The sequence below is a fragment of the Diplotaxodon limnothrissa genome, linkage group LG7 (assembly GCF_057381915.1).
Source record: "Diplotaxodon limnothrissa isolate DT_005_m linkage group LG7, D_limnothrissa_male_GT1.1, whole genome shotgun sequence".
Taxonomy (NCBI): Eukaryota; Metazoa; Chordata; class Actinopteri; order Cichliformes; family Cichlidae; genus Diplotaxodon; species Diplotaxodon limnothrissa.
This window is the reverse complement of record NC_140602.1, coordinates 35,221,443-35,292,967: the sequence shown is the minus strand read 5'-3', so window position 1 is coordinate 35,292,967 and position 71,525 is coordinate 35,221,443. Positions and strand designations below refer to the sequence as shown.

The following is a 71,525-nucleotide window of genomic DNA, read 5'->3' as shown; positions in this document are numbered from 1 at the left end:
TGTGTGTGTGTGTGTGTGTGTTTGTTTTTTAAATAACTCATCTGCCTGGATAACAGCCAACTGCTGTCTGCCAAGCATCACCTCCACCAAATTGAGCGTCTACACCGCGTTTGTGCTGTTGGTGCCTTTTGGAGCATAATGAAGTTGCAAAAATGAGCAGATATGAATTTTGTGTGAGTGACAACCGTTTAATTTGTGGCTAATAACCAAGCCTGCTAGCCTTTGGTTGATCACTTAAAGTGACACCCACACACTCTCGGTCCTTCGGGCTCCAACAAAACAAAATGGCAGCAGCCAAAACACTAATACTGTCACTTTAAAATATGAAGTCCAGAAACCACTAAGTATTTATATACAGCCTGTAAGCTTTGAATTGAAACATATGGGAATTTGGTCAGTTAGGGTTTGGCATTTGTATAGAAAACGTGGAGAAAACTAATCGGATGTATTCATTGTGACCTTGATGAAGCTGTCCATTTCCTGGTTCATATACGTTCCTGTTCTCAGCTATGACCTGGAGCAGGGGATAATAACTGCTCCAGGGGCTAGGGTTAGGGGGTTAGGGTTAGGGTTCAGAGGAGTGCTGTTCCTCCTCCACATGGAAAGAAGCCAGCTGAGGTGGTTCAGACATCTCACCAGGATGCCTCTGAATGCATTCTGGGAAAGATATTTCAAGCACGTCTAATTTGGAGGAGCCCTGAAGGCAGACCTAGGGCGGGCTGGAGAGATTATCTCTCAGCTGGCTTTGGAATTCCTCAGTAACCCTCAAGGAAGACTAAGGGGGTAGTGTTAGGGAAAGAAATGCCTGATCATGCTTAGACTGATGCCCACACAACTCAGACCAGGATGAGAACATGGATGGATGTTCAAGTTAAAATAATCCCTTGGAACTGTATCCATATCCACAAAGGAAATATATACTGAAATTTATTTCAAAATGTATTTTTTCCAGCAGTAAAATTCAAACCAAGTTCTTTATCTGTCAAATATTATCAATCTATAACGCATCTGAATTAACCTGAGAATGCACACTGCACCACACACGCAGCTCACGCCCTTTAGTTTTTAAAAAGTGGGAGAGTAATTCATGGTTCCAGCTAATTCCTCTGTAACTGCATGTTTTTTTTACTTTTTAATGAGAATGAGTTCTGTTTTTTCCCCCTCATCTTCCCACAGGGTGAACAAATGCGGCTGGAGCTGCTTGGTCTTCTTAATGCTTTTACATAAGCAGTTTGTTTCTCTGCCCCTTGTCACTTCCTCACATGCTCGAGTAGTGCTGGGGTGCTGCATTACTAAGGCCCGGGCCATTATGCAATGTCCGTATGCAATGCATGTGAGTGCCAGATGGAGGGACACATGCCACTCACAAATCTGGGATGAGAGTGTGCAGACAGAAAGGGAAAGGGGAAAAAAAAAAATCAGTATGCACATCCCCTCCACAGGTATAATCTGGATCAGCTGCAAGCATGTAGTGACATGAAGATGAATTAAAGAGTCAAAAAGCAACACGAGAGCGAAAAAAGACAACATTTTTCAGTTTATCTATAAAAAGCTGGGTCTCCCTGCTAGATGTGTTTCCGTTCAATAGCAGTGAGACATGAGCACCGTGATCCAAGAAACTAAATGACACTGTAGACGTCCCATGTAGATTTCAACTCTTTTGGGGATGTACCAGCTGTGAAATTAAACTGGTCCAGGTCTTTTATTTTTACAAAGTCTTTTGGGTTTTCAGACATTTAGCTTGAACAAAATTAATGTGACACAACAGACAGGTTGAAATGTGAGTAAGCACAGTACTGTAAACCACAGATCTACAGATATTAGAGAGAACACCACCCAAAGTAAGGCTTATGCCACAGCTGTCCTAAATTAACAGTATTGGTAATTACCAAAAATATTGTTTATGTTTCAGTAATGGTTAATCCACCGATAAGCGCACACTCTTTAACTGAAATGATATTTTTAACAGCATAATACAAATATTGTAATTTGCAAATTTTCAGACTTACCATTTTACAAAAAAACCCCCTGAAAAATAAAAATAAAACACAGGATCGTTTTTTGATTAAGATGCCAAATTACAGTTATTTACTTGCAATCCTGAACAAGTAATTTTAGTGGTTGAACGTTATACTTGAACACACGTATCAGGAGGTATGTGTACAATTCCAGGTAAACACCACCACATGGAAAATTTGTATTCACTATCATTTAATGGCTACTTCCTTTTAGATACTGAATTGTAAGCAAAATAAAAGAACTATGTCTGAAAACATTACACAACATAAGGGCCACAAACATGTAAATGCAAAGATTTCTAGATGATAAAAGTGCAACTATGCCATTTGTTTTATGGGTGCACATGCTGTATCACCATTTACACACAGTGTTTAATGTTTTTTTTGTTTTTTTTAATTCTCCCTATTCCCGATCTTTATGTTTTATTCTAAAATAATTTATCCATAGAGCTTAAACTGTTAGTTTAAGGTAAGAAGCAGCCTTCAGAACTACAAAATGAAACCAATGTGGAAGTGCCAAAAACAGCTGTTTTTCTAGCGGCCACTTGTTAAAATTTAACAGTTTTACAGGGTAAACGGCATGTTTACATCCTGAACCTCTATGAATAGTTAGCACTTTCATAACAGCTGTGTGGTGATTATTATTAATATTATTATTTCAGTTTTAACGTATACGGTGTGGCTCCTGTTATTTGCACGTGTCCCAAACAGGCAGTTTTAGGCAAGCGATGCATTATAAGCCTCAGGCTGGTGGTACATTTTGGAACATTTCTGAAGGAATTACCACAATAAAATCACGGCTAACTATAACTTTTAACAAATTAAGTCCTTTGGAGTAGCATGTGTACATCTCCGTGTTTCACTTGCACAGTTTATAGAGACGGCCTGTTAACAAAGCTAGGACTCCAAACTCATCCAAATATGATCATGGTTCCACATAGCAGTGGCTAAAAACAGTAACACCGAAACCTCACATTCCTAGTCTAATGGCACTGGGTGATACGACTCTAGGTATATCAATATTTTATCGACAGTCTATGATTCAACCCCATGTTTAAAATGGTTTATAGCTTCCACCCTTCGTTCTTTGAACCTCAACAGTTATCAGAAATGCATGTCAGTAAATAAAAACTTATCCGAGAGGTTTTTTTCCTCTTGCTTTTTTATTATAAGTATATCATTTGAGATGATACTGCTTTATATGTATGTAATGAAATGATGCTTTTGAATGTTTGTTAACTGTTAAGATATAAACTAATAATAAAAATAAGAATCATTAAACACGAGGAAACACTCACAGTGCGAGCCCCTGTTCAATTTCACAATTTTATTTAGATTGCGCCACATCACAACAACAGTTGCCTAAAGGGGCTTGAGGCGTGCCTCTAGTGCGCTGAAACTAGTAGTAAGCGCATGAATACACACGCAGAGGAGACAGCTACACGCAGGCCCGAATACAGTGTAGGTCATACCTGACGTTTTGACAAGAAGAAACTATCAAATAAATTAAAATATGACACCTTGCTGCCTTCAAGAACCAAGCTAAAAAATGTTATTAGTTGCTTAAGCTGTCGGAGCCCCACCTTAAATTTACACAGGCACCAGATAAAGATGGGGTAAAATGGCAGTGCGCGCCACAAACACAGTGAAAGCAAATCGATACTCACTGCGGACAATGCCGGACCTACTTACCAGGTGAAACTTCGTGTGTCCTGTCCTTATGTGACCGCAGGCAGCAGAGTAATCCCAAAAGCTGAACTGGACAAAGGAAGGGTGAGGAAGGAGAGGATTTTGACGGAACAAAGTTTTAGCGAGCCTCGAAAAATCCTTCTTCCTGGTTCTCTCAGGTATGTGGGCGTAGCTTAGAAACTGCAGGTGTGCTGTGTGTGCAGCTCCACTGCAGTTTCACCCATGACCTTTTTGGGCGGTGCCATTCTTCTGAGTCACTCTTCCGGTGTCATAAAAGGGACTTTTATACCGAAACTACACTCACCAGCTACTTTATCAGGCGCTTTATTGCTTCTACTTGGTTGCGATAGCATACCCAGTGATAGCAAGAGCGTGGCTTTAATTCTTTATGGCATATTCCACAAGTTGCAGGAAACAGTCCTCGGAGATTCTGGTCTGTTTTGACATGATAACATCACAAAGTTGCTGCACATTTGGTTGATGCAAATCTCCCCCCTCCACCACATCCCAAAGGTGCTCTATTACATTGAGATCTGGTGACAGTGGAAGCCATTTGAGTACAGGGAACTCACAGACACCAGCGGTTCAACAAAACAGTTTGAGATGATTTGACCTTTGTGAAATGACGTGTTATCCCGCTGCTAGCCACCAGGGGACGTGATCATAAAGGGATAGATATGATCAGCAAAAATAATCGTGTAGGTGATGTGATGTTTATACGACGTTCATCTGGTACTAAGGGGTCCAAAGTATGTTAAGAAAACATCCCCCACATCATTACACCGCCAGCATCCTGAACCACTGGTACAAGGTGGGATGAATCCATGCTTTCATGTTGTTCACACCAAATTCTGAACCTACCCTTTTCAGTGTTGCAGCAGAAATCGAGCCAAAAACATTTCCAGTGTTCTGTTGTTCAATTTCAGTGAGCCTGTGCAAACAGTAGCTTCAGTTCCCAGTTCTTAGCTGACATCAACAGTGAGGTTTTGTCCAGAGAGCTGCTGCTCATTGTCTCTTTTTTTGGACCATTCTCAGTAAGCCCTAGAGATGGTTGTGTGGGGAAAATCCCAGCAGATCAGCAGTTCCTAAAATACTCTGACCAGCCCATCTGGCACCAAGAACCATGCCACGTTCAAAGCCGTTTCAAATGTAGTTTTTCCCTCATTCTGATCCTCAGTGATAACTTTAGTAAACACGAAATATTCAGTTATTTGAATCTAATCTTGCACTCAGATGTTTGTCTCGTTTTAATTCTCAGTGCTAAATCTGCACTGCAGAAAAGACAACTTTGCTCAGAGCTGGTAAGTAGAGCTTCAAGGGCAGCTGCTCAAAGTTCTTTTGAGTGAATCCTTTTTTTTATTTATGGCTATTAAGGCCTGGAACAAGCTTACTAAAAGCTTGAAAACATGTATAGATGTTCATAGTTTCATAATTTATCTTTTGATGTAATCAATAAATTATTTAATTAATTATACGAATAAATAGGGCTTGTCAATGTTAATCAAATGTTACTTCTTTTACTTTTACCCCATATCATCCTGATCATCCTGAGTTCATGTATTGACAGCAGGGTTGTTGCCACATAGGGAGGATGGGGTGGCACTGCCTCCCTGTGAAATATGATTGGCCTCCCCAGTGTCCACCCAACAGTCCCACTGGACAATAGTGCCACTCATTTTACATGCATTACACCATGAGAGCCTGTGTAAGACCAGTGGTGGAAAGTACGAAAACGAGCCATTTTCTTCCGCTTATCTGAAATCAGGTCACGGGGCAGCAGCCGAAGCAGGGAAGCCCATACCTCCCTCTTGCCACCTCCTCCAGCTTATCCAGGGAAGTATCATGCCATTCCCAGGCCATCTGATGGATGTAATCTCTCCAGCACACCCACGGTTTACCCTGGGTCCTCCACTCAGTTAGACATACCCACCCGGAACACCTTTCCCAGTCAGTGACAGCCTTAGCCTCTTTGTGATGTGGAGGAGCGGCGGCTCTACTCTGAGCTCCTCCTGAATGACTGAACTACTCACCCCATCTCCAAGGGAGAGCCCATCCACCCTTCAGAGAAAGCCACTTGTACCTACAATTTCATTCTTTCACCTTTAAAAGAACTTTAAAAGAAATAGCACAAGCTAGTTATGGTAATAAAAGAGTAAATCAGTGAAAACACAAGAATGCAAAGGCAATATTGTTCATCTAAGAGTTGTGCACAGTCCGTGTTGTGGTGAGAGGTTTGGCCTTAAACGTGGCAGTTTTAGGTCTCATAATGGCTGACATCATTTAAATGATTCTGCGTAATGAGCACTTTTAGCCAGTTCAGGTCTAATGTGACACTAAAATGTTTGGACTATTACTTATTGTAATTAGGATTATGAATGTAACTGAAGTAAAGTGTGAATACTGGTTTCACCACTTTGTAAAACAGTTATTCAATAAAAAAACAAATGTTAAACTCAGAGTATTATACATCTGTGTTAATTTACAGAGCTGCAAATGAGCCTGAACACTGTGCCTACTATGCCAGTATATTTGTCTTGTTAAATACTATAATTGCTTTGTTCTTGGTCCATCCTGTGTTGCCCTACTTAAAAAAAGAAAAAGTCCCCGTTTGATTGTCTGGTTATGGAATGAGGGTGAGTACGTGCAGGGGTGTTGTACCGAGGGAAAGCGGGAGTGACTAGGGAGTGATGGGAGGGGGCTGTTGCAAGCTTGGAATGAAAAGTTTGTTTTTGTTTGCATTTTTTTAAAATTTCAAACAAGTTGGATTGTTATAACGAAATTGGAATAAATCGGTTGGGTAACTGAAATGAAACCATGGTTTAGCAAGCTAATTTGTTTAATCTAGTTGACTGCTAATATGCAGTGCATCAGTGTGTCTGTGTGGGACAATGCCAGGTGGTAGTGTTACATTTTCATATCCATTTTAGAATTTAAGAATAGATTAAACTGAGCATGTTACAGGACTAATATATCACATTTCCTGCTCTTTTGCTAAGTAAACATAATAAGGATAAATGGAAGCATAAGTTTGTTCTTGTGGCCACATGTGAAAGTCTTTCTATACTCCTATATTCTTTTATTTCACTGTTATTTCAGCTGCTGTTATGTCTGGTAACAGGTTTTGACATTAAAAACAGTATGTATTCACTGTTGCTTCACTTTCTTTGTGGTAGTTTCTATCATAGGCACCAAAATCTGCAAATCTTGTAATTCTTGGTAATTTCTCCTGGTGAATATGATCAACCTTCTCCTTCTGACTATAATAAAAACGCATTCCCTTCATATGCATTGAATAAAAGGCAGATTTTAGAAAAGTGTCTTGTAGAGCCAGTCAAAATTTCTCATGTTTCGGACTGTCTGGACAGGGGTGGATAATAAATAAATATACTGTGCAGGCCTACACAGGGGTGCTCAGGTGGTAAAGCAGGTCACCTACTAACCAGAAGGTTGGTGTTTTGATCCCAGTCTGCTCCAGTCAGCATGCCAAATAACCTTATAGGCAAGATACTGACCCCACGTTAGCATACGTGTGAATGTTAGATAGAAATCACAGCATAGAAAAAAGTGTTTGTGTGAATGTGTGTAAATGGGTACTCAGAATAGCAAAGTGCTATATATGAACCAGTCCATTTACCATAAGGAGGGAAATGTTAGGAGAAGGAGTGAAAGAAAACTGAAGGAAGGAAGTAAGAGGTTATGAATGGTTTATCTGTCAGCAGCTGTTAAAGACAGTGAGACGGTACTATATCTATCACATTTCCCTAGTACAGTTTAACATACTCAAATGCATATACCTTAATTTGTTTATGCTTTATTGGACCCAGAAGCCAGTCTGCTCAAACAGCATTTTAAAACACCACAATGACACAATAAGGTGCTGGAAGCATTTGATAGGTCCTCAGAGAGTTTCGTCCATATTGACATGATACCATGATTCGTCATGTCCAAGAAACCAGCTAAGGGATGGATTTGGCATTCAACTGCAGCTCACTGGGTATTTTCTCTTTTTCTGATAACTCTCTATAAACCCCAGAGATGGTTGTGGTGGGAAATCCCACTAGATCTGCATTTTATGAAATACTCAGATGAGCCTGCCTGGCATTAACTAACATGTGATGTTTAAAGTAACATGAATCTCTTCTCCATTCTGATGCTCACATTGAACTTTAGCAAGTCGTCTTGATCATGTCTACATGCCTAAAATCACGTGTTAGCCAGCAGCCAAACACACATACATCTGTCTACATTTGTCACATTTTAAATGAGGTTTCATTTTTGGTGATCAAACACTAAAGAAATGTAACTGCCCTGCTTCAGATGCAGCAAAACAGGCCCTGACCATGATACTACCACTACCAAGGATCACTTTTCACTTTACCTTTCACCGTCTTCCTCCGAGTATGGAGCCACAGTGAGCACTGATGTAAAATCTGTTAGTGATTCAGGCTGTTGCTGCCACCGGTACACACTCCTATTGTTACTACTCGTGCGGTGAATGTGTGGTGATATAAAACTCGTGTGACCGGTTTAACCTGCTCTGGTCAGACCCTCTGCCCTGAATAGAGTCTCTATGTAAACAGAAAAACAATGAACAAGCTGTTGACAATCAGCAGTTAGACATCATCAGAAGACTGAAACTTGACTCAGTGAAAAGGGGAAATAAACACCACACCCTCACCACTAAACAACACATAAAAATATGGGTTAATCAACAGAAGCCATGGATACTGCCCTCTATTTTATATTAAAGCAACATAATTTTGAAGCAAAAAACGAACACACAGATCAAAGTAAAGATATTGAAATAATTTATTTCCCTGATACAAGTGTAAAGTATTGCTATAGTACAATTATAGGCCTACAAAGCATCTTAAAGCACGGATTTTTAAAGTTTTTAAGGCATGTGGAAGATAAGAAGACAGTATATACATGGGACACACTATGGTGTCTTTTTACTACAGAGGACTACACAGTTTGTAACAGGATATAGTTTTATGAAACGCCAGTGCAGATAAAATGGGTGTAATGAGGTATGACACACTATAAACAGAATATCACCTTGTCTAGTTTTACCAACATTATTATTATTATTATTATTATTATTATTATTATTATTATTATTATTATTATATCATCTTGTATTGATTTAGATTTTAAGAAATGTTAGAAGAAAAAGAAAAGGTGGGTAGTCTCAGAAACTTTGGTGGAAGGGATCCACCATCCAGTTATCTTCTTAAGCACTTAGGTTCACAAAGCGTTAGAGCCCCAGTCCATCAACAGGGGATAAAACTAAAACACAAAATCTTCTACAGTAGGTGTTCAGTTGGGTTTGAAAGGCAATGTCATACATTTCACAAAATGTTCACTCTTTTTATCATTCTTTGAACTCTTATTAGCAAAGAAACATTTCATCAGAGGACAGAGGTGATAACCCAGAGCCACAGCATCGTGACAAATGGAGTGAAACCACAACACCGACCGTGTTGCTTTACTGCAGAGGGCAAGGGTCCAGTTCTTTCCTTTAAATTGTCACGTGTTCAAACATCATTATAGCATGAAAGTTGACCTTTGTGAAATGACGTAGAAGAAAATCTTACGTAGTCTTACGTAGCAGAAAATCTTCTGTATGTTTAAACAGGTGTAAGAGCCATGCCAGCAGCTCCGTGAGTGCTAATTTTAGTAAGCTATTGTGGTACGTTGCAAAGTAGTCATTATGAATGGGAAGTTTGTCTGAAAATTCAGTTCATCTAATGAATTTGTCTTTTTATTCATTTTTTAATCATGTAATTTTGTAATGTTCTTCGGGGTTAAAACAGGGCGTTACTCATGCAAATGTGAGTGAATGTACAACAGCTGTTGTTGTTGTACACTGGTGTTGTGATATGTTGGTGAATGTATATGTTTGAAATAAAAAATGAACTGAACTGAACAACTAATGTGGATTTTCACACATACATCTGAAAAACCTGAATGATCTTTGAACATAGCTCTACGTAAATACAAGACAAACGAGCACTGATCTATTTCTGAAGCTGATGAGCTGATGTTTACTTCCTCATGGAACCAGCCACTGAGAAATTTAAACATTTACAGAAAATCAGAAATATCAGCAAAGAAACACAAGGATTTACTAGCAGCAGTGTAAACGATAACAGGCAAAGAAGCAGCTTTGTAGTGTTTTACTGCACGTCAGCACAGTAGTTCAGTGCTACTAATACACATTAACACATTAACATATCTGCTAGTTGTAGAGGGGTTTCCATTGATTTGGAAAGTCGAGTTTCACCTAACATTAAAAGAAAGAGGAACAACAGAGCCTAATGCACTTTTTTTCAAGAACAAATGCAGCCATTTTTTTTTTAAATGAACAAGATGTACATGCAATAATTCTTATATAACTTTTCTTGAAATTAAAAATATTTTTCTGAATTATTAATTTGGATACTTATCTTAGAAATTCCAAAAACATGTAATAAAAAAACTGCTCTGTTTTCCTGAATTAGATTAGTCCAGTTTAATTTTTTATAGAACCAGTCAAAAGTTTGGACTCGAAAATAAAAAGTATTTCTTTTTTCACTAGCTATTTTTGTGCAATGCTAACAGCAGTGTCTTGATTTCATGTGATGACATCACGAGCTGTACTTTTCTCTGTCTTTGCTTCACACTCATCTTCCCTGCATGTGTGGGGTTTTTTTTGTGTGTATTTGCATCTTTCAACTCTACACCTTGCATATCAGTTGACAGATACACCAGTGGGACTGTCTTTTATGTGTTATCATTCCCTACATATACATTCATATTGCTATGATGTCTGGAAGGTGCACAGTGAAATAATAACACACCTCAAATGTTTTAAAACTAAAGTACGATTATTAAATGTAAAGTATAGAAAGTGGTTAAAGTGTAGAGAGTAAAAGTAAAAAGCTGTTAGAAGATTTGGGAGTCAATGGAAGTACAGATGGATTAAAAACTGGCAGCAGAAGTAACAAGCCCTACTCGGCGTAAGCAGGAAGAACATTCCCACATTCATGGAGGAGGCATCTCATTATTTTGGAAAAACAGAGCAGATTTTTTCTGAGATTGAAACACGGGACTTTTTTTCTCGAGTGACTGCATTACGCTTCTACAAGGATCATAGTGATGCTCACAGTGGAGAAAATGAGAAGAACAGGCTACTTCTTGTAGTTTGTGCCATGTTTGCTGAAGTCCTGATGCCTTCATGTTGTTGGACTGCGGTTGGTGTTTCAAAGTTCACAAGTGCAGGTGGTTGGAAAGGAGCAATAACCTTGTTTCTCCTCACTAGAAATCAAGAAGAGAAGATTTTAATTGCCTTCAGGTGACAACAGACACATCTGTGCAGTCTTGGGTGTGTTAAGTAAAAAAAAAAAAAAAGAGCAGTTTTCAAAAACATCCTGGCATCTTTTATATTTTCTTATGTACGCTCTATTGCCAAAAGTATTTGCTCATCTGCCATCACACGGATATGAATTTGGGTGACATCCCAATCAGTCTCTGTACTAATTCATCCCAAAGGTCTTGCTTCAGGTTGAGGTCAGGACTCTGTGCAGGCCAGTCAAGTTTTTCAACACCAGACTCACCCGTCGATGTCTTTATGGACCTGCACTGGTGTGCAGTCATGTTGGAACAAGAAGGGGGCGTCCCCAAACTGCTCCCACAAAGTTGGGAGATGAAATTTTCCAAAGTGTCTCAGTATGCCGAAGCATTAAAAGTTTCTTACACTGGAGCAAAGGGGTAAAACCCAACTTCTGGAAAACAACCCCACATTATAATCCCCCCTCCACCAAACTTTACACGTGGCACAGTGCAGTCAGACAAGTACTGTTCTCCTGCCAACCACCAAACCCAGACTTATCCATTGAATTGCCAGATGGAGAAGTAGTTTGTCACTAGAAGTCTCCACTGCTCTAGTGTCCAGTGGGGGCGTGCTTTATACCAACGTTTTGCATTACACTTGGTCATGTAAGGCTTGCATGCAGCTGCTCAGCCATTGACACCCATTCCATGAAGCTCTCTGTGGCGTGTTCCTAAGCTAATCTGAAGGCCACATGACGTTTGGAGGTCTGTGGTGATTAACTCTGCAGAAAACTGTTGACCCCTGTGCACTATGCGCCTCAGCGTCCACTGACCCGCTCTGTGATCTTACCTGACGTACCACTTTGTGGCTGAGTTGCTGTCATTCCCAAATGCTTTTGCTAACAGTTGATTGTGGAGTATTTAGTAGCGAGGGAAATTTCCTGACTGGACTTGTTGCACAGGTGATATCCTATCACAGTACTATGCTGGAATTCACTGAGCTCCTGAGAGCGACCCATTCTTTCACAAGTGTTTGTAGAAGCAGTCTGAAGTCAGGTGCTTAATTTTATTACACCATGTGGTTATGGAAGTGAATGGAACATCTGAATTCAATGATTTGGATGGATGAGTGAATACTTTTGGCTGTATAGTATATTTTATTCAACCCTCCAGTGAGCAGGATTTTTGCCACAGAGGATGAGGTTGTCCATCAAAGTGAAGCTGTCAGGCTGCATTTATTTCTGTCATGCTTGAACTGATGTGTTGAGTGCAGAGTCTTTACTGCATTCCCACAGTAAAAAACCCATTGTCTTTGAAGTCAGGCCTTTTTTTTTTTTTTTTTTTAGGAGGTTAAGGGTAACAGCTGGGAGCATGCTTTTCATCCACCCAAGCCAAAACATTTATTTTACTTAATTTTACTTGAGGAGACAGATAGGTTCATGGCTCAGATTTCCTTTTTTTTTTAACCTACAGTATTTTCAGTGTTTCTGAGTCCCACTCTTAATGTCAGAGGCTTTGAGATCAGATTAACTCGGACGTCTGCGGGCTTCCTGCAGAGCCTGAGTGGGACCGCTTAATGTAGACTGAAGAACGGCTTCATATAAGCCTGAATGAGGATTTTGTGGTTATGTAAGAGAAGTGCTGTAGAAAAAAAAGAATACATGAAGGTTTCTTAGGCTGACACAAGGACCGAGGGGCAGGGAGGAGGGAACTGGACTCAGCTGAGTCACACAGAGTGGATGTCAGAGGGGGCTTCAGGACCCCAGGGCTATCACCATCAAAGAAGAGAGTTCCAAGAAGATGAGATAAATTGCATGTGAGTGTTGAGCAAGAAAATGTTAGCATGTATTAGGTAGTAACATCTTATGAATAAAGGTCAGTTTGTTATGGTCATGAATCACTATGTGATTCTATTCTGTTCATGGAGCGCCTTTATCGGGGCTAAAATATGACATCATGAGAGCCTCCACATCTTCTTGCCACAATCACAGGATCAGTACAAATTAAAAGAAAGTATTATCGGTGTAATTTGCTGCTTACACTTTATTGACGACTGATCAGCTCCAGCTGGGTCGCCTGGGTGAGACTGTGTGAGGCTGAAAATGCAGAGATACCCAGTGACCCCTGAGTTCATTGTGCACAGTGTTCCTAAATACAGCAGAACAACTAACTATGGCTTCTTTTATGTAATTTTATGAGGACTAAATATAATATCTCAACAACAGAGTTGATCTTGTTGTCATGACTTTGTCTTATAAGGTAGTCTTAATGGGTTTTAATGAGCCCCTTAATGAGCCCTAGTTGAAGCCTATAGTTTCAGGCATCCATTCAAACATTATGAGCCCACTAAACGGCCAAAAGGTGGCATCCTACAAAGTCTACTCAGAGATCACCTCATTTAGTATTTAGTATTTAGTATTTATTTATTTATTGTCATTGTCAATTGGGATTTTTCACAAACATGGCCAGTAGAGGTTGACTCTAAAAGTGAGCAAGTCCCCAAAGACTTTCATGTTTAAAGCACACACCTCTAGAACATATATGAACTTTTGGATACTTTTTAAAATGATATTATGTGACAAATAATGGAACTTCCTGTGAAGGAAGGGTCATCCAAGAAGGTTTTACATGAGTTTTATATTATTCTGTCTCTTGGAGGAGATATGAGACTGTGCTTTAGACGTATACATCCACAGTGTCTTTTGTCCTCTCTTCCTCCACTCATCTCCAACCGGTTGCAGCAGGTGGCCGCCCCTCCCTGAGCCTGGTTCTGTTGGAGATTTCTTGTAGTACAGATGGAGTTTTTGCTTCCCACTTTCTCCACGTGCTGGATCAAATTGGGTTGTTTGCTTGTTGGTGTTTAATAAAGCGCCTTTAGGTGACTGTTGGTGCGCTTTGTTGCTTTAAATATATATAATAAAACTCAATTGCACTGCACTGAACTGAATATACAGTTTATCGGCTTGCCAGCCATACTTGGCACTTGATTATGTAGTGCTCCAACCACCTGACTCCAAAATGGCTCTACATGGTTGCAACCAAAAACACTAGTATGAAAGCTTCAAAATGCATGGTTAAAATATGGGTGGGTTTGTGGGTGTTGGTGGCTTTATCTTTCATGGTCTTTGGTAAAGCAATGTCTTGAAAGACGTGTGCCAAACAAACAATGTTGCAAGTGACCCCATATGGATGTGAGAATATATCGAAAAGTTTGGAGCTTTTATGCACAAAGCGATTTTTATGAGCTGTTTGGTTGGATGTAAACCCCAAAATAAAATAAACCTAAGCAGGTAGTTTATTTTAGGCACCAAAAGCATAACTTAATTGCTACGGTATCTGCAATTGGAGATTTTACAGTCACTTCTTGGCATGACCACCAGATGTATACTTTCTGTTTCTAAGACTGAATGAAACAGATGAGGTGACACGAATGGAACTATTCAAACAATTCAATGGGCTGATAACATTTAAACTGTCGTTTCTGGACATAGAAACATCTGAGCTTGACCTCCCTGAATATTTTTCCCCTCCTCCCCCTTGTGTGACAAGTGAATGTAGCCTGAGATCTGTTCTCTAGCTAAATAATTCAGTTTGATGCTGTACTGAGTGAGGGGTGTACAACCACAGATGGATGTTAAAGCTTCAGCTTGAAAAATAATCTTGTTCACTTTCTTTTCAGGAGCCAGTCTGAGCCTCATTCAGCAGGGCTCCGACTGGATTGCTTGTTAAATGTTTACTGGTCTTCGGTGCTGGGCCTGGGTTGCTTGTATTCTAACGATAAGCTATAGCATTACAGAACCCATTAAGACTCTGCAATTGAAATTACATGGCTTACCAAGTAGACATCCAGTTCAGAGTCAGATTGGCTTCTGCTGAGGGACGGCAGTGGATCGTCCAGAGCAATCGTTGAACTGGAGGCTCGTCGGTCTTCACTGCAACATAGAAATACAATTTACTGTTGTGTATGAGCCGAGTTAATGTCTACATCATCATTCATCGTTCAGCATCCTCTCAGAATATATTGTTGAATATCAAAAGAAAGATGTAGCTTTAGCTCTTTAGAAAACAGTAAAAACACAGTTATTTGGAACATTTCATCAGTGGCAGGGGAAAAAAACTGCAGCTCACAAGCCACAAGAAGCAAACTTTAGAGCTGAAAATGAACTGCAACTCCTAAAAACACACAATTCCTCAAATGGCCACTTCATTGCTGGCTCCATAAGGAAGTTGATCCCCATACACTAAAGCCTTTTTGAGCAGCTTCCTGATAACATAGTTCACCACCCTGTCATCCAAATATGGTCCTTTATGGCTCCAACAACATGGCAACGGCCAAATTTCAAGGCTTCAAATATGTGCAAGTTAAACAATGTCCACAAAAATAATCTCAATGGTTACACACTTTCATGTCTGTGTCAGTGTGAATCAGATCAAAATATCAACTTTTCAACTTCTCTTCTGAAAACTGGGCTTTGATCTGAAAGCAGTACATGTGAAGTACCTGTTTTCATAGTCTTCTTCCTCTTTTCCGCTCAGTTTTAAAGAAACGGCAGACTCAGGTAGAAGATCCGGCTGTTTGGAGGAACTGTAAACTGTTAAAAACAAACACACCGTCAGCGAACAAGTCAAGCAAAGCTTCTAATAAAACAAACATAAACAAAAGAAACAGCTTACAGTTTCCATCCAGGTTGTCCATGCTTTGGGCTTTCTTCTCCTCCTTCATCTCCTTCAGCGGTGACAGAATCTCCTGGGAGACTGACTTTGCATAAAGAGAGTTCTTCTTCCTCTTTGAAGATGCTCCCCTTAAAGCTTAAACACACAGAGAAAGAATTTAAAACAAAAGCTGCGTTTATGCAGGAAACAGAATGGTGGCAGGTTAGCATGACTTACGATGGCTCTTCTTGAAAACAGTCGTGCCCATGAATTTCAGAAATCTGTCTGCATAAAAACTGGGCCTGTGCACTGACACTGTGTCCTGAAATGAAAACAGGGCACACGTGTGAGCAGCTGCATACATAAGGGATAAAACAGCCTGGAGTTAAGGAGAAGTAAGAAGTATTACAGACCCCGTCATGTACAAGAGCCTTCCAGGAGTGTTCCACCTTCTTAACGAACCTGAAAATGATTAAAAATTGAAAATCAAATGAGTTCATTATGTAACATTTTTACTTGTGTAAATATTTATGCTTGCTCTCGACCATAGACTGTATATAATAAAATGGAGGTAGCCACTGTGGTTAGCAAGGTTGTGCTGCACAGCCTTGAAATTTTTGTTTTTTTGTTCTTGCTTTTCACCACCAGGGGGCAGTGGTTAACCGTATATGTTCACATAAACGTGAGCTGTTTAGCTTTTTAGATTTCCTTTTAAATACCTCTATTTCCCCTAGGGGACAGGTGTCGAACTCCAGGCCTTGAGGGCCGGTGTCCTGCAGGTTTTAGACGTGTCCTTGATCCAACAATTAATTAAATGGCTAAACTACCTCCTCAACATGTCTTGAAGTTCTCCAGAGTCAATGAACTAATCATTTGATTGAGGTGTGTTGACCCAGGGTGATATCTAAAACCTGCAGGACACCGGCCCTCGAGGCCTGGAGTTCGACACCCCTGTTCTAGGGGCTGCAGTTATAAATAAGAATGTGCTTTTATTAAGGACTTGCCTGGTTGAATAACGGTTGTCCTGACTGCACCATCTTGTGGTACAAAGTGGTATTACCTGAAATTATATCTTTTCAACACAATTTACTGTCACAGCTGTTGGTATTCGTTCATCCATTTTTGTTGCAAATCCAGCTTTTACATGCCTTCTATGCTTCTGATGGCTTTGCTGCAATGCATCTCTTTAATTTAGTTGTGGGTTTTGGACTTGGAAGGCCACCTCAGCCAAGTTGAGCCTGAGCTGCAGCCGTGCCTCACAGCCATGACTGTGTCAATCTTGCCATGAGAGATGGGGACAGATCCCATTTTGGTAGATTTTCCAAGTTTAAATAATAAATAACAAATAATATAGCCTGTGTTTACTGAGCCAGTAATGAGTGTTTAAACTAATTTAAATGTTTCTGAAGCAGGAAAACAGGATGAAAACCTGAGAATCATAAAATATAAACTAATAATAATGCCAAGGAAACAAGAGTCACAAACAAAAAAAGAGTCGCATGTCTTTGCCTATTTTAATGAATTTGAAAAAAAAAAGTCTACAAATGTTTCTGTAATGCTGCATGGGGATGGTTGATCCAGGTGCAGCTGAGTAAGGATGATGAGACAGTTTGTCTTCTGCATGTTATTTTTGTGCATGTTAATGCTGTGAGCTCACCTGTAAGACTGAAGAATGTCGATAATTCCTAAAAAGATGAGCAGACTCTCGTCTTTATGTTTGGCAGGAATTCCACCCAATCTGGAAAAAAAATTATGATAATTTTACAGTTTTTTAAATGAAATTATGCTTTTGAATGTCCAGCTTTTCTACATTTTTGACCAGATCAGCGAGCAGTGGGGTTTTAAAAAAAAGCCACTAGAAAAATAAGGGAAACAAGACCTAAAAACAGGCGTTTTAGTATGAAGCAAACCGTTCTTATTAGATTTGACTGTGTGCAAACTAGTATGTATAAAGTATATGGTAATACTTACTTTAAGATAAAAATAACTTGTGATGTGAGATGTTAAAAAAGGTTTCCTCTATCATATGTGCTGCTTAGTCCAAAGTGTCCACTTACGTGTCATCATCTGCCACTGGTTCTGGGTCCTTGACATTCCCCTGGATGGACTCGAGGGCGGTGGAGTAGAGGACTTTCTGTCCTCTCCTGCTGTCACATCTGCTTCCTCTGCTCAGCGGCTTCCTATCCAGAACGTGAATCCCCAGCAGGAGACTGTAGTCCATGATCTTAAAGCTTTCCAGGACCTGATAAGAGACCAAAACTGAACTCAGGGAATCAAATTTTAAGAACCCCCTTTGAAAATTAAAAATTTTTCTTTAATGTTTAATAATTAGTTTGTCAGCGCTAAAATTTTTTAACCTTCCATTCTTTTAACTGTTTAAATACTACACATGCTAGTGGCTATCAGGTCTGAAACCATGACACTAAGTTCCCCAGAGCCCACTGATTTACAGGGACACTATAAGGTTCTGGCCAAACAAACAACCTGCAACTACTTCAGTGGCATTGTTTAAAAGAAACTCCCATTCTGAAATGCCCACCTTTAGAGCATCAAAAAGCATGTCACAGTGTGACCTGCACACTACAGACCTTCTGGTGGACCTTGAATGCGGTAGGCCATGAAAGATTTACATTATAAAAATAAACAAAGCTAACAGAACAGCTGTGGGATTAAAATAATCCATTACTCTTCATTTAAATAAATCTGAATTAGTGTTGTATTTTCAGTAGAGGAAAATGAATGAAGTAATGGTGGCTATGGCATGCTGAAATCAAATCATCAAAACATTAAAATGAGGTAAAGTTCACATCAGTCATTGTTTAGGCAACTCGTGTAACGAAATACAGACACGAACCACTAAAAGGGTCAATCGAGCCTACAGAACAGAGCCTGCGGTATTAGACATTTTGTGGTTATGTGTGTCCGAGGCTTCTAGTTGCTTACATAGGCCTAGTATCTCTCTATATTCCCAAATAAAGAGATATTTCATTTGAATCCCACAGCTGAGCTGAACAGGAAATTTTGCCAACTGTTAATGAGATTTTGTCTGAGCAAATAAACATTTATTTATCCCTCAGAATGATCTGGTGATCCTCTGACGTTTAATCTACCAAAAAGAAAGAGGTCAATACTTTAATTTGTTCCCTACTTAGACCTCATACCTAAACCCTTCCATTATTGGCATTTATGAGCTAACAGGTTAGCCACGTGGAGGTTACAAATGACATGCCTGCTAAAGAAAGCTACTTGATACGGACATGAACCCCACAGAGCTGCACGAATGCTTGCTTATCTGTCAAGCAATCAGCTGCAATCACCTTTCTGATTTCCTATTTTTTCTATATGTTTGTCACACTTAAATGTTTCAGATCACCAAACAAAGGCAATAGAGAATTTCCCGTCATTATTTTGTTTATTATATCACCTTTTTGATATATGTCCACATTTTTTACTCAGTGGTTTTAACAATATAATAATTTGAGTAATAAAATAAAACAAAAATCACCTACAGTTCAATTTTCTTTATAAAAATAAATGAATAAAAAGTTTTACTTTGAAGGAAGTCCCACTCCCAGAGATCAACCCTGGATCTATAAGCAAAAATACAGTAAAGCATAAGCCTCAATCCCTCTGACCAAGCACTTATGTCACGAAGTACCTCTTGTAAATAAAGAGGGCCTTAAAATGTGCTGCGTTACCTAATGCACTAACTGAGGTCGTATACAGCAGCCCAGTATGAGCGTATTACATCCAGTTTGCGCTTTAGCGTCCAGCTGCTCCGCCTGACCATTAGTCAGGTGTTTCGCTCTGCTGCACGCTAATCCTTCATCAAGTGACCACTATTGTTTCTCGCTAATGAAACAACAGGCATGCACTAATGCAGTCATCAAAACAGCTCAGGGAATAACAAACAGGGACACAGTTCCAGGTGCTGGCCTGTGTGATGTTATCAAAGTAGGGGAATTGCGCAGTTATCATTGGCTGAATATAAACTCTGGATTTTGGGTTTATTTTGGCATAAAAACCAAGTGAGTGATGTTTTTCTGATAAAAGTTTTATCCTCATGACCATTTAGTTTGGAGCTCTGGAATAACTGGGATTTTCTGGGACCTTTCCTTTTAGAGAGTATAGCTAAGCATTCGAAATTTGGGCAACACTTACCTTCCAAATTCTTAAGAACAAGCTTTGTGGAAGATCCTATTAAACCTGCGAGATAATTCACAGCTAGTGAGCATCAGGTGTCTTGTGTCATATCGCCTAAATCAGTTCTGAGCATGTCAGACAAACCATCTCTTATTGTTGCACAACATGTGGAAAAGGTCAACCGACCAGAATCTCTGAACACTGTCAAAAGCTCATGTATGAAAACAGGATGTTCTTACTGTGTCAAAGTTATTAGCATGTCTGAGCTGCAAGCAAGGTACATGCAATGTAAATCAAACACTGATATCATCCTAACTCAAACCAAGTGGTTGTAATTAACCCAACCAAGCACCTTTAAGTGCCTATTGTAGGATTTATGGTCCCATGTTTGTGCAATCCCATGAAACTCCAGCAGTGCATCGCCCTATGATGATGGCAATGGCAATTTCATTTATATGGCACATTTCATTACAAGCAAACTCAATGTGCTCAGCACAGGAGAACATGAAAACCAGTGTAGGTTTACAATGCCAAACTCAGTGAAAACAGCAAACTATAATAAAGCAAGACAAATTAGAACAAAAACCAATAACAAAAACATACTGAATGCAGGCATGTGTACATAAAAAGGTTTTTCCAAATACCTGAAAGCACCTTGGGCACCCTTAGATCTAATTCTGGGAACAGTTAAAATATCTGCAACTGATGATATGAGAGGTCTGACTGGACAGTGAACAGTGAGGTTAAAAGGGCGATAAATGTAGGTAGGATGATGATTAGTTCAAAAGTTATTGTGAACAACAGGGGAGGACGAGTGAGAAGCAAAAACAAAAGATTAAAGATTAAAGAGGGCGCGAGAAACACAAACAATGGCTGCTTTTAATGACTCAGTTTCACTTGATTAAAAAGAGCAAAGACACCAGCAGTTGTAGCCCACATAACTTTGATGTTATACCCTTGCGACAATGCACAACCGCAAAGTGCAGCGCCTACAACAGACAATAACCTGCTGCCATGCCTAAACAGCAGGACACTCCTACAATTAAGAAAAAAAAAAAACGCGTCAAAAGAAAATTAATTAGCGAGTGTGCAAAAAACAAAGCAAAATAAAAAGGTATAAACGGACTGTTAAGCATAGCCTCCTGACTAAAAAACTTCCAGTGTCTCTAAAATGGGAGCATTACAACTCAGCTCCCAACTTTGCCATCCTGACACACACGATGTTCATAAAAATGAGATGCAAGCAGCATCGGATAACCCCGCATTATGTGAGCCCTCAGGATGAGAATGTATTGCTGAAGGCATGCTAGACTAAACACTAAATCTACTTCACTAGCCAGCAGTTTAGTGGATGTGGCTTACAACATAAAAATGGTAGTTTAGCTGGATTTGGTGTCCTCGGGATTCCCATATACTTGTTTGCCATTCACCTAGGGACCATTTTTTGCCCGAGGACAACACAAAGGTTACGGTTTTAATGGTCCCCAAATGATGAGCTAGCAACCCTCTTAAGGCAATCTTTTTTTTAATTAAGTTGTTAGACTATGTTGTTTCAAGTATCATGAAAAAAGTACATTTTTGACTTGTGATCTTTAAAAATGTTAGCGGTTGATATATCCGACAAGTAAAAATGCACATCTTAAAGGTGTTCCATTCAATATTTATCTATTGAATGCAACACATAGTTGCTAATGGATGTAACATCCTCATGTAAACATACCCGACAGTCCCTCTGCAAGGTTTTCATCAAGGCACTATATGTGTCCGGGTCAAAGACCAGGCCCTCGTGCATGTCCTGGAAGTCCAGGTCTTTGAATGTGGGTGAGGGCTTGGAACGCTCTTTGCGTGAGGCACGGCGTTTGTACGAGGATCCCTTCAGGTCGTACTTGTAGTGCATCTTCATGGCTCGCGGCAGCACATTGTTCATGACCACCACTCGAACGGTGATGCCTCCACACTGGATGCAGTAGAGGCCGTAGAACTTGGGCAGTAACGTCCTCGGGTTCTGATTGAGATTCTACAATAACAAAGATGATGGGTTTTTTTAAGTGATAAACAGAGAAGGAGTAAATGTCCCTGATAATATTGGTCCAAATGAATCATTTTATTGTCCATTTTAAGTCAATTTAAGAAGAGAAAGACTGAAACTGCAACTTTCAAATAGGAATTAGTCCAAAATAAGTGGTCGGAGAAGAAATGTGAACATACACATGTAAACAGGTCATTTTGGGAACTGTAGATTATATCAGTGGCATATTAAAAGGTGATATAGTAATCAGTTCCCTTTCCCCAAAAGTAACATTTTAGCTAGTCATGTCCATGTGCTGATGCATGTGCACAGCAGTTCCATTTTAGGTTCAGCCGACAGAAATCTTCTTTTCTAATAAAGATTATAATTAGGGATGGATTGTGTGATCCTGACCATCTGTTAACTCCTGCACCTCCCTGAACTTGGTTGTGCTGGGTGTTTCTTCCTGTCAAATAGGTGTTCTTTCTCACCACTTTCACCAATTAATTTTAATAGGTGGGGTTCTCGCTAATAATGTTGAGTGTTTTTCATTAGCATATAAAGCAGCTTGAGCGAACTGTTAAAACTTAAGTAATTACTAGTAGTATGGAACTGTATGTTGCACTTACACAATACTTCATGTGTGGCCAGAATAACCCCCCCCCCCCCCCCTCCCGCCCTTTACCTTGCTTTGAGTAATGCAAACATATGTTGCTGTATGGCTTTAATGCAAATGTGCTAAGACTTGTTTATTTAGTAGCTCACCATGTAGTAACCAGGAAGCAGCTTCTGCAGGAACTCTGCCTCTTTAGGCTGCACTGTCTTGATGATGAACTCATCATCGCTGGTGAGGTAAAACCAGGAACTGCTAGCACCGGGGTTGGACAGCTCTATCAGCGGCTCATTGCATATGGAGTACTGAAATTCAAAGTGAGGCAACAGTTTAAGCCGAACAATGTTTTGCAATCAACTCAGGGGAAATTTACACCACATTGTCGTGAGCCAGAATGTGAATTTGGGTCTCCACCCTCACCAGATAGTCGTCTGGTTTGATGCCAAAGAGCTCTCTGAAGTAGCGAAAAGCCAGTGGGGCGTATGTTTTCAGACGGAAATCTGGGAAGTGATGTGCCGGGGTCAGGTTGCTACCCTCACTGGAACACATACAAAATATTCATTAGTCTAGCTATTTGCAACTTTTAGGAGCACTGTGACATGAGCATGTAACAGGTCATGGTTAGAAATGCACAGGTGTAACTATTGAAAATTACTGATAGCTGATATCCATGAAATGAACTACTGGAAAGAAACAGCTGCAGTATTATCTTCCTCTAGTGACCAAGTGCAAAATGCCTACTGAGAAATAATGGGGTTGCTGAAACATGTGGTTTCTGTCAACCCACAAGTGATTATTTGCACACTTCTAAAGGTAACTTCCCTCTTTTCTTAACAGCAATACAGGTTGGCTGCCACTGTGTTTGTTTAAATAACTTAGAGTAAGATTTCTCATAATAATAATTTGCATTTCTTTCTTTCGTTGGTAATATGTAGTCAACTTATTTTTTTTGTAGGCTGGGAGAGAGTGACATCGTCACTTTCTCCCACACTTGTCACACTTAGCTGACTTACATAGTTTTGGTTCATTTTGGGGTTTAGGCTTAGTACTTGGATTGTGACTTGATGTGCTATGTAATGAGGCCAATCTGGGATTTAAAGCTTACTCAAATCTCCCAAAAATGCATTCAGTTCCTTGGTAGGTAGTGATAAAATTAAACTCCCTGACATTTCAGAGTAAACCTAACATGCATAGAAAACATCCTAGATATATGGGGGGGAAATCCCTGTGCATGTGCATTGGTCATTCTCTGAAAGGATTGCAGTGCAAATGTGAGTGTACCTTGGCAGGAAGACGCTCTCCACCACAGAAAAGTCCTGCATGAGAACATCTCTGTCTGGTTTCGAGCTGAGGTTTCCCACAGCATAACCGATGCCCAGCTGGATGGCGCCTTTGAGTGCAGCTGGTGTAGGCTAACAAACAAATTAGACATCCTAGAATTAGGAATTTTTTTTGTGGCACTTAGTTGCACATTTTCTTGCTTTCTTTGTAACATAGTTTATCGTTGTTCAACACTTTGGTCCGGTGCAAAAATACCTCAACACTGGATTAGCTATAGCATTGGCAAGCTTCTCTCAGTAGGAATTTTAATCTCCAGTATTTGTTAGCATGCTGACATCACCAATAATGGCTCCTTTAGTTTGTTTTGTAACTATGAGCATGTTAGCATTTAATTCAAAGTAAAACTGTGCTTACAGTTGCCTCACAGTGAGGACAGCATTAGCTAGATTAATGGTCTTATTTATATCATTTTTAGATATCGTGTTAATATACAAAGAGGATAGTAAGCTGAAGCTTTTTGATGTAGGAAGCATGTGAAACACAAACAGCAAACTATAAAATTTAGCTAACACTGAAGAACCAGAAACTGTAGTTTCTCTAGTGATCACTTCAGGTTGGCTCTCTTCTCAAAATGTACAAGTTTACAGCAATAAAAGACAGATTTATCACCTGGTACCACAAAAAATATTTTGTCCTTTATGAGGGAGTTATTTTTATTCTCTGATCTCCCTGACAGATCTCCCGATTCAGGTAGCTAGGCCTCTCCTCTGCTAACATGGAGCTCACTGTTATTATCTCCTCTTTGAACTTTCCAAGAATCTATTGCTTTAATTTTGATAAGAAACATTCCAGTATTTTGTTACTCTGTTACGTATCCCTGTTATTAGCCTGCATGTGTATCTGTGTGTTGCATGCATAGAGAGCATAAAACATGGATGTAGCTAACAAGTGATTAGCCAATGAGAATACAATTGGTACTCCAAAAGTTAGCATTCCCATTGTCACTTATAGTCACTTAATACTGAAAAACAAAACATATGGCCTAAAATTCTAACACTGGGGCTTCAAAACTGCAGAAACCTAAAACAATGGGTGATGCCATGGGTGTTATGGCCATCTTTTATACTGCCTGTGATAAAGTACAGTCTTCAATGATAAAATTGTGCTAAATGCAAAATTATAATCATCCCTACAGATTTTAATGGTCAGCATTTCTTTTTGTTTTTGTTTTGGTAAGATTCTGTGTATGGATACAAAGATACCAAACAGATACAAAATATGTCTGTTGTTTTTAACAGGGGCTCATTCTGGATTTTTTTCAAAGTGACACCTGGTGCTCTGTGAGGCTGTATTATGGGCACAGTTAAACGCCATAGTGTGTTACAGTAAGTCACAGCATTTCATTGTGGACCAAATGTAACGATATAGTGTGACTAAAACAATTGTCTTCATTTATATCAGAAAATAATTAAAATAAACAAATCATTTAAAATAAACTGCTTTGATTATATTGCAAGTCTGGAACAGGCTCCCGGCACTTCAGGACAACCTCAAATACTAAACGAAGCCTTAATACCTGTAAATTAATTTTTCCAATTAAAAGAAAAGCAGACATTTTACTTTAGAACTTATTTAGAGCTTTTTCCTGCGAGCCAGAGTGTGAAGCCGATCAGCCTAATCACACCATTTTCCCACCACTTGTTCCCTACCTCACAGAGCAGCTCTGTTACATAACACAGCTGATGAAAGAGTAGCTGCAGTCACGTTATTGCACTTCATTTGACTTAAAGTAATATTGCACATGACTTTCTGTATGACTTTTTGGATTTTTATTACCCCTTTAAGCTACTAATTATTTTTCCCAAGATCATGGTGTAGTCAATAATTAAAATAAATAGCTCAGGAAAGAAAATAATAAGTTTCACATTTAGACTCTCAAATAAAAAAAACAACCTTTGGTTTCAGTGTTCTGTTTGACCGCAGATATTTTCTGTTTTGACATCAGCAATGACTTGGGTGGGAGTAATTTTGTTCCTACCTGAAGATTTTTCCATTGCTTGCTTGAAATGATCCACTCACCTTTTTATGATCCTTTGACGCTTTAGAGGTTTTGGTTCCCCTTCCTAGGGTGCTGGCAGGGGATGCTGACATCTTTTGGACAGAGAGAACTGGACTAGAGGGAAGCTCGGCTGTCCTTCCTCCAACTTTGATTCTGCCCGAGTTCCTTTTTTCCCCCTCAGTGGTAAATGCACAAACAAAACAATTTACAGAAAGTGCATTTTCCAGGTAGGCTGCTCCTGTGGATGATGTAAAGAAAAAAGGAGTTACACAATGTGTTGCATTTGCATGAATGTCAATGCAAAGCGCACACACGCTAGTGAAAAGCTTCCCAATCAGTCTTGTCTAGTTGTTCCTGTGACTTACAGTATATCCTGGGCTTTCAATAATCTTTCTGTCTGGGGTACTTCTGGACTCTGAGGACCTTTTGGTGAATGTGTTAGTCTTTTAACTCCAGAATACTTCACAACAACGCTTGATCCCAATTAAGAAGGATTGGGAACTATTACATGTTCAATCCCCCCGTGTTATAACAGTGCACAGTGTTTTCCTGATTATGTGATCATCAGCTTCCAAAAAAGGACACAGTGATTAGCGAAATGAAGCCATATACCAAGATCTGTTCATTTCAATTGCATGGGCTTTAGATTATGGTTTATTTCCAATGTAATTCTCCTGAAATTACAAAAAATACAGACAACCCCAGCTAAGGGTAATTAATGTGAAAAGGCAAGAGGGGATACTCTATAATACAGCCTGCACCCATGTGTAATTACCAGTGTAAGAAACTTTAAAATTAAGTTTTCCCTTCCCCTCATATACCACCAAATATATTTGCTAATTTAATTTCATAAATCTGAAGCTTTGTAGTAAATATAATAGAGTAAATCATGTACCCCACTTTAAACTCACCTGAACTGCCTTCTGTGGTGTTGCTGCTAAAAAGAGACTGGGTGGTTGCTGTCAGCTTGCAGCATAGACATCTGTGCAAAATCTAAAGATCTAAAAGCTTCTTTTAACACAGACAGATTTCACTTTGCTTTCTGTTTAATTTAGTTGCGCTATAACCGAGTACAACAAACCACTGGTGGATTTGAATAACTAAAAAGACTGTTTCAAACTATCCAAACAGGTGGAGTGATAAAGGACATGTATTGGTATTTTAATGTGAAACAATTCACAGGTGACCTTCTTTGGCTTGAACAGAAGTCCAACCAATTTGCCTGCATACTTTTTTTCTGGCCCTAAGCCATTGTGCCACTGGATATATTGAACCCTGCCGTTCTTTCAAATATCCTGAAAAAACTCCCTTCTTGTACTCTGCATAAGTTCTAATTTTAGATGCTGAAAATAACTGTAGGACTATGATGTGGAAAGTTGAGGGCTGTATTGTGAGGTGTTACTTTCAACCTCGTGAAAATATATGCAGTTTTAAAACTGTGAAAATTAACTTCAGCAATTCCCCATAACCACATATTTATATCATTCTTTATCATGGATGAAACTCCAGGAAGGTTTATAATTAAATTACAACATATTCAGTACCTCGTATTTTCATGCAAATGTGCATTCAAAACATACACAACCACTTAAACTTCAAACAAACAAATATGGAAACAATTGAAAAAATTAATCTGCACATAAGCAGTATTGGAGATTCAAGCATTACGTAAGTGTAACAAATAAATTATACACCTTTAATCAGCAAAATCTATAATCTGGAAACCTGGCAACAAGTCCATATAGGTTACAGCTGCATTATATTTGTGCCAGAAAATGGGCAGATGCACTAACACTAACACAGTTGACTTACGTGTGTACATAAAGGCATCAGCTGGAGGTATTCTGTGATTCAGTTTGCAACTGCACCAGCATTTTAACCAACATTAGGAAACACAAGTTACTTTTCTTCTAGTAACATCATCTTGTTTAATGAGCAAATTTGAAAACTCTATCCTGGCAGACAAGCCCCTGTCTAATTTAAGCACTGTTTCAGGATGTGGTTTCGCGGTCTGTCTCTAAGAGAATGCAACTGTCTTTTCAGGGGGTCGTGACGGCAAAACTTGTTTTTTCAAGGATCTCACATGCAGCTCTCCTTTGCATGTTTAAATTAGAAGCTGAATAGATATAAAAACCTTGCTAAAGATTATTAAAAACTGACCTAGTGGATCAGATCAGTGAATGAGGTTAATTGTATGGACATAAACTCTTTGGTAGATTATTTTTGGTTTGGCTTTGCAACACTTTACATATTGACTCCAACTTTACTCCAACTCTTCAGAGGGGACATTGAGGCTTGGCCAAGCTAGTAATGCAATGCAAACTCAACTGGGTTTGCTCCCGATAAGACATAAAACCCCTCACCTAGGAGTCATGCTAGTCAGATACCTGAACCAAATGAGCTGGCTCTTTTCGATGTGGAGGATTAGTTGCTCCACTCTTAGCTTGTCAGAAATGACCCAGCTACTAACTCTATATCTAAGGGAGAGCCAAAATTGAGCCAATTGAGAGCCCAAGATATTTGAATTCCTCAGCTTTGGTACAGGAAGTCATCGCCAACCCAAACAGCCACTGAAGGAGTGTTAAGACAATTCAGTCCATCAAAAAAAGTATTTATTTACATTTAGGAGTTATCTCTATATTCATGCCTGGATGGCTTAAAAGGGGCCAATAGTGATGCATTTACTGTATATAAAAGCTGAATGTTCCTTAACCCTTTAAGACCTACCATAAAACCAAGTCCGCCAGAGCTTATATTATATTTTTACATGCTGTGGAGCCATTTCTGGGAGCATTTCAAGTTGCTATACATCAATACAACCATTATAGCCTAGATTTTAATAATATGTATTCATTAAGTGCATAGTAATTACATAAATTGCAAAAAAGTGCAATAAACTACAAAAAAATTGAAAATCGTTTTTGCTTTTTTAACATATATTTCTAGTTAGAGAAATTTAAGAGGCTTATCCCTCATAACTGTAAATACAAAAAAGTTGCACAAAATAGTTTCCCACCACAGGAAATTTATTTTGAGTGTCTTCATAGTTTTATTTTTGAAATACACCAATTTTTATACACTGCAGGAAAAACGAATTTGCAAAAAAGCAGCATCTGCATCTAAATAAACTATTTCCAGCAGTGCAATATGAGTCCTAAGCATCCCAGAAACGACACAGAAAGTCATAAAGTCAAAGACCAGTATAGGCCCTGAGGCCCTGATGGTAAAAAAGACTACATTTCCACGAAAATGACGTCACTTCCAGTTTCGGGCAGGTAATGGCGGAAATGCAAAAGTTCGCGCTGACGTCTATTCCAACGTAGGAAGTGTTATGAACAGCTGATCGGATCGGCAAAGCGTGTTTCTGGAATATTACGTTTTTGTTCCTGCAAGCGCTTTTTATGCAGTTTTTGCAAAGCTTTATGTGGAAGGAAACCGTGACCTAGGACAAGCTGATGGCATAAGATGTAAGTACAACTCCTCCGGTTTCATATGCAAAAAAATTTTTTGCACTAGCTTACTTGGTTGCAGTGCTACCGGGATTTAAAAATAGTTACGCAAAACAGAGCGTGCCCGCTCCGATCGGCTCTAAAGGGTTAAGGCAACTGAAAGGCAAAGCTAATGTGATCACGTCTTAAACCTGATTCTTTTTCTAACAGTCAAAGATGGCGACTTCTCTCCTTATATAAAGAAGATCCATTAATATAAGCATGTTTCCAGTCTCTTTTTTTATGGAATTTGAGGCTCATTTTGTAAATTACAATATTATTTAGCATAAGTCAAGCTACTTTACACTAACTTACTACTGTTGATGCTGATGATGCATTTGTTACTTCTGAGCTGGAATATTCTATCTCACATTTTAGTGTTGTTTCTTTCCTTTCTTGAAACGTTGTGCTGCTGTTATGTCCTTCATTTATATACCATGTACTGGGTTATAAAGCACTTTCTGACACTATACTGTATAACTAAGTATGACATTCTTGCTTGAACATGCACAGATGGATCTTTTGGTATTGTCATATATTGTCCATAAAAGTTATATTAAAATATTAAACATTCCACCCTGAGTGGAGCCCACAGGCCCTCATCTCAATATAGTCTAGACTAGAAACACATTTCATTATGATGCAACAAACGTCAGCAGTATTGCTAACATCCTCCAAACTCACACACATCTGAGTGATCACTTCTTTACAACTCTGTCATTTCGAACAGGAACTCAACGCCGGTCCTTTACACTGCTTTTTATAAAAGACCTCTGAATTGATGTCTACTTTTAGCTGGGTGCTTTCACTGAAGGCCTATATTTAACTCAGTCAGTTCATGTGAATGTTTAAACCTGAACCCTCCTCACACAGCACACACACGGCAGCTGTTTTGCATGCATGCAAATGATGGCAACTCCTCGCCAGCTGGCTATGGCACATTTTATTTTTCTCTGACGAAAAGGAAGTGGAGCTGATTTCCTCTTGTGATACCATCGCCAGCATATCTTCCCTCTAAAGAGGCACACGAATGGCCCACACATGCTAAAACAATGACACATTCACAGCTAAGATGGCACAGATTAAGATGGAAAAGTTGACCGCTTGCCCCCCTTAACACAAAGTGGAGAGGCGGAAAAAAGAAGAGATTCTCACTCACCTTGATCGGCATGGTGCTGTGAAGAAACTGGCCAATGCGTGTCTGGGAAAAGGCAGTGACAGAGAAATACTGTGTGATATCAGCTCTTAGGCTGACTGTGGTGAAATGAGGAGCCAAGTGCTGCAGCGACTGTAGAGCATCCTCACCACTTCCTCTCTCCCTCTCTCTCTCTCACTCGCTCTGTCTGTTTGTCCCCCCGCCTACCTGTTGTATTATTTCCCAGCACATACATGACTCACTCTGAGTTGTAGAAAGGTTTAAAAGTGCAAGGTGTTAAAGTGCCAATGTAGGAAAAAGTCTTGAAAATAAATATCATGCACAACAGCTTTTAAAAGCTTTCTACCACAAATTTGGTCACATAAATATTGTTTACAGTAATGGTATAAAGCTAGCTCATAGAGTTATGTTGTAATATTAATATATGAGCTCAGAAGAAGATTTTTTATTAAGATATGAAATTGCAAAAAGCACAAAAGTTGGTTGACAGGAAATGAGGGGAAAGACACAGGAAATGACATGGTGCAAGGATCAAGAACTCCTTAAGAGTCACAAATTTGAGATACTCTACCTTGATTTGAAATTCATATTTCCTGGTTTCTTTCTGGAATAAGATTTTACATTTTATAAAGGTTTTTTAAAAATAGGGTTGACCACTCAAAACCTATACATTCAATACAGCACCTTATTTACCTCACCTGCCCGGCCAGTTTAGAATCCCCAGGCTACCTAACAGGGATGTCTTTGGACTTCAGCCGGAACAAGAAGAACATAAACGTCACACAGAAAGACACCGACCAGCAGATCTGAACCCAAAACCTTGTTACTGTGAGGCGACGGCGTATGTTCTGCTATTGCAGCATCTGAAACAACCGTGTCCACGGTCTCATTTCCATCTAGGTGACCCAGTCTCTCTGCCTTTGTTTCCTTCCTGGTGTCGGTAAAGCCATCCCCCGTCTTCCTCAATAACTTCAAACACATTAAAAAACCTTTTGGGCTTTTGAGAAGAAGCCAAGTCACTTGTCACAGAGTAACTGTTACCACAGCACCGGACATCAAATATAAATGCACTTTGTTTTTGTTTAAATCTGGTCATCCAGTGGCCTTTAAAAAGTGTCCCTTGATGTCTAAATTAAATTGATAAAATTAATGAACTCAAGTGGCCTTTTCAGACTGATACCATTTTGAATTCCACCTAATTTCAACACAAGTTCATTATAACCTACTGAGCGACCCAATCATTGATTCAAAAGTGCAAATGCAAGTCTTTTTTTTTATGAAGTCAGGGGTTATTATGAAGTAGTAGTGGTTTTATCTTTGCAAAAAGAAACAGCAGGACGGACGGTCTTAGCAGCACCTTTACCTTTGTCCCACTTGATCAACACCACCACACACACAGTTGGAATGTCTTAGAGGTAGATTCAACACATTATTATAAATGTATTAAAAGGTCAAAGTGTAAGCATTCATTTTCACATGCTTTCATGTGAAAATGAAGTTCACAGGACTCTGTGCAGCCCTAAACTAAGTGCACCCTTACAGCTTCAACAGGATTGAAGAAGGTAAGTGGCAGCCCGGTTCCACTTAGCAAATGCACTTGATTAAATATTTTTCACTAAATGTACCTGTATATTGTTCACATGTTTGAAATAAATTAACAAAACAAACGAACAAAACAAACAAATTATCATTAGGAAGTGTGACCAACAGAAATTTGGGCAGTTTGTTGGTCTGCACAAATATTGCCTGTTTGGAAGGATTGTCAGGAGAAAGCCTCTTCCCGTTACAAACCACATGGCAGGACATCTTAGGACTAAACAAATTGCAAGACTTCTGGAACAATGTCATTTAGCCAGACAAGACCACATGTGTGGTCATAATGCACAGTGATACACTTGGTGAAAACCAAAAACAGCATATAAAAACACCTTATACCAAGTGTCAAACACGGTGGTGGAGGGGTTATAATTTGGGCTTGTTTTGCGGCCACAGGACCTGAGCACCTTGTGGTCATTAAGTTAAGCATGAACTCATGAGTTACTCATGAGCAACACTGAACACATGAACACTGATGTTTTCCTGTCTCAAACATAAGGTCGGCTGCTCCACAAGTAAAGCCTGGTAACAGGACCATGATCTCAAGCACACTATCAAATCTACAACAGAATGACTGAAAAATAGAAAAATACTAGTGTTGCAATGGCCTGGTCAGAATCCAGACCTAAACGGGAGTGAAATGGTGTGGGGGACATAAAGAGAGCTGTGGGTAAACTAATGTCTGCAAACTGCAATAAACTGAAGCAATGTAAAGAAGAGTGGGCTAAAATCTTCCTATAACAACATCAGAGACTGAGAAAGCTGATAAATCATGATCTGAAGTAAGTGCTGCTTTAAGTGACTCTACAAGATGCTGAATCATGGGGTATAGTATTTCACACTATGCCTTAGAGCTGTGAAAACCCAAGATAGAGGCTTTATAGAGCCAGACTTTGAGACTTCAAAATGCAGAGCCCAAAACCAATAGATGGACTTCACGGATGCTACGTCTATCATTAATTCAGTGGACGGGCCTCATGGAACATGTAGTGAAAGGCACCTAGATCCACATTGACTTTTATATTTGATGGAAGTATTTGTTGGCTTTTTGTTTGCCATGGTTCCTAATTTAACGTATCACACACTGTCAGCTGTCACAGTTAACTTGATCACAGCATGAACCAAATGAGGTGCGTTAACTTCCTGTAAAGTGCAGCATTCATACAGTACTACGACGTAAACACCATCATTTTGTATTATATACAAACTGGAAGAAAGTTGGTTTATTTATTTTTATTTTATTTATTATTAGCCTGTTTGTTTGTCCATTTTCACCAACCAGTTTGAAGTCTATTGACAGTTCTTTATTTCTGTATATGTTTAATAACCTTCCACCATTAATCATTTAATCTTTTGTGTTCAAAAGGCACCGCATCTAAGAGCCACAAACATGATGCAGTCATGATGTCATGGTCCTGGGTCACCGGACCGTGACACATGAAGACGTTATTCTTGGTTAATCGCGATTGCATCAGTATCATTCTGCAGAATAAACACTCACTTCCTGTCAGTTTTTTAGCCCTTCCCCTGCCATAAACGTAGAACTGACTATGACGTTTAAATAGCCTTAGTTTTGCATAAATGTATGCATTGCTCATGTTTGCGCGATATCATATGGTCCCGGTAAGTTCCAGATGGCTTACGAGTTGCTACATGAAATTACTGAAGCTTTTTCATGCATAAAAAGATCATGTATGAATTCATGTTTCCTAAAATAAAATTTGGCTCTGAGTCAGTAGTCTCCTTATTGGATGAGGGTTAAAGTTTAAATTCATTTTAATTAAAGGTCTTTGGTGGAATAGTACCAAGAAAACGAGTAAATTTCCACCACAAAGCATTTCCTCTAACTGAGCACAGACAGGGAAGGGGAAGTTTTCTACACCCTGCCTTGTGTGTGCCTTCTCAGATACACTTTAAGGCACTGATGTCAGTGTTTCTTTCTTTAGGAGCTTCTATGTATCCTCTAGGGGGAGTAGTGGCAGCTCTGGCACATACCCTCCCATTGCCAGTAATGATAGTTATTTATCGAAGCTTTTCCTGTTGTTTGTCATATTTCTACTTGTCTCCTCCCTTTCTTTTGTTTCCTTTAATCTTGCTCCTTCCTCTTTTTTATGCTGATTTTATATTGTTATTGTTTACGCCTAAAAGCAGTTCTCCATCGCTTACTCTCCCTTTCTGTTTGTCTTCCTCTTTTCTCTCTCCAGCCCTTCCTCCATCTCCCCTTTGTCCTCTAAGTGGGCCAGAGGTCTGCTTGTCTGAAGTTTGTTTGGGAACACCATAGGGGACAGATTGCCCACTCCTTAAACATCAAAACGGTGACTAGAGGCGATCGTATATCAGCTCAGTCCACCAAGATTGAACACACAACTTTTGTCACATTTGTCTGTAGGTCAGTCATGAGGCTTCACAGCTGCTGGTTTGCTGCTGGCTTTAAGTTTGATTTGACTCCAGCAGTCGGTCATTTAATAGAGAGATTCATTCAATGCTGAATACAGGAAACTGTTGTGTCCTCTCTCTATCACCATTGTTTTTATGGTCCCTCTTTCATGAAAAATGTTTTAAATATTCATGTAAAAAATATTTGGTCTTATCTAAAAAGGAAGTCTTAAGCCTGAGGTGAAAACAAGTAAACATAAAACAAAATACAGGAAGTCTTGCTGTTTTTTATGTGGTGTAAGAATAACCACAGAAATCTGCTGAGGCCCTTTGTTTGCAGTTGAAATTGCATTTTAAGTCAGTTCTGAGAACATGTTGGCAAAACCCCCAATTCCAAGTCTGCATCGTGGGTTTGAGCAAACATGTCCAGAAAATGTCACAGTTATGTAATGGTTATGCAGTGTTGTGTAATACTATGCACAATACACTTTAAAAAACAACAACAAATAAGAAGACTGCATTATACCACCTTTAGCTTTGATTACAGCCTGCTATCCCTGTGGCGTTTTTTAACACCATAACTCAGAGGAATATAGAACATCCAAATATAAAACAAACTGTCATGAAACACAGGGAAAGGAGGAGAGGACACAACAAAGGGCAAGAGGAGATGCAATGCATACATAAGGTAAGGTGGGAAACACAGCAGGAACAAATCAAGAATAACAAGACAAGGGAAGTTAAACTCAACACAAGGCACACGAGATGATAGACTGTCAAAATAAAACAGAAAATAAATTAAGGTGAGACAAAGGGGGTGTCCACATTCATGGGCTGTGTCACTACCATTGACTGTAGTCAATTGTCACTACCCGATCCGTACCGGAAACCCGATTGGTACCATGTGTAACAGTGTTTATGTGGTATTATTCCACTTGCCACAAATGTCAGTGTAATGGCGAAACAGAGCCCCCTCTCAGTGTTGCCAACTTAGCGACTTTGTCGCTATATTTAGCGAGTTTTCAGACCCCTTAGCTACTTTTTTTTTCTTAAAAAAGTCGCTAAAAAAGACGTGAAAGCGCTACTCTCAACAAGCAGCGGGTGCTGTAACGCAGTCAGTTCTTCTTTTACTCTTTTACTCTTATGCTGTTTTGTGGATCACAAGGTTTAAAACTACTTATAAACACACACACACAAAGTAACTCCACCAGAGTGCCTATTTTGGGTCACTTTTGCCGGTCCAAGCCCAGGTAAAGGAGCAGGGTTGGAATTGTGACATTAAAAAAACCAATAATTGCTAAAAGAAATTTAATTTGTAGTTCTAAATAAACTCTAAATGCTTTTAGGACGTTTTTTACTCACTTTATGTCTCTTCCACGATGTTATTTCTCTCTCCAACAACATAGGTTACAGTTAGATTAGCATGACCAATTATGCAAATTAGGCGATGACGTCATTTAGCGACTTCTAGCGACTTTTAGGACAACCAACAGCGATTTTCCTTACTGAGGAGTTGGCAACACTGCCCTCTCTTGGTGTGGCTGGTTAGGTGAGGCTGGCTGCAGTAATCGCTGCCAGTCTGCCGTAGCCATACGAGAGGTGAGTTGTATTGTTGCACACACAATGTAGCTAAGTAGTACAGACACGTAAAAGATGTTTGATTAACTGATGGGCACCGAGTGTAATAAGGGCGTAGTGGACACATGTCCACAACACCCGTTTTATGTACTTTTCATTTGTTTATTATTGTGTAAAACTGTATGCTAAAGCAGAATGCTAATGGGATGTTCTGCCATAGTGTGCTGTTTGGAGTGGTGTGTGGCGAGCCTTTGCACTGATAAAACACCGCTGTTTCCATTCAGCAAATAATGTGGTAACGATCGATCAGAGACTCCTTGTCTTCTTAAAAACACAACACAACGCAGAGTCGAGGAGTCTGTTTGGGCCGAACTGTTGCAGTGGGGTGACGCAGAAACCGGTTACACATGCATGTGAGAAAGGTGTCTACTTCCGGCCGAAGCATTTTACAATAGTTACGGGTCAGAATATCTGTTAAGATGTTAAGAATAATAAGTATCGCCTAAATTGTTTGGAGTAATGAAACATTTCAATATAATGTAGACAAAAACGAAAAATAAAACGATAGTTACGGATCAGGACTCCCCGATCCTTACTGCGCATGTGCAAAGTCGGACCGTACAAATCGGGTCTACCTCATTCGTACCGTGCATGTGCAGAAGTATTCTTCTTCTTCTGTTTCGTTTAATGGCAGTTTACTCCCCAGTGTACGAGGATACCGCCACCTGGTGACTGAGCGAATGAGCCCTATTGTAAAATGAACGAGCGTCATTACAAATGCGTGTTAAATTTGATTTAGTGATAGTCGAGTGTGTTTATGATTGTCTGTGTGGAGAGGATTGTTGGAATAGTAATGATGATGTCCGCTATCGCTGTCAATTGTCAGTAAACACTTCATCTGGCTGATGAATCTTCATGTGACATATTACTAAGTCAGTATTATTAAGTCTGTAATTAGGCGCCATTCTTCTTATTTTACGGAGCTGTTGTTCGATTAGGGGACGCTCTCTGTTGAGGAGAAAAGCATGCTATGAGCTAACTGGGTGCTAACCGTGTCACTCAAATACATTAACTGTCGCAATGTTGGCAAAGAGAGGAAGTGACGTAAGATTTGCGCATGCGTGGTACCGATCGGGTTTCTGGTGCGGATCGGGTAGTGACAGGCTCCATCCTCCGGAGGCAGCATTTGTAGGCCGATTACGTCAGAGCGACGCACCAAAGGCTGTCCAAATTCGTAGACTCCAAACGCAGCCAACAAATGCGTCCTCCTTTTCCCGAATTTGAAGGATGGGTCGGGTGTATCCTTCGTGGCCAACCATATCCCAGAATTCATAGCACAGCCCAGCCAATTCCAGTTTCCAACAATGGCAGCCACTACTAAGTTTTAATATTACTCTTATTACTCTTTATGGGTCACAAAATAAACTTTTAACATATTTTCCAGCGAGAATGTAGCTGTGTAAACTTCAAATATCTGCTTGGTTCCTCCTTGGTTTTCACACAGCTGAATAAACGTTAAACAGAAAACTGATTAAATAGAAGTGTGAGATGGTCGAGAATTTACGCCAGTGTCCTGTTATATTTTAGATAGCAGGGAGCAGGCGGCCGAGTTTATTAAACTACACCGAGACAGCGGTGACGCTAATCAGAAAGCTAGACCGTCCAGTTTCACAGCCATTTACTTCCGGCCTACCCGACCTTCTGAGGACCCGGCCCAAGTAGACCGCGAATGACGGGTCCAGAAGGCTTAGAACCAAACGCAGATTCAATGCACATGGTTAAACTATTCATAAGAATTTGTTTAAAGAGATGGAATGGAGAACGTGGCTAGAGCTAGGAGTGTCAGCAGAGAGCAGGAACCAGAGGAAAAGCTATCGAGAGACTGATCACCTGGGTCGTGATGGGAACAGTCCAATGGGAATTCTGCATCAATCAGTCAGCGTAATGCCTAAAAGTTTATTCAGATGTAAATATATAAAAATTTTAAAATGAACAATATGAAAAAAAATCATCAGTGTTTTTAATGACACTGCATTTCATTCATGTGTCTCTATTGGACAGTGTTGTAGAAGTTACAGAAGATAGGAATCAGTTCCACCTTGGCCTGACGTTTGATCACGTTTGGTTGTACTGGCTTTGAGCCTGTTTGTGATACGCTACATCCACATGATACAGCTACTCTAGCTTTTTTTGAAGTGTCGTGAAATATTTTTGCTTAAATGTTCTGCAGAACGAATGCAGCGCACATACAGTACAGATATTATCTGAAACAGCATTACACAGTGTTACACCTACTTTACAGTTTCACCACAGTGCAACGTCTCTCAGTATTGTTGAGATGTTTTCTATTATTATGTCCAGTATCAAATTTCTGCTGTACTCAAATCTTTCTATTCTCTCTTTTTCTTCTGTGTGAGGGATTCCTGCATTAATCATGCAGCTTAGAAACTTCATATGCACACCGTGAAAACACCTCCAAATAAATTCAGTGAAAGGTTGTCAAGATAAGGTTGTCTAAAACATTTATGAATGAACTTGTATAGAAAGTGTTTCTAGGAAACATTATCTAACACTTCTACATTCTTAAAAAAAAAGTATGCTTGGTTTAACTTTCAAATAACCAACGAACCAGTCCATCAGCTCAAAGCTATTGTACATTACTGCATTTTTGTCATAATTAGTGGTAAAATTGAATGATGATGAGATGCTCCCCACTCATATAATTACAAATATGGGAAAATATGCTCACTTTACTTTTGCTATCAATGGCTTGGCTCTATTAACAGGTTGTACCACATACGACATGGGCAAGAGTATGAGGCAACAACTCTTAACTGATATCAGCACAAAACCTGTACAACAGGAGCTTCATGTCACTGGTTTCCATTAATGTTTAATTCTTGTCAGACAGAAACAGAAAAAAAAAACAGCACATGTTATAGTATAGTGACTCTGAACTTTTTAATATAATAACATACTGTTGTTCCAAATGCTTGGTACACTGTTCACTGATACAGCAGGACGACCAGATGAAGAAACACTGTCAGACTTTAACAAATGCTAAGCAGTTAAATCATTTCATGTATAAGAGTCTATATTTAGTGGTTGATGTGATAATCGCAGGTAGATATTCTCAGAATCTGCAGCACAATCCACAGACACCAGCATTGCAGCAGCCGCAGCAAAAGCGACACTTAATGCCACGCTTCTGTCTGTGGTACGGCATCTGTGTGAAAGAGGAGAAGAGCAGAGAGTTTATCTTCAGCTGCAAGTCACTTCATTGTTTCTAATTTTATGTAAAGCTGTGAGTGCACAGTCTATTTTAAACATCTTCCTGTATTTGAGAGATCTCACAATTACTGTCTTCATTCATTCATTTATTGAATGAAACTCACCACCCATGAGTCAGCTGATATCTCCTGATGTTCAGCAGCTGGACTGTCATTGCTCACAGCCTCTTGTAGCTCTTGCAGTTCTCGTATCTGTAGAGAAAGAAAACAGATCTTAGCATCTTCACAACAAATTCATGCAGAAGAAGCACATTACATGAATTTAACACAGTCTGTAACCTCAGCAAATGTGGCAGAGCTCTGCTGAATGCAAATACACATGAGTGCAACGGCCACTGCAACTGCAACGCTGAACGTCTTCATCTTCAGGAGGTTTGAGTGGTTTAAGGTGGTCAGATCCTTTGACTCTCTCGTTGACTCTTGTCAGCTCCTTTGTGATGGTTGACTGAGGGAAAAGGTGCTGGTATTTATACTCATTTGCTCCACTGCTGCCTCGTCACTTAGAGTACAGAAACTATGAACAGGCTTGCATCAATAGGACAGGGAAAACCCATATAGTTAAACATCCGAAGAAAAGGTCAAAGTTCATGCCGACTGAGAAAAGTACAGATTTTCTCGTTCCTCAGGAATTTCCCATTCCCAGAATTTCATAGCACAGGAAAATAAGGAGTTTTGCAAAGTATTGCAAAACTCCTTATTTTTGCAATAAGGAGTTTCTGCTCCTCAGAACCGCAAACCGTGGAGTTTGCGGTTCTGAGGATTCCTGCTCCAACAACCACTCAGTATTAACAAACTGTATGTCACAGACAATGTGTGAGATTATACTGTTTTAGTAACATTGTGTCCTCAGTTACTGCATCAACTACATGCTTGTATTACACAGTTTATCACAATAAACTTTATGGTCATTTAGATATAATGTGGAATTTTGTTGTCATTTTAAATGTCGTATTTTCCTTTGTTACATTTGTAAAACTGACTGCTATGCACCGTCCATCCATCAATTCATCCATCAAAGCTGCCATAAAACCTAATTTTTGGATTAACCCTTTCCTTAGTCTGAATCCCAGCTGTGCACATCAACATCACTGATTTGCACAAATACAGTTTATAATGAAGACATGTTAAATATTAAGCACTGAAAACAGTTTGGTTGTTGTTTGGAACGTCATTTAATGCATGTTGTTTTGTTGCCATAGTGATGCCTCCAGGGGAAAATTAGGGAGCAGAGCAAGAATAAGACTGTGGATATATGTTTTGATAGCTTTGGGTTCTCTTTGTTTTTGCCTAACAATCATAAAGAAATGTATTATATTTTGTGTGTGTCCTCATTATTGAGCTTTAATCCTGCATAAAGGCCAAGATGAATCTCTTAGAGTAGAACTTTACAGTAACTATTAGAATAAAAAAAAAAAACACACATTGACTGCTTTAGTTTTTAAGATTCACTTCTGTCTTAAGTATTTTTTGTCTCTATATAAAAGATATCAAAATCTGTGCATACAACTTGATGTAAAAAGAATCTATGTACATTCTGCAGTCTATGATGCTAGAATGGCATCACAGCATTTAAACATGTTTTGAATGAAAACATCAGTATATGAAAACAAAACTGAAGAGACACTGCAACCGTATGAAGGAAGACGACTATTTAGTGAAATTTCTACATTTCCCTGAGGATTAACTGCTCTGTCATTTACCAAGAACTAAAGTAAGCTCAAATTTCATTTTATAGACTTAAGATCATTTACTTAAATATAAAGCCTGATTTTCCTGCCTGCCAGGACAGTATTTATGTACTTTACATTGTGCAAGTCTAGACTATATTTTACATCATAGAGAGGATGATGTGGCTCTATTATTCAGGAAAACAAATGAAGACTTAACTATTTGTCAGCTGTTGTAATATTTGACAAATTATACATAAATTAGAAAATGTTCTTAATCATATCTTAGAGTGACAGAAGCTCTGCTGTTAATCTTAGTATCTGCCGTTTTTACATGCTTACATGAACACACACAGTTACTGTCCCTCCATTTAGAAAGACAGAGGCATCAGAGTGAGCATCATTCAACACAGATGCTCTCACAACACAAATCCTGACGTCGGTTTGCAATAAATGTAATTTAAAAAATTTACATTCATGTATGCTATATGCATTTTGTCCATTCCAAAGTTGTGAGTCTATACCAGCTAAAATGCTGTCTTTAGTTATTAACATTTGAAATGATGAAGGCACTTGAAAGTAACACAACATTAGCTGCCTTTCCAGAAAAAGACAAAAACCTTTCAGAAGTACGTAAGGTTTTGTGAGGTTTTCCTCCCAGGCTTCTAGACTTCTGATTGGCCAATATTTCTACACAGTTAGGATTTGGCATGTTCCTGACTTTGTTTTTAGGGTTTACATGTGGAAGGAGATATTTTTTCAAAACTGCACATGTGGACGGGAATTTTTTTTTAAACGAAAAAGGAAAATTTCCGTTTACAAAAATGCCCGTGTACGTGTGGACGTAGCCTAAAGTTATCACAAAAAAAGCAAATTCGCTGAACATTCTGAGTTTTTTAGTGATCATTGTTGTTTTCTGTTCCTTGTAGTCAAAATGAATGGAAGCGGAGATGGATCACAAAATAACCGTAATGGTAAGCACATGTACTCAGTTGTAAAATTGATGAAAAACTGATTTTCAGCAGATATTTATGAATGCTAATTAAAAGATAAAATGATCTTGCAGGCCGACAGGTTAACCCAGAAATGTTTCCAAGAGGAGATCAGGAGCCAGCTTATGAACCTGTTGGTGGATTCTGGGGTTTACTGGAAAGACTTTATGTTACTCTCTATGATATCTTTTTTTGGAGGCTGACTGAGCTACTAGATGAATTAGAGGATCGATATGATGTCTTATATATTGACTTTCACAATGTCAATGACGGCAATGTCAACAATGTAAACAATCACAATATTAATGTGAGAGACAATAATGCCAATGTTGACAACAATGAACTGCATGATGATCATAACGCTATTGTTGTTGTCGGCATTGAAAATGACGATTCTGATGAGGCATTTGAAGACTGTGAGGATGTTCACCCGTACATCCCAGAAGAGGATCCTCAGCCAGGTGTATCCAGGAAGAGGTCTAGAGAGATGGATGTGGAAGATGTGGAACCAAACAAAAGAATCAGATGGAGCAAGGAGTTTTCTGATGATGACTCTGACTCTATCTCTGCCTGTGACACTGATAGCGAGGGCTGTCCTCATCTTGGTAATATTGCTGATGAGGTACCGCTGCCTGTTGGATCCACGAAAAGGTCCAGAAAGGAAGATGGAGATGAAGAAAAGCCTAATAGCAAAAAATCCAGGCTCGCAAACTCTGATTCGGGGACCAGCTCAATTGTGTATGATCACTCTGAGAGCAGTAATGATGAACTTTTTGAAGATGCCCATGAAGAGCCTGACAACCATGAAACTGGAGGCACGAGGAAAAGGTCCCGAGAGGATTTGGAGGAAGAAGAGGAATACTTGCGCGTTTGCAAATTTCGGAGGTGTTCAAATGAGTCCACCAGCACCAGTGATGACAACTAACACTATTTCAACTGGATTTTTCTGTATCCTTTTAGTAGGCTGATGGCCTGCTCAGGTGACCCTGAATCCTCCCGTGGTTTTGCTGCAATAAGCTGGGCATACACTGTGCAATTTTTTCAGTCGTGTTATTCAGCTCCTGTTCAAACTGTACGATTGACTCGTAGGGGTTAGAAGTTCGTAGGTCACGATGCAGGGTCTCATACTATACGGCCCGCTGCTCTGTGCAACCTGAGTGCTCACACTGTGTGTCCATAGCATGAAGGTTATAACACAAAAGTTTACACTATTTTCACGGTTGTTGTGAGGCCACATTGAAAAGGCTCAGATGAGCTTGGCAGTTCTACAAGTTGTGCCTCCATCCCTTGTGTCCGGATCACACGCTGCACTGCTGTGCTGTTCTGTCTTTTCGCTTTCATCTCTGTGTTTGCGCGTGCGCAGTGTGAGACGCTGCGTTGACACCCTCACGACGGCCGACAGGATTTCAAACAGGTTTGATTTTCTTACGACCAAACGACTGATGATTGGGAGCTGGTCGTGAGGTGTTAATCACTTCTCGTTACCCCACGTATACGATGTACGACACACGATTAAGGCCAAACTTGGGTCGATCCCCAAAACGGTCGCACGACTGAAAAATCGGCTCAAAATGGGCCAAAAAATCGCACATTGTATGTCCAGCATTAGGCGTAGGCTGCCGGGGGATTCCCATGATGCACTGGGTGTTTCTTCTTCACCCACTATGTGTTAATAGACCTCTCTGCACTGAATTGTACTTGTTGTTAACCTCTGGCTCTCTTCCACAGAATGTCTTTATCCTGTTTTCCTTCCCCCTCCCCAACCGGTCGCAGCAGATGGCCGCCCCTCCCTGAGCCTGGTTCTGCTGGAGGTTTCTTCCTGTTAAAAGGGAGTTTTTCCTTCTCACTGTCGCCAAAGTGCTTGCTCATAGGGGGTCATTTGATTGTTGGGTTTTTCTTTGTAAGTATACCTTACAATATAAAGCACCTTGAGGTGACTGTTACTGTGATTTGGCACTCTATAAAAAAAAATGAATTGAATTTAAAATTGAATGGATGTCACTGTGTAGATTCCCTCCATACACAGCAAATCCAGCATCTCCAAATTAACACTGTCGGATTTGATTTCAACACTATTAAAGTGTCTATATGGGTCCACACCAGAGAGTGTTAATTTAACTCTTTTTAGAGAGTTGGTACGTTAACTCTGATTTAGTGTTAAACACCAAATCTGTCTGGAGTTGATAATTTAACACTTGGTGTTAAGAGTTTATATATTAACTCTCAAAGAGTATTTTAGTTTAACTACGTAAGAGTTATCTTCTAATTCATTCTAAAAAGTGGGAATTTTACTGTTCTGAACTTCTAGAAATTTCCTTTGGAAATAAACATTTACTAAAAAGATGCAATGGTTTTTGAAAAACATTTATTCTGAACTGTGCACCACAATTTCAAAACATTTTCTGAAAGATGTAACAGTATACATGTTCTCACTTTCATTAGAATTTTGTTTATCAAAAGGTCTGACATGGTAAATGCAAATAACAGCATTCTCATCACTTATTTCTTCAATACAATATGCATGTCCTTCATTCATCCCTTTGTGGAACTTCAACGCACTTCTGCTCTCCCCCATATTCCATCTGCACAAGCATATCCTGTGCGGAGATTGAATAAAAATTAGTTGACACTAATTAATGGCACAAATAATCCAGTAAACAATTGCAGCACAGTAAAAAAAAAAAAAAAAGGAATCCTCTTTGAGCCATTACTTGTGTAAAGTATTTTCCCAAAAGACAAGGACACAGGCAACAGGTAATACTGAACTAAATGTAAAACCTCAACCTTTTTCATTTTTACCTAAACCGTGTGCACAAAACTCTGGAGGGATCTAAATGCTAAGGTACAACAACAACAACAACAATCTTTATTTATAGAGCACATTTAAAAGCCAAGGGCATGCCAAAGTGCTTTACATAAAAGAATAAAACAATAAAACAATTAACACTATAACATCAGAGTCATATAAGTGTGGAATTATGTTCACAGGTAAAAACCACTAATAAGAGTAAACTATAGCACATAGCTATAGCAAAGTAAAGCGGTACCATCAAACACAGTGATAGAGAACATAGACAACGCAAGACAACGCAAGACAAACAGAAAAATTAATAGAATAACTCACTGCAAACAAGGCCAGGATTTAACTGGTAGAAAAAGCAAGTTCAAACAGATATGTTTTAAGCCGTGATTTAAAAGATTGAATAGAATCAGACGCCCGGATGCCAATCGGGAGATTGTTCCACAGCTCAGGTGCAGCTAGAGCAAACGCTCGATCACCTCTAGACTTCAAACGAGATCTGGGCTGAACCAACAATAACTGTGAGGATGATCTTAAAGCCCTCGCAGGAGCATATGAGTTTAAGAGTTCCTTAAGATAGCTTGGTCCTGTGTTATTAGTAATTTTAAAAGTAAGCAACAGAATTTTAAATTGAATACGAAATTTCACAGGCAACCAGTGCAGATCAGCGAGGACGGGAGTGATGTGAGCAAACTTCTTAGTTTTAGTTAGAATGCGTGCAGCGGCATTCTGGACTGTCTGTAATCTATGTAGAAGGGTAGAGTGGAGACCAAAATAAAATGAATTACAATAATCTAGCCTTGACGTTACAAAGGCATGGATGAGCTTTTCCAGGTCATTGTGCGGGATATAGTGTTTGGCCTTAGAAATAAGGCGAAGTTGGTAAAAACTGGATCTGACGACAGCAGACACTTGTTTATCAAGTTTAAATGAGCTGTCAAGTAGCACACCCAGATTCCCGACAATGTCAGAGAAGGAGCTAGTGAGAAAACCAAAGGCATCACGAAGTTTGGCACGGAGGTAGGTAGGTAGGTAGGTAGAACCCAGTCAGGACATCTGCTACTGCTGTTTGCTCGTTTTTATTTTTATTTTTATGGGAGATCGTTTTCAGGGTTCAAGTAGCACCATTATACCAACATTTCAAATTCTAGACATTGTTTTAGGTGTATTTGACCAAAGGTTTGACTGAAAATTCACATGCAAGCTTTTTTTCAAGGCTGTGGTATTTGCCCGCAAACAATACCTTTCAGCTAGCTAAAACAGAATATTATGCTATCACCGAGCAACATGGCTAATGCCTTTCACACAGCTTTGTCTCAACTCCAAAGAGCCACAGAAGTAAAAGCTCATAATAATAATTGAAACAATCTTTGAAAAAAATGCCTTACCAAGCATCGCAAACAACTCAAATATGTAGAGCAAAATGTTCTGAAACGGCTTCACTTCAGCTTTGATTGGAGCCTGTGGTGCTGGGGGCGGAGTCTGTGAATTTACTCATAGCCCCTGTAGGAGTTCAGAGTTAAGAGGTCAAGAGTTAATGTTTCCATTGTAACACCTCCAGATTTGAAATAGAAACACTAATTTTTAACACTCGATTTTAACTACTATCATTTTACACCTCAGAGTTACATTAAAATAATGTGACTCTGCTTAGAGTAAAATTAACTCTACTTTTGCAAGAAGACTACTAACACCAAAACATTTAACACTTTTGAATTTGCTGTGCAGGAGGATGCAGCCCATGAATTTGGACACCCTTAAAGACTTAAACATACAAATTTGATGCAGCAAGACAACCATAGAGACAGGACTGAAGGAACAGAATGGCATCATCAAAGGGAGCTCACACATCTATAGCCTTACTAAGCAACAAACTAAAGGCACAAATGACAAAAAGACACAAAAATAGCAAAATAACTGAAGACCGTAAACAATATGAAACTAAAACAAAAAATCATGAACCCACAAAATTTAAAACTCTGAGTTTATAACTGCAGTTTGATGGTTGACCACTATCACAGGTTTTAATAATGCTTCGGACAGTTCTTAACCTAGTTTCAGCAGCTTCAGTAATCTCAACTGTTTTCTTGATTTACCTGTTTGCTTAGTTAAATCCAGCTGGAGGCTTTTTCTTTTTCTTCTTCTTCTTCTTCTTCTTCTTCTTCTTTAAGCCAGACAGTATACAGTATGTCCATTACGTAACTGAGATCAAAAATCTCATTTTCAAGAATGACCAAGCCACAACACAAACACATAAGACCAACATCCAGATCATCTGTAATGTAGGATCAAGGTCAAAACACGAACAATTACTAACAAATTTCTGGCCAGCGACATCAAAATGACAAACACTGTTTTCTCTGTTACTCATAAAGGAGCAGTGCGATAGTTGCTGGATCTCAGAATATAGTCTTAGTTCAATATTCTAGCACAGTCGTTTAATTTCTGTGTTCTTTCGTGTAACTTGTTAGTTAAATAATGTCTGACCAAGTCTAACTTTGCCTTTTCAGTTTTTAGTTCTTAAAAATTTCATTGTGACTCAACTGGATGATTTGTTTTATCGGTGGGTGTGCTGAACAACTGTCTCACTACGCTCGTGTTTATTTCAGTGAGTGTGACAAACTATCTTCGTGAGTCGTTTCATCATCACCACAACAATGTGAAAGCCAGAGCCACAACGTGATGACTCAGGAACAAGTCAAGTAGTGTTTTCAAACCTTTAGAAACAGGCAGCTCTTACTGAGGACAGAACACTTCCACAACATATTTGACACAGACGAACTCTAAATAACATAGAAAAATGCTCTATTAGAAGTAAAAGCCCTGCCTTAAAGCACTCTGAATAACACAAGAAACTCCCGTAAAGTAAAAGAAGTTTCACAAAACAGACACGGTGTTATTGTTTTAATTACATGAACTATAGTTAGCTAGTTTCCTCACTGGTGCCCAGCTTGAGAGTCCAGCCTATCTAAGAGGCCACCATATAAATCTGAGGAGTGGTGAGATGATTTTGATTTATAAATACTAGATGAGGAATCCAAACAGCTTTTTGCATTAGGTTTATTGAAATTGAGATGTTTTATTATGTTTTGGGTAAAAATATTTGCTTTATGCTGTAAAAAAAAATACATCCTTGTGAGATGCAGATGGCACACACGTTTAAAAAGGCACTGACGTCTCACATGGCTGACTGTCAGAGCTGTTTGCCTTGTCAGTTTTGCAGCATCAGTCTCAGCCTGTAAGTTGGTCAGAGTCACAGTGTTGATGCAGCTGTGCTCATCGGTCACAGGCTGGGTGAACCTCTACCCTCTGCGCTGCTGGGAGGCTTTTAGGCATCTAAAACAAACACACAAAGACACACCGGAGAGGAAGACAAACTCCTGAGCATTTTTAATGAACAACACAGCACAGCCAGTGCAGGGCTTTCACAGTTATTTGCACTAGACAGAGAGGACAAGAGCAGGTAGAAAGCAAACCCAAGTAATTACCAGAGAAAAGAAAATACAGAGACACATTTAGAGTGACAGTCAAGATAGTCAGCCATGCTACACTGCTGAGCTCAAATTATCCAGTAAGCACCAATCATAAAGTACATCTGCAGCCAAAAGTTAAAAAAAACAACATGCTCATCTGTGTCACATTATTCAGCAATCGATGCAGTGGTTGTGGAAATATTCAGTAGTTTGGTGATCAAAAGTCTGTACAAGATTTTGAGGCTATTTATCAAGTATATTTAGAGATATTTAATGTAATTTTTGGCAAATTAGATAATGGGTAAAAACTGTGTTTTTAAAAAAGAAACTAATGAGAAGTTTCATACTGGGTCAACCAGCAGGCCTGACTTTGCCCTCCCTTGTGACACACACAAGACAGGTAAAATATTTAGTTATAAAGGTAGAAAAGACAGAATCAAAAACATGATATGAAAAAAGTATAAAATGTTAGCATTAAACCTGAAGACAGCTGTTTCTCCAGATGTTCGATGTACTGCTGGCGTCTGTCAATCATTCTCTCCCACGCAGAGACCTCAGAGGTCAGGTTGGCAAGTCGTCGGGCCTGTTTATCAACGAGAACCTGCAACACAGCAACAATGTTAAAGTGTAAGAAGATCTCTGAACTTCATTGATAAATCCATCGAAGCAACTGCTGAAGCTTTCTTCTTTGTAAGGTTCAATCAGCATGCTCCTGATCCAGGACAGCTCCAGTGCTAATGGTACAGCAGCTGTTGATATTTATGCAGCATTTGGAAAGTTTGTCATGTTTTTAACACCCTCACAATTGACTTCCTTGCCTCAGTAGCTCTGTTAATGTTGGTAAGGTAATGTTGGCTGAAACCTGCCCACATATAAAGAGATCGCTTGGTAGTGGCCATTTCCAGCTCCAGTTGCTTAAGTAATGTGCTAATTTATTTACCACCCCCTCATATGCGAGTCATCAATATACTTTGCAAAACATTTTTTTGCAGCAAACGTGAGTGTGACTGATGACTTGGTCTCTTCATGATTCCTGATAATTTATTGGTTAACTTCCTGGTTTTTGCTCACCTTCATGGAGCTGATGCCAGTGCAAGCCCCACCCCCTGACCTTGCCTCAGTCAGGCTCCTCATACTCTGGAGGATCCGGTTCATGCGGCGTTGCATGGCTGCCTGTTCAGTCTCCAGATCCTCCGACTCCTTCTGCAGGTCTCTGACTGTCCTCCATTGTCTGTCCCTCCTGGCAGACGATGTCTGCAGGACCTTCCTCACCTGGAGAGAAACACATTTAAATCAGCCAAACCACCAAGGAAGATGCAGAGCTATGGGCTTAAAATCTAATATTTTATGCCATTTTAGTTGATTTTGATTAATAAAAAGTAGAAGATGGTTACCTGTAATTTTATCAATACTTTCAGCTTAACAAAGCTGCCATATTCAATGTTATATTTTACCCATCTTACAAAGGACAGCACAAATATATAATAAAATAATAATATAACAATCAGTTATTAGGTAATTAATCAATTACTGGATTTAAATGACAATAAATTAGTAGCTAGTGTGTTAGAGTAGTGTTATTTTTAATCAAATAACACTACACTAACACACTAGTGTAGACTCCAAAATTTTAGACTCCAAAATGAACTGTTTTCTTCAAAGTTGTTAGTTGTAGCTTTAAAAAACATCCAAAATATATAATCTGAAGCATATGCTGGAGATTTTGGGGCAAAGATTGCACACTAGGTTGTCTGATTTGCTGTGAAAAGTAATTTGCAGAGCTCTCACTCACCTGTTTGTGAGTCCGTCCCACTTGTATATTTTTCTTACGAAGGCTCTCCAAACGCTTTGTTGTCCCGTCCATCTCTCTTCCCATCATTTGCCCGTGCTGCTCCAGTCGCTCCACGTTCTCAGTCACCTCTTCCAGCAGGTGAGCCAGACCCAGCGAGAGCATCTTCACCTGAGACACAGGGACCTGACCTAGTGCAGGTGAACACCAGACATGGTGAAGTCCTACCAGTAAAGTGGACAACTGCAACACTTGGCTCACCCTCATGCTCCAAAACGTCACCAGTTAGCGGCTTTAAATCCCTCTATTCAAATCTACTGACAACTCAGAAGCACATCTGATTAAATACCAGAGTACCAGCAGCTGTTGAGCTGTTGAGAGGTGATTAAACGTCTGCAGAGTCTGTAGTGTACTGATATGTCTCGGATGTTCCCAGAGGAGGTCTGGAGCTCTGTATGGTGAAGGATAGAGGGATGAGGAGAGGGTGGAGAGCCACATGGAGGCAAGAAGGGGTGTTCCCAGTCTGACGTATGAATTATAAAATAGGAGAATTTAACCAAAAGTTTGAATATTATATTTAACATCACAGGCTGGCTTGTAATATATATTCACTGTATGAATTTTAAGTGATCAATATACTAATACCTTTCACATGTGCACATCACACATTGTTTGCACATGGAAAATTATTTAATAACTCCTTAAAGAAAGACGAACAATAACAAACGTTTGCAATGTTTAATAATTTAAACTAAAGCCAACACTTTGCTGAACTTTGAACACATTTTTCCCTATGTGAAAGAGTCTGTGTTGCATTTATACATGAAAGAAAGAGAGAAAGAGAGACGCCTGCTGGTTGTTTCAGGAGCTTCGATGAGCTCTGTACTTCTACAAAGTGAACTGGATATACAGGATATTTATTTCTTCCTCCAAGCCAAGTCTGTGGTTGGTTAGAGGGAACACTATGTTTAAATCATATGCAAAAATAACATCAACGACAACAATATTGTTACTAATGAGGTAAAGTGCAACTCCAAGAGCAGCCACACTGATCAGGAGTAATATTTTCTGACTCTCACACAGTACCAGCTCTAACAGTTTCAGATCCTCATGTTGGGGAAACATAGGCACCATATTTAATTGTTGCCCATATTCTCTTCTGACTCTGGGGACAAACGATGGTAAAATACTGACCCAAGGCCATAGCGATGATGGTTTTCGCATATGTATGTGCAGAGATCAGAATGAGCTTAAGGAGAGATTTTTATTTAAAAACAAAAAAATACATCTAATGGGAAACTCTACAGATGTACAAGGATATCTACTTAACAGGTGTTCATGATCCTCTCAGCCAGTAATAAGACAAAAAGATCAACTGCATGCACTATCTAACGTTTTTGGGTTCAGGTCAGGGTAATGCTTTATAATACAGCATGTAAATAAGGGTGTAATACTCCTGTATTTAATTGGACTTTCAAGGTATTTTATTTTAAATTACAGTGTAATTATATTTTATATACAAATGCTTAAAGGCACACTAGAATAACGTACATTGTAAATATGCTGTACTTTCAGGATTCAGGGTTTATATTTGAATATTTTGTCTTTACACCTTTATGTTTTTACATCTTTATTTAATAGTCACTATGTTCATGTACATGAAGGATGTTCTTTTATTCAACTGTCCTTTTATTTTATCAAGATAATTATAATAACTTATAAGAAAAAGATAAATACCATTAAAATCTGCAGGCCATTGTGTCCTTATAATAATGGATCCATGTCTAACGTCTAACTTTTTTTTTCTGTCACAATGACTGTTCAAACAACTGTTAAAAGGAGTGTACAGAAAGCACTTTCCTGTAAAATACCAGGAAGTTAGGTAAGGTTAAACTACTCTGTAATATGGTCCACACGCTGAAAAGTACAGTGTACTTACAGTGTGAGATGAAGAAATATTGTTTGTTTTTTCTGTAAAATTACCAAGAAATTATGCAGTACTTAAAATTACTTACAGAATAATTTGTGTCTCCTTTTCTGCAAAATACCTGAAGTTATCTGATTCTTAAAATTACTAAAATTACTTATGCATTACTTAAAATTTACTTAGAGTATAAGAGTATATTGCCATTCTAAAAAATAACATGATTTTTGATTTATCTGCATTTAATAACAACTTACACTTACACCATGACACTTTTAAAACATTGACTTTCTACAAAAACAAAGAAAGAAAGAAAGCGTATACTACCTACCTAGGTTACATACAGACCAAGTATGGACATAAAGAACATACTGGAGCATTTACCTGCTAAACAGCCAGATATCCTCCATATGGGGGTAAAGACCGAAAACAGAGCAAATATTGGAGATACGGTGTTCAGCTGGACAGAAATATAACACACAGCTGAATGATAATGTTTCCTCGTGCTGGACGTGGGTGCTAGTGATGTGATCAAGTACACTCACACAGGCTTGTTTTGATTTCATGTTATAAAACACAAAAGATGAAACCTGCACTAAAATGTTTTATTTTATTGGATAAAAAGAGACAGGAAAAAGAATGAAACTGATTTACTCCGATGTGGGTTGTTAATGCCAGAAAGCTGATGAAAATATTATTTTCAAACCTTCTTGTTTGGCCTCTTTGTGCCAGTTAAGGTTTTCTGCAGTGAACTGAATTAAGAGAATAAGACTTCCTGCACTCAGACGCATATGGAACGCCAGGACTGCCATAATGAATTAATTAAATACACCATTAAATAATTAATTAAATGTGGCAATAATTAATTAAAATTGGAATTAATTAATTAAATAAATAGTTATGACACATGTAATTAATTAATTATTGACACATTTAATTAATTATTTATGTATTTCACATTTTAATTAATTATTGACACATTTAATTAATTAATTGACACATTTAATTAATTATTTATGTATTTCACATTTTAATTAATTATTGACACATTTAATTAATTATTGACACATTTAATTAATTATTTAATGATATATTTATTTATTTCATTTTGGCAGTCCTGGCGCCTGGCTCTCATCATGAAATAATTTTATCTGTCAGCCTCACCCATCAAACTCAGGGGGCGGGGTTAACGCTGCCCATGCAGCTTCTCTAACATTTGATTGGTTGCCGTGCAAAGTAAGTCAAAACAGGTCGATCCTAGAAAATCGATTGCTTGTGTAGACTTGGGGCAGCCAGTTATCCCAGAATGCAGATCAAATCACAGGCAGCAATGGTGGTGGTGTAGTTTTAAAATACCCCGTTTTTCTGTCACCAGCTACACTTTTAACAGTGTTTTAGCCGCGAATGTCGCAACGTATGTCTGGTCAGGTTGTCAACATAGAACATGTTTGCAAAAGTGCTCAGATGTTTTCAGAGATTTCACTAGCTCTGCTAACAATTAGCATGCAGAGTGCACCGAGGGGGTACGTTAACCGGTTTGTTTACATATTCCACTCTCCGTGTTCCACATGTTGCATTCGCAGATTCTCATTTTCACCGAACGATCGTCTCTTTCCGCCTGGTCTTGTGTCTCTGTGCTTCTGTAACATAAAGAACGAGCTGACATTTTTCTCACGAAACCAGCGATCAGCTCAACAGACCCTCAGTTTACCTGCATGCATCCTCCTCCTCATCTGTCAGCTGTTTAACACCTGCTGCTAATTCAAGAAACACGCCTAGTTACCTGGTGATAGTCACAGTTTAACTGGGCAGCCGGTGCTCGATATAACGCAATGTCAGCGCATTTTTCTGCACAAGATAAGTAAATATAGTGTTTTCCCCGAGCGCAGAGCTGCTGGAGCTTGTTTCCTTACAGAGCACTTTATAGGCGAACAGCTTCATCAGCGGCTGATGTCCAATCACCGGCACACAGCTTTGAAACCTCAGCTGAGTTTTAGCTCTCAGTGGTTAAACGCTGGACTTCATTCACTCAGGTTCTGTCTGTCGGGTCACGTTTACTTCGCTGTTTTATTTACAACTGAGCAAATCGGTTTGGCTGAGGTTAAAGTTACGTTTCATAACTGCATAGTTTCACAGACGTTTAATGGTTCACTGGCACATGTGTTAGACTGAACTATCATCTAAATATCATCTGTTTTTTAATAGTTATTCAACTGTATTCTAAGCACCAGCTGTCTGTTAGAATGTGATTTTTTTTCTCTCTGTTGGCAGAGGTATAAAAATGCGCAGGAAAATCTGACATGCATGGCGAACTTCACCGACGATATTTAGGGAGGAATAAACACACATCAAACATAAATGAACCATTTGTCTGTCTCCATAATTGAGAGCATTTTCTCTTCTTACGTCAATACTCTCTCTCTCCTTTTTTTTTTTTTTTTTTTTTGCTTTTTCGGTCATGTTATGTTTACCTGTCAAAGGCTTGTTACAAACTATGAAACACATCGTGCAGACTTCTGGATGTTAGAAGAAAACGAATACTGCTCATGAATGAGACTAAAGGCAGGAAGGTGTCCTTTAAAACTAAACATGTTAATAGGACCTCCCTGTTTATATCATAGTTTATGATATAGCACGTGTATTTCAGTAATAGCCTGCTGAGGCCACTATACGTGCTGGCCTCATATCAAATGTGAAGGCAGACTGAGTCTATGTTTGACGTTTGTTCTTATCTAATCTTCCTTTTCAAACATTTAAACAGCAGCGAGTCTGCAGCTGAGGGAATACAAATTCAAATTGTCGGAACAGGTTTGCTCGTTTCTTGGATTCATTTGGTGATTTATTAAATGTATAACTGTTATTCTAATCTGCTGCTGAGTCTCTTACACTTTTCTTTATGCTGTATATTTTCACGTCTCTGGAATAGTTGGCAGTTAGATAGTCAGCTGGGAAACTTTGTGTTAACTCATGGAGCTGAGGATATCGTGGATATGCTGACCTCGCTGCGTGGTGTACAGAGCGAGGTCAGCATGATTAATATTCACAATAAAAATATTAGCCGAACATCATGAAGTCTGTATGTGTTTCATAGTGTCGAACAACCTTTGTACAGTTAAAGCCAGCAGTTACTACATGACGGAAACACCAACGTTATCTCTTTTATGTGTTTATACACAGGTCACGCTGATTACTGAACAAAAACCCAAAGATCAGATGTTAAACAGATTTATTTGCTCTCTCTCCTCCTTAAACATGTTTTTAATGTTAGTTATAATTCAGAATTGGCGACTGAAACACGTAGGACACATAAGAACATCAGGAAATAAAACACCGATAAATATAACCTCAGTAAAAGAAGTCAGCGGGGGTTACTACAGCTGTGTACCGGGACCTGCGCTTTGTCGGTGGGATTGCTTGCGAGGCGAGCGGGTCTATCCCACGCTTTGCCGTGAGACTGGGCAGACATCTCCGAAATCATCGAAACACTTTTGCAAAGAGGCTGTATCTTGACAAACCGACCAGACACATGAAGATTAAACCACTACATTCTCGGCTAAAAAAATATTAAAACGGTATTTGGTGACACACAAACAGGGTTTTTCAAAGCTCAGTTCTGTTAGCTTCCACATGCCGGTTGTTGTGTGCTAGAAACAATGGCCACCAGGCCAAAGCAATGGTTTTGACTCGATCAGCGTTAACCCCGCCCCCTGAGTTTGATGGGTGAGGCTGACAGATAAAATTATTTCATGATGAGAGCCAGACGCCAGGACTGCCAAAATGAAATAAATAAATATATCATTAAATAATTAATTAAATGTGTCAATAATTAATTAAATGTGTCAATAATTAATTAAAATGTGAAATACATAAATAATTAATTAAATGTGTCAATAATTAATTAAAATGTGAAATACATAAATAATTAATTAAATGTGTCAATAATTAATTAATTACATATATCATAACTATTTATTTAATTAATTAATTCCAATTTTAATTAATTATTGCCACATTTAATTAATTATTTAATGGTGTATTTAATTAATTCATTATGGCAGTCCTGGCGTTCCATAGACGCAGGCTGAAAGAGTGGCTTTGTCAAAAAGAGGCAGACCAACAAACTCTTTGAATTGTTTTGGAGCAGGGACAGGCCTCATGCACAAATGGCACTATGTAAGCTCATAAAGCCCGATTTATAAAAGGAGAGAAAAGAGTCAGCCTCAGCCCACTGCTTCCTCTTGGCATTGTGCAGAAAAAAGCTGCAGGGCAGCAGAGTCACCGGGTCACTACATGAGCAAGAGGACAGGCTACAAAGTAAGGCAGCGTGTCTTTGTTATTAATGATTTCTGTGAATAATATACAATAAATAATGCTTTGATCCTCAATGATAATAAAGCTCTATATGTCAATATTTAAAAGGTGAGGTTGTCTTATAGGAGAGATTTTAGTAAACCAAAGCTTCATAGAAAATTATTATATCTTGTATTGCCTTGTCAATCTAATGAAAGACTTAACTGAGGGCTCTTTAAAATAAAATTATGAAAAGTGACATGGAGATCAGAAGTGTTTTTAAGCTGTAAATCTTAAGTTGCTCTCAGAATGCTTTTTGTAGCCTCATTAGCTTGTTGTTCTCGGACCCAGAAGCTACTGTAGTCTACCCTCCTGTCCAGAGTGTGGTTACATATCCTTCCTTCATAGGGAGTCAGAAACAACATTTAACTGGTGTTTATTGATAAATAAATGCATTAATAAAATATTAATATTTAGTTTATCTCATTTGTTTTGGGTGGGTCAGCAGTATTTAACTGTTAAGTGCACTAATTACTTGATTCAAAACGTATGATGTGTTCACCTGTGTTCAGCTGGACTGGCACTTTTAAATGGAATTAATTATTAATCATATAATACCAGATCAAACATAAAGCCTGTGGGCCAGAATCAGCCCGGGAAAGACTCCAATCCGGCCCACTTGAAAGCTTTGGAAAATGCCAAGAAATGCACAGATGTTGAACTTTAAGCTGTGTTTTTATAATGTGTACAGGTTTTCCTACTGATAAAGCCCTCCCTCAATTCCCATTCATGCTATCCTACTACAACAAATTAGTTAAGTAATAGATAAACAACTTAATGACAGAAAAGTTTTTCACTCCCCGTCACCACTACTACTATTGCTATGTTTTTTTTAAAATCTGTGAATTAAGAAAAACTTTATGTTTTATAAATACAGGACAGTGCGAGCAATGAGCTACCAGAACATTCTCTGTAATTTCACACATTCATCATGTAACTAAGACAGTGTTTAACATGCACTTCTTTTTCTTATATTAAGAAATCTCAGGGGCTAAATGTTTAGGAAATGTCATTCACTGCTCCATTCAAGATCAAAGTGAGCTGTCAAATGAGTTTGATATTCCTGATATAAACTCTTCTATAGTGGCTTTTTACTTAAACACCATTAGAAGTGTAAGGGTGAGGAGCCAAGAGCATGTGTCAGGGGTGTGTGTGTCTGTGTTTGTCTGAGGAGGCTGGACTATAACTCCATAGCTTGTCAGAGAGTCTGTAAGAAAGAAGCTATGAAGAGTATGAAGACGTGCATCTGGAGCATCTGTGACTGACACTTTGCAGTAAGTGAAAAAGATTTTTTGAGAAAAATAGATTCTCTTTTTCCCCCCTTTGTTTCTGCATGTTTTATTTTTGGATTTACATGGTGAAATGATCATATAGTCTGCAGCTCTATACAATATTTGATCATGTTATAGGTTTCAGTTCTTGTTCCATGTGCTTCAGCTACAATCTAAAATAATCTATGCTTAAATTAACCTCTGTCTGCAAAATAGGTCCGTGCATATGAGAGCTAAAACAAATCTATTTTAGTATCTACAAATGCAAGTTTCACAACTTTTTGGGCTGCTGGGCAGACTGTGTTTCCCCTGAGACTTTCACACTAAAAAAAGGAATGTTATGTGCGATGGGGGACTGAGAAGACTGTACAGATAAGCCTGTCAAACAGGCTTTGGCAAACATAACTGAAAGGAGAAACAGACAGGCAAGAAGCTGTAAATATTAAGAACTGTTGCAGTACAAGAAAAGGAACAGCCCTTTTGACTTGTCCAAGCACAGCCACCACTTATAACTGTGTTGTATCAAGACTTGTGAGAAAGAAAGAGAGAGAGAGAACAGAAAAATACATTTCAGGCATAATGAAGTCATTACTGCACCTGCACTTTCCCCACTGAGGCACATCAAATTACCTCTTGTTAAACAAAAAGCCTTTGGCAAGTTGTGAAATTACACAAGACACTGGTGACTGACAGAGTGACAACAGGGTGTGTGCACAAAGGTATTTCACAGCACAAAGCTGCTAGTGTAATCTACTGCAGAAGAGACTATCCCTGCTGTTTAAGAAAGGAACAGTTAGATCCTTACTGGGATAAGGGGGCTAATTGTTAACTGCCAGTGACCTTTGGTTATTTGTGTAACCACAGTTCTCAGAATAGCATCTGTGTTTTTGGTAGGTCTTAAGAGCTTGAAAAGAAGGTGTAACGTGGTAGACTAACGTGCGTGTTACAGAAGGCAAAACACCTTTAACCTTTTAAAAGACATTTCAACTCTTATCCCAAAGGTTTCTTTAGTTCTCAAACAAAAAGGTGGAGATTCCCAGGTATTTAAAACCTAGTGGGTGTTGTCACTTAGGGGGTGGTCAGTGACCCACTATCATCATGCATCATCATCTGTGTGAAAAAGGCGTGGGTCATTACCACCGAAGGTTTTGGGTGAAACCACTGTGATACTTTCCCCTGCTACATGTGACCTACTGAAGTGTTGTTGTTGTTATGCAAATAACCTTTAAGTAGGTGTGTAATATTTTTCCCTCTATTGTGGAAAACAGTTGTTCAGTACAAAATGCCTGTGAAGTGCAGCTGTTCAAACGTTGCCATATGTAAAAGCTACAGTGCAAAATATTGAAACATTTCCAGGACAGTACTTTTAATGCATTATTTTTATGATGCAGCTTTATAATCCCCGCCCCCCTCAACTTAAGAACTACCCCCAAGTGGCTCTTAATGTTACTGGAGTTCAAAGAAAGGGTGCCTGAACAGCTGGCAGGACCACATCCCAAGATCATCAAATATGTAAAAAACTAAATCCAGCAGGGAGGCTCAAACGACTTATTGTAGTTACTGAAATTGTTATTCACACTGCTAACTGCTCAACTTATTCCAGCATACTGTTAAAGTTTGGCATGAACCTGAGCACATTGTGTTCACTTTTGAAAGTGAATGAGTGCAATTGAGTAAGAGCGGAGAATTTATAGCAAAAATGGTTTACGTGACATGAGAAAGTGGGATGAGTGACGGGTTTAAGATGGAGCTGTGGAGTGCGGCCACAAGTTGTAAATCATTGCTAAATGGCTGAGGAGATTATTTAGTCACTGTTGGCACTGCGTGTCAAGCATCCTAACAGTCATACATACGCAGTTTTACTTTGTCTTCAAAGAAAGAAGAGAGGGCTTAACAAGATTCTGAGCACAAGCCTGTTCATGTGATATGCATGTAGTGTTTGATGTTTACCTTGAGGCTCAGACCAATATTAGAGTCAATGAATTTATTAACTTACCAGCAGGAAGTTGTGTTCACATAACCTGTGAACACAATGCATATGTTTCTACTTATTGGTCTCTGTATGAGTCATTTAGTTATTAAAATAGAAAAACAAACAAACAAAACACAAAAAAAACCCAGGCAGCATAATGCTAGCATGACTTTAAAATGTCAAAATGTATAAAAATGCTTGAAATGCTGTAATCCAGTGTATTATTTGTAGTAATTAAACTAAATACAATTAAATTCCTTACAATTTAAGCATTAAATTGAAAAAGCAAACATCCACAAAATTTTAAGTTGTTCGAATATTCTTTGGTTTCAAACATTTTCAGTGTAAAGGAAATGCCCTTTGTATATTCAGCTTTTACAGCTGGTTAAATCAAATAACTCTACCCTATAGGAGACCTTTGTATGAATTTTTCCTGCACAGAAAAAGTTTCGATTGATCTGTCCACCCATCATCTTTGCTCATCTGTTATCAGAATCATCAGAATCAGAATACTTTATTAATCCCGAAGGAAATTATAGGTTACAGCAGGCAGCACGCTAAATGGCCCATGCGCACTTACAAAGGAACCCTCTGACCAAACATACTTTACACAAACATTACATTGGGGAGACATGTCAGAGAGATAGGCTGATAGGAAAAAAGAACAACGAAAATACATAACATGAGGTGAGAGGAGCAGAAAAAAAAAACTCCACTCAGACTGAGCTCCTAATGGGAGAACAGTTTGAGAACAAAAATTATCAGCTGGGTCATGGCAGCACCACCACTATATTTTAGATGCCACACTTCCCACGGGTATAATCTCTCAAACAGGTTCTCGGTCTACTGTTGGGTGTGCCCATTTCTGGGTATTCCCGGGTACCCCTCAGGGGCCCTGGAGCTCATGTGGGACCTCAAGCAGTTACTAAGCAGCAACTTTGAAGAGGCTGAGGTGAGACTTGCCTTTCAAACAGCAACCAGCTGCAGCTGCCTGTGGAGACACACCTGTCTATCAAACTGACCACACCCCGAAATTTAAGTCTTAAAAATCCAAACAGTTGGAAAAAAATAATCACCCTGAGGGGACTGGGCGACTAAACCTCTTCACTACACCTTACTTGAATCCTGCAGGTGTGGGTGTGATACTGAAACAGGTGGGGCCCTGTGATTGGTCCATTCAAAGAATTGCTGCCTGTTTATTGGATAAAAAGATGACAGCAACTTCTTCAAACTCAACACCAACCTCTCCTTTCCCCTTCCTTCAACAATTGCACCTCCTCCTTCAACAATTAGGCTGCTTGGTCTGTAGGTAGACAAAACCTCAGTTTGCAGTTTAGTTTATCCTTAGTGAAAATTACACTTTAACTGGTGAGTGAACATTTTTGCCTTATTGCTGTGAATGTGGATGGTTGATTAGGTGGCTTTTTTTCAAGTTTTCGTGCTGTGCGAGTGGCCTTTCTTGGAAGTGGGAAGAGTCAGGGAGTCACACGGGACTGAAAGAAAGTTTTACAGTCTTTCAACTGCAAAAGACACATTTATTGTGTAACAGGTATGCTGGGCAGATTTATGCTTGCACAATTTTCTTTTCCTTTTGTTTCCTTGTAATTAATTATTTGTAAACTTGTTAGTTTTATGAATTCTGAATACAGAATGTCTATTTTAATTTTAAATCTACAGTTTTTATTGTCAAGTGTGTTTTATTTAGTTTTTTTTAAAAACATTAAGAGTCTGTTCTTTTGACTTGCTCTATAATAATTGTGGTTTTCTAATCATTTTAATGCCAGAAAGAGTTAATCTGAATTATTTCTGTCAGGTTAGGTGTTTAGTGTCTGCCTAGGGCAGGGGTCGGCAACTTGCGGCTCCGGAGCCGCATGCGTCTCTTTAGTCCTTATAGTGCGGCTCCGCGTGGTTTTAGAAAATAAATTAGAAGTATTTAGCTGAAGTGTATTTTATTTATGTTAGTTCTTTTTAAACTTGTAGTTCTAAATTGGAAGATTATTGTTATATTGAAATCTAAAAATAAAATTATATTCTATTATTTTTTTCATCGCTCAAAATAAGCCGGTATACCCGCCCAAACGCCGTGCATTTATCGAGACTTTCAACCCAATTATGGATCTTCGGATCCACATTATATCAGCAGCTGTTCTCCACCGTGAACTATGTTTAAAAACAAACACTGCTCACGCCTCACAGATGACAGCTTACAGTCCTGCGTAAAGATGAAAGTGACTTCGTACAGCCCCAATTTGCAGACGCTGTGCGCAGAGGTTCAGGAGCAGAAGTCCCATTGTAAAAATATCACGGCAGACCCGACAATGTTTGCATGAACATGCTTTATAGCATCTCTTTATTGACCACTTTTCACACACGGTTGCTGTACGCATACAGCCGGCTGTAGCTTTTCAGCTCACAGCTTGACACACACCAACACAACAGCAGAGATAGCATAGACGTAAAGGCGGCGAGGCGTGATTTCGGGTGCTGCTCTGGTGCGTCCGCCTCCAATGCAGCGGCGTTGCAGACCACACCCCGCCACACACATTAAGCAGGTAAAATACATATTTAGGCAGAATTTTGCAAATATCTATTTTTCATTTTGTAGCAGCATAGTGCTTTTTTTCCAATTATTTTTTAAAAGTCAGGCTTCAAAAGCCCAAAGGAGATATAAGGGTGGTGGCTCACAACAGTTTTTGTTTGCTACATGGATCATTTTAGTTCCGCTGGGTGTCTTTCCTTTTGTTATATTTCTTTAAGAGTTCAAAATGTGTTAATTACATAAATAAAATGTAATTTTCTCTGTAGCACTTCATGGATTTAAGCAACACACCTTAGTTGTTCACACAAAGCATAAAGGTAGAAAACAATATATACAGTGTTATTTTAGATGTCAAAAAGTATTTGCGGCTCCCAGTGTTTTCTTTTGCGTGGAAACCGGGTCCAAATGGCTCTTTCGGTGTTAAAGGTTGCTGACCCTTGGCCTAGGGGTTTTCTGCAGGAAGAAATCCTGCTGGTCTGGTGCAGTGCAAAGCACTAAATGTACAACTTTTTTGTAAGTGGAAAATTGCAATAAAATCAAAGCCTGTAATACTCAAGTGTATATTAAAGATCTGCTATAACTCATTCACTTGGCCTTGCAAACTGGTCAATCTCCAGGAAGACACATCGCTGGATTTGTCTCCATGTGGAGTTTTTTTGCTTATTTGCAAGAGCCCATTTTCTGCAAGACATCTCATCATGGCCAGATTAATGTGTACAGAATTTAACAGAAATGAATACTTTAAAGAAAAAAAGGAAAAAAGTTAAGACTGTTTTGGGTCTACTGCATTTTTTGGGCTATAAGGCGCACTATAAATCCTTTTAATTTTCTCAACATTGACAGTGCATCTTATAATCCTGTGTGCCTTATGTATAGGGATGGGTACCGGTATCATGACAACGGTTCTGACATAAACGGTAGTAACCAGACCGAAAAGCAGCGCACATTTCGGTGCTTTATTTCGGTGCTTTTTTTTCCTGAGCTGTGATACACTTCTAGCCAATCATTTTACGTTTCTGAGGATAGTAGGCGGGTCCAGGTACGTACGTTCTTTTAGAGCAGAGCTACAGATTAAAAATGCCCAAGGTGAAGCGGTCAAAAGTCTGGCTGTACTTCACAGCAAAATATGCAAACTCAGCAGCCTGCAACAAGTGCTTTATTAAGCTGATACTGTGATACTGTCAAAGGAGGTAACACCTCAAATCCGATGAAACACCTGGCGACGCATAGCGTTTTTTTTTAAAAGCCAAGAAATGCGCTGTATTTGATAGCTTGCTGGGAGACCTCACACCGAGCGCATCTACTGCGGGTGTGGTGCCTGTTATCGGACCCGGAGTTAGCAACATCCCCAAAAACACGAAGAGGAGAGTCCTGGCCCCTAGCCCTGCCAGTGTAGCAGAAATGATGACGGATGATGATGGCAGCAGCAGCCGTTCTTCTCTGCGTGAGTAGCTTAATGTTGTTCGTGTGTAATTCACGTTGAGTAGGCTAACCACGTTATTACATTAATGCATGTAAGGTGAACTAGCAAACATCATCATAGCTACATGCGGCTGTCTTCTTGTTTGATGGCAGATACTCCCTTCACCCTGGCTAAAAAGGCTAAAATGACCAAAGAAAAAGAGGGAAACGGCTAAACATGAGAGGTTTTTGGATAAAGTTTGTGTTTTTTCCATTGTCTAAGCACTGCTTCCAGCCAAGAGTGATACCATATATGCCCCATAGCTGCAGAAAAGGCTAACATTGTTATCTTTTTACAAAAACCAGCTGAACATGAGAGGTTTTTGGACCAAAAATGTGTTCTCCATTCTTTAAGCACCGGTTTGAGCACCGGCACCGTTTCAAAAGTACCGATTTGGCACCGGTATCGGATAAAACCTAAACGATACCCATCCCTACTTATGTATGAATTCCAGTTGTGTTTACTGACCTCGAACTGATTTTATCTGTCAAAAAATGTTGTGGTACGACTTTGGTAAGCTACGAAGCTGCACTGCTTGATGGATTGTTGGAGCCTCGCGGAGTAATCTGTGTCCAAAACTCCGTCTGCTTCAGGTCCCAAAGTCAAACGAACACTGAAGCATTACTGTCTGAATTCTTTCACCTTTAATAAAATGATCAGCATTGCTGCTTTACCAGATGTAACAAGGCAAGGCAAATTTATTTGTATAGCACAATTCAACAACAAGGTGACTCAAAGATCTTTACAGAGACATTAGAAAAAAAAACAAATAAAAAGCATGATTTAAAATTGATTAAAACAAGCAAACTAACTAACTAACTAACTAACTACACACATTTCACACCTGTTCGCGCGATCTGAACCCTTATCGTAAGGGGAGCTACCAGTCCTTCTGTGGACGAGCTACTTTCTATTTTAAATTCCCTGAATTTAAAATACTCTCTAGACCCAGTCTAGACCAAGTTGGGGAGCTACCCAGAGCTCTAAACCCACTTGACAAACAAACAAACAAACAAAACAGTATATAAAATCAAAACAGATAAAATCAGAAATAGATAAGATCAGTAGTTAGTGTAAGTTTTGAAATTTAAGCTTAAAAGTGTGGATTTGGTGCTTTATTCAAATGCAGCTGAGACTAGGTGAGTCTTCAACCTGGATTTAAATAAATTGAGTGTTTCAGCTGATCTGAGGCTTTCTGGGAGTTTGTTCCAGATATAAGGAGCATAAAAGCTGAATGCAGCTTCTCCGTGTCTGGTTCTGACTCTGGGAACTGATAAAAGACCGGATCCAGATGACCTGAGGCATCTGGAAGGTTCATACTCAGTCAGGAGGTCACTGATGTATTTTGGTCCTAAACCATTCAGAGCTTTATAGACCAGCATCAGAACTTTAAAGTCTATCCTCTGACGGACAGGCAGCCAGTGTAAAGACCTCAGAGCTGGACTGATGTGGTCCACTTTTTTGGTCTTAGTGAGGACTCGAGCAGCAGAGTTCTGAATGAGCTGTAGTTGTCTGACTGATGTTTTAGGTAGACCTGTAAAGATGCTACAGTAATCAAGCCTACTAAAGATGAATGCATGGACTAGTTTTTCCAGGTCCTGTTGAGACATCAGATCTTTTATCCTTGAAATATTCTTGAGGTGATAGTAACAAGTCTAACATCCAGGCATCCATGAAAACAGAATTTACTAAATTTAATGGAGTTAGAAGTTAGCAGGAAGTTAGCTCGCTAGTTTCCACCTAAACATGATACAGCATGTTCTGACTGAGGGATTTCTGAAAAAATTCAAACGTACAGCTCTGCTATCACTTCCAACATAAACAAAGACAGAAAACTAAACAGCAGTGATGCTTGTAGGGTTACTGAAGTTGGACTAGCTAGTATATAATGCTGTACACCAACAGCGCACACAGGGCTTATATACACAGGGAAGTAATCAGGGAATGAGAAACAGGAGGAAGACACAGCTGGGAGAAATTAGGCTAATGAGACAAGGGAGAAGTAAAACACGCTGACATGAGACATGAACTTTCAAAGTAAAACAGGAAACCAGAAACAATTCACAAAGATGTGGACTGAGAAACATGGACTTTACACAGAGGGACACACGAGCAGAGAAGACTAAGCACAGAACTAAACCTATACTAAACATGAGGGCAAGAGAACAAAACCTAAACCAGAATAATTAAAATAATCAACACAGGATAGCTAAAGAATCAGAACATAAATATAATGAACATAATCTAGAAAAACACCAAAATACAAGAAACCGAAAAAGCTGGTTCAAAATGACCCAGAACCGTGACACCTTGTGTATGAAAACAGACCCATTCATCGACGGTGCACCTTATGATCCGAAAAATACAGAAAAATTCTTGCTGTGTAGACATGGTGAACAAAAGAGTTGCACCTCCTGACTTCAGGTTGAATGCAGGGGACATGCTATCCCTAATATTTAGACTGTGCCTTTGTCCCTCTAGTAATATATAAAAGGAGCAAATCGGTCACTAGAGACTGATTTCTTTACTTGAAGGCAGGAATTTCCATCATGAATGTTGCAGAAAACCCACTAAATCCACCAGGAAAAATTGAGGCTGACACTTGGGGGAGGATACCCAAACCATCGGATTAATGTGCCACCAAAGCCCTCACACCTGCTCACCTTAAGACACAAAGGGGCGATCGGTTACTGTCAGAGGAACACACTGTCATGTTAGGAATTCCTCAGGCCTCTGGAGTCACTGTTAATCAGGGAAATGCCCCAAGTTAAATAGAGCATGGAAGCCTGTCAGGGGAAGGTGGACTGGAGTATCAGGAGAAAGACTACTAACCACACAGGGAGGCAGAGCAGTGGGGGATTTCTCCGGAGAAACGACTGATTTTCTGTGGCTGTGTGTGTCTCTGGCAAGATGATTTGGGCCACAAAGTTGAAATCACATTGCCAGAGATTACTGCACTGCTACGGAGTCTCCGACTGTTCCTGGAGGGCAACGCTTACCTGTGTACTGGAGGTTCTTCAAGCAACCAGTCTGAAAGAGCTCATCCGAGGCACGGTCAGTGGATTGGTGCTAGCTGTGTCATGTGTACAGTGTCTGATTGGGTGCAGAACTTAGTTGACTGCTGACCAGGGAGTCTTGAATATTTGTTCACAGTGGCTAAGTTCGTCACTCATACAGAGACGATCGGCATTTTTTTTTTTAACTTGGCGACTGGCTCTATTGAAGACTGTTTTATGAGGACATTACACTCCTGGCATGTTTTGTTCATTATGTAGAATTTCACCTTGTGACTATCAGGGGTCACATGTGGAGTCTCTTTACCATCTTCACGATCCCCTGAGAAAACATCTGGCCTCCCCCTCGTGCTTTCTGAGCTGACAGCAGTTTGATCAAATACACTGGCTCAGTTCAGCAGGAACGAGAGTTTAGTCAGCGGGCATCATCTTAATGCCAGATGAGCAAATTTATCCACAAAGAATTGGAAGTGTTTGTTTTTCCAAATCTTCAGTTTGACATTTTGGTGTTTACCCTTTTCCTGAAAGGAGTCAATTTCCTTTTAACGACTTTTCTTTTCCCATGTCTGCAATTTGCCAGATTTTCTCTACCTGTGCCTTGTTCCCACCCGAAGTCTGGCCTGTCCCTCTAATGCCCTCATACATTGTGTGTGTGTGTGTGTGGGGGGGGGGGGGGGGGGGGGGGCTGTGAGTACAGCAACTTTTGGTCATCAGTAAGTGCCAACAAATATCTTTATTCTTCTACCTGCCAGCCCTCTGTCTGCATTTTGGGTCACAAACAAGACATTTTTCCTGTACAAGTCACAAAATGACAATTTTAAAAGCTTCTGGAAGGTCATGATGGAGCGATGGAGGACCTGCCGATTGCTTCACGACAGCGGAAATTTCAGTTGGAAGACCTGTGAAGTACCTCAACAAATGAAGCCACGAACATCCATAAAACAGCATGTTTTAAAGTATTAAGGCTATTTTTTTTTTCCATTTTTGAAGATCTGATTTCTTGTCTATACTTCCTGGATTTGGAGGGGAAAATGTCATTTAAAAACATATTTCCCCATCAGAGGTACATTTGTAATGTGTACCACACTTAGTCTGGTGGGAAGGTTTGGTCAAATGGTGAAAAAACAAACACCTTGTATCTTTTCATGGCTTTTCTGGAAACAGTCCCCAGCTAAATCAGGTGAAGGTGTCTTAAACAGTGCAAAGTCATTTATGGTTTATGCCCTTTATGACCAGATTCTATTAAATGTAAAATTTCACTTTGTACTTGTGTAAGCACATTTAAAATTAAGGTTGTTTTTCATTTTTGTACATAACTTTATAAACAGATTTTGCACAACTGCATAGTGTTAGGTTTATAGACTTATGGATTCTGGTCTAATCTGGGAAATTTAAAGACACATGACCTACTTGTTTTGTCAGTTTTGCTGTTTGTCTGTTTGGATTGGGATGATGTTATTTTGTTCGTTTTATAAAGCATGAGCCAGTATATCCTCTGCAAAACGAGGTAATGAAACACCTTTTCTTAGTATTTAGAGGCTCGACCAGTTTAACACAAAAATCTAGTCTGTAAAGAAGTAGTACCGCTTTGTGGCCCATAGAGGGCAGCAGCGAAATGCATTTACTGTCTCTGGGAAATCAGTCGAAGAAGTAAAGAGAGGAAACAAACATGAGCTGCTGAACTTCAGCAGCAGAGGATGTCTGGTTTTATGAGTACTACAAACAAAATCACAGTCAGACATGTTCAGGCTGGAAACATTTGAGAGTCAGTTGTCGTCTGTGATGGAGACTCTGGTGGAGGCGGCCGTGACAGAGCTCGGGAGACTTCTGGAGAGGAGCTCGGCTCCGGTTGTGGCCGCTCAGCAGCGCTCAAATGCGGCTTCCGTAGTCGCCGTGAAGCGCGAGGATGAGGAGAGGGAGGTGACGCTACGCAGGCAACTCCTTCACGAGGATGTCACGGTAACCCCGCGGTCACGCGCGCACGGGAAATGTGTGCGGTTTCACTGATGACAGGAAATTTTCTTTCCACTAGTTCCACTTACCCTTCTTAGCTTAAGTGTACGGTGTCCTAAAATGTATACCGTATAAGTGGCACAAATGAGCACTACGTCACCCAAAAGTCCAATCGTTTGTTTCCATGGCGACCACTCCAACCGAAATCCCATCTTAGAAGCTAATCATGAGTTAGCTTCTTCAGCCTGTCAGGGCAGATGAATGAATGAAACTTTGCTGCACATTTTGTTAAACTACAACGAACTACAAGCTCATGTTCACTCCATGGACAATTTATTAGTTACAGCTTACTAATAGTGGGTTGTAACCCATTTTCCCTGTAGAAATATCTTAATTCCTCATCTCATAGCTTCATGAAGTTGCTGGAAAAATCCCTTAGAGTTTTTGGTCCGTGGTAACATGATGGCACATCATGATGGCACAACCTTTGGAAGGTGGTGGAATGGGAGACTCGCATGTCTCCCATTCCACCACCTTACAAAGGTTCTCGATTGGATTGAGAGGTGGTGAATGTTGAGGCCATTTGAGTAAATGGTAAATGGCCTGTATTTATATAGCGCTTTACTAGTCCCTAAGGACCCCAAAGCGCTTTACATACCCAGTCATCCACCCATTCACACACATACATTCACACACTGGTGATGGCAAGCTACATTGTAGCCACAGCCACCCTGGGGCGCACTGACAGTGTACTGACAGTACAGTGAACTCATGCTCAGAGATGCTCTTCTGCACACATTAGTTGTAAAAAGTGGTTATTTGAGCAACGGTTACCATCCTATCCTGCCCATCCTCCTAGAGATGGTCATGTGCAAAACCCCAGTAGATTAGCATTTTCTTAAGTACTCAGGCCAGCCTGTGTGGCACCAACAACCTTGCAGCTCTGCTTAAATCACCTTTCTTCCTAATTCTGCTGATCTGTTTGAACTTCAGCAGATCGTATTCATCATATCTAAATCCCTAACTTTAATGCAATACTGTTATGTGATTGGCTGACTATACATTTGCAATATCATTCTGTCTTTCCTGTGATTGTACAGAACCAGTTTGCTTCCCTGATGAAAAAGTGGGCTGAAGTTGCTGTGGAGAAAATCTCTTTTCAGTGTGTCCATGAGTGACGCCAGAGATGCTCCTGCTGCAGAGAAACCCAGAGCAGGGCAGATCGATACTGGGGGCAGAAAAAGTAAATAAGCTGATGGTTTATGAGGCTTTTAATGTTCTCACTCTGGGATTTCTTTGTATATTAAACTACGGTAGGCTTTTAACTTTTGTTGTGTAAAAACAGAATCTGTGTCCAGAAAGAGAAATAACATGCAAGGATCGCAACCAGCAACAAGACAGATGAGTGATCACTTATACTGTAGAGGTATTCAGCCAGTAACCAATAAAAAAAAAACAACACTTTTTCTAAATTAAATTTTGAAAACAGTTTGGAATTTTTTGTGTGTTTTCAGAGGAGGAACAGATCGAACAGTCAACAGATGAAGCTGACCCAGAATCTGTGCCAGAACCTGGTAACTATGTTTTCTTTACAAGTTACTGCAGCTGTTTTTATACACTCTTTACTATTTTAGGGCTCAAATAAAATTAAAAGAATATAAAATAATTTTAAAAATGTACATTTTTAATATTTTGTGGACAATCCTGAAATCTGGAGCCCTCGGACATCATCAGATAATGAGTTTCCTCCTTTGCGAGGCTTTATCAGGCCTCTACTTGAGCAGTCTTCAGGTGTCAGTCGTTGGTGTTTTTTTTCTGCTCTTTAGTTTTCAGCAAGTGGAAAAAGCCACTGGGCTCAGAGAAGGTTGAATCACTTAGCCACTGCAAAATATTCCGCATCTTTACATTTCAATAGGTTCCGTCTTGTTCTCCCAATGTTTTGGGCTATTTTCCATCTGCTTTGTGAAGCAATATCCAGTTAGTTTTGCTGTGCTCAGCTGAATCTGGCGTATGATTTTTGATATTCATACTTTCATTTACCTTCTTTATTTATGAAGCTTTAATGAAGAACTGCTCATGCTTGACCGTAAAACAACTGACTGAATTATGACTTTGTATTTGAGTCCCTGAAAACAGGACTGTGCAGTAATTATGGCTTTATTTTTCCAATATTTACGTTATAAAAATGCAAGCATTATCAGAACTTTAAGCACATAATCATGATGTAACTGCGATCTAACATATGTGTAGCACACAACTGTAATAGCAAAACTAGCTGCAGTGTCCAGATAAATGAATCAGGTTATACATTTAAACACAGTGGGATCCTCTGTTTAGGAGTTTGACTTTTTATAACAGCAGTATTACTAAAGTAGCATGTTTGCAGTGTGGCATTAAAGTCTTTGAAATGGATAGGTTGGTGTTACTCTCTTGTTAGTTCTAGTGTTGTTTTTGTTTCAGCTGATCCAGCATCACATGAGGAAAATAGCTCTGAAGTCCTCTCTGAACCTGAAGTCACAATAGCAGATCCTGAACCAGCCTCCAGTGTCATTGAGGAAAATGGCGTCCAAAAAGACGCTGAGCATGAATGCACTGCTGTGAAAATCGGAAGGAAGCAGCCCACCAAGGACTTCACATGTCCTACATGTGGCAAAGCATTTGCTCTGAAGTGTTTGATGAACAGACACTGCCTGACTCACTCCAAGCCTCACCTTTGCTCTGAGTGCGGCAAGCGCTTTGCTGGACTCCGTGGGCTCATTGCACATTCGAGAAAGCACACCGAGAAAGTGCGGAACGGAATTTGCGTACAAATCAACCTTCCACAGGCACATGCGTCAGCACAACCTAAACAAACTGATCACCCACACGTGCTCGCTGTGCGAGGAGCAGTTCACGGGGAAACAGGCGTTTCAGCGACACATTTGTTGCGCGTTGAAGAAGACATTTGTTTGCTCACTTTGCCCAGAGACCTTCGAGTGCAGGCAGAGCTTGGACGATCATGAGAATCTTCATTCAGGAAACAGAGATTTTGTCTGCAAAATGTGCGGCAAGACCTTC

The 71,525-nt window shown here is 39.4% G+C and overlaps 4 protein-coding genes and 1 pseudogene across 6 annotated transcripts in view; 2 read left to right on the top strand and 3 right to left on the bottom strand.

Moving 5' to 3' along the window:
* Positions 1–13,078: 13,078 nt before the first annotated feature.
* On the bottom strand, positions 13,079–25,870 carry pip5k1ba (phosphatidylinositol-4-phosphate 5-kinase, type I, beta a). Its single transcript, XM_085357992.1, has 13 exons — positions 25,799–25,870; positions 23,720–23,850; positions 22,859–22,976; positions 22,591–22,743; positions 21,538–21,834; positions 17,732–17,916; positions 17,332–17,412; positions 16,088–16,136; positions 15,912–15,996; positions 15,696–15,830; positions 15,523–15,613; positions 14,857–14,953; positions 13,079–13,117 (listed from the first exon to the last, which is right to left on the bottom strand). Exons 1-13 carry the CDS (start codon positions 25,868–25,870, stop codon positions 13,079–13,081), a joined length of 1,533 nt encoding a protein of 510 aa, XP_085214118.1.
* A 13,235-nt stretch (positions 25,871–39,105) lies between these two features.
* On the bottom strand, positions 39,106–39,625 carry LOC146628666 (hepcidin-like). 2 transcript variants are annotated; one of them, XM_085357989.1, is made up of 3 exons: positions 39,542–39,625; positions 39,368–39,454; positions 39,106–39,198 (listed from the first exon to the last, which is right to left on the bottom strand). In XM_085357989.1, the coding sequence occupies exons 1-3, from the start codon at positions 39,623–39,625 to the stop codon at positions 39,106–39,108; spliced, it is 264 nt and encodes an 87-aa protein (XP_085214115.1). The 2 variants fall into 2 exon arrangements, with proteins under 2 accessions (XP_085214115.1, XP_085214117.1); XM_085357991.1 differs by having other exon boundaries at positions 39,548–39,625.
* Positions 39,626–41,863: 2,238 nt separating this feature from the next.
* Positions 41,864–42,846, top strand: LOC146628665 (uncharacterized). Its single transcript, XM_085357988.1, has 2 exons — positions 41,864–41,903; positions 41,996–42,846. The coding sequence occupies exons 1-2, from the start codon at positions 41,864–41,866 to the stop codon at positions 42,844–42,846; spliced, it is 891 nt and encodes a 296-aa protein (XP_085214114.1).
* A 5,689-nt stretch (positions 42,847–48,535) lies between these two features.
* On the bottom strand, positions 48,536–50,250 carry LOC146628664 (uncharacterized). Its single transcript, XM_085357067.1, has 4 exons — positions 49,987–50,250; positions 49,266–49,466; positions 48,675–48,795; positions 48,536–48,573 (listed from the first exon to the last, which is right to left on the bottom strand). The coding sequence occupies exons 1-4, from the start codon at positions 50,248–50,250 to the stop codon at positions 48,536–48,538; spliced, it is 624 nt and encodes a 207-aa protein (XP_085213193.1).
* Positions 50,251–68,206: 17,956 nt separating this feature from the next.
* The window catches only part of LOC146628663 (uncharacterized), a 3,973-nt pseudogene continuing 654 nt past the window's right edge, over positions 68,207–71,525 (top strand). The window contains exons 1-5 of the transcript XR_014906323.1: positions 68,207–68,474; positions 69,569–69,711; positions 69,814–69,894; positions 69,983–70,042; positions 70,929–71,525. The exon at positions 70,929–71,525 is cut by the window's right edge and continues 654 nt beyond it. The product of XR_014906323.1 is annotated as an uncharacterized LOC146628663 (transcript). The remainder of the gene's footprint in view (positions 68,475–69,568; positions 69,712–69,813; positions 69,895–69,982; positions 70,043–70,928) is intronic.

What these genes read in the sequence shown, in the direction of transcription:
- pip5k1ba (XM_085357992.1), bottom strand. Translation starts at nt 25,870, where the DNA reads ATGTCAGCATCCCCTGCCAGCACCCTAGGAAGGGGAACCAAAACCTCT. An exon ending in CCAGTGGCAGATGATGACAC is followed by an intron (nt 17,413 to 17,731) that starts GTAAGTGGACAC and finishes TTTTTTTTCCAG; the next exon opens with ATTGGGTGGAATTCCTGCCA. An exon ending in AGGCTCTTGTACATGACGGG is followed by an intron (nt 15,997 to 16,087) that starts GTCTGTAATACT and finishes TTTTCATTTCAG; the next exon opens with GACACAGTGTCAGTGCACAG.
- LOC146628666 (XM_085357989.1), bottom strand. Translation starts at nt 39,625, where the DNA reads ATGAAGACGTTCAGCGTTGCAGTTGCAGTGGCCGTTGCACTCATGTGT. An exon ending in GCTCTGCCACATTTGCTGAG is followed by an intron (nt 39,455 to 39,541) that starts GTTACAGACTGT and finishes CTTTCTCTACAG; the next exon opens with ATACGAGAACTGCAAGAGCT. An exon ending in TATCAGCTGACTCATGGGTG is followed by an intron (nt 39,199 to 39,367) that starts GTGAGTTTCATT and finishes TCTTTCACACAG; the next exon opens with ATGCCGTACCACAGACAGAA.
- LOC146628665 (XM_085357988.1), top strand. Translation starts at nt 41,864, where the DNA reads ATGAATGGAAGCGGAGATGGATCACAAAATAACCGTAATG. An exon ending in ATCACAAAATAACCGTAATG is followed by an intron (nt 41,904 to 41,995) that starts GTAAGCACATGT and finishes ATGATCTTGCAG; the next exon opens with GCCGACAGGTTAACCCAGAA.
- LOC146628664 (XM_085357067.1), bottom strand. Translation starts at nt 50,250, where the DNA reads ATGAGGGTGAGCCAAGTGTTGCAGTTGTCCACTTTACTGGTAGGACTT. An exon ending in CTGGCATCAGCTCCATGAAG is followed by an intron (nt 48,796 to 49,265) that starts GTGAGCAAAAAC and finishes GCTGTGTTGCAG; the next exon opens with GTTCTCGTTGATAAACAGGC. An exon ending in GGAGAAACAGCTGTCTTCAG is followed by an intron (nt 48,574 to 48,674) that starts GTTTAATGCTAA and finishes GTGTGTCACAAG; the next exon opens with GGAGGGCAAAGTCAGGCCTG.